The following is a 72,089-nucleotide window of genomic DNA, read 5'->3' on the forward strand; positions in this document are numbered from 1 at the left end:
ATCTGCACAATGTCATTCGTAAACTTAGGAAACACAGGTGATGTAATTGAAAAATGTGGAGTTTCTTTTCCTCATTTCACAATCACATCACCTGTGTTTCCTTTGCTTAGGTATCTCATAGTGCAGATGGACTCTAGCATATCAAAGAGTACACATACGTTGAGCAGTGTATACAACAATTTTGACATTTACAGAAGATTCAGCTTCTTATCTTGTTGGAGATGAAATGAGGCCTGTCTTGCAACATGGTGCATGTTTTACATCACTGCTGCATCGGTTTCATGTGGCACGGGACTTTACAGCATGACACATCTGCCTAGATGCATCAAGTTGTAAATATGTCGCCACATAGCAAATCTTTTGCACCGCCGCTGCGTCACAAAAGTGACGCACAGCGGCGCAAAAGAGGCACACACCTATCATAAATCTGTCCCTAACATGTTAAATGATTGATTCAGGATGACGATAAGGTGTGGCCTATCCAGAGGTTTGTTTAAGGTGAGGCCTACTCAGGGTTGCAGATTAAATTTACGCTTGTTGAAGAGTATAGAGGAGATAATACATGTGAAGACCTACCAATGAAGTAAGTGATGTCCACTTCACTCTTGAACAAAGGCCAGACCTCTTCTGTGTCCGTGGACAGACCTAAACCTCATCTGCACAATGTCATTCGTAAACTTAGGAAACACAGGTGATGTAATTGAAAAATGTGGAGTTTCTTTTCCTCATTTCACAATCACATCACCTGTGTTTCCTTTGCTTAGGTATCTCATAGTGCAGATGGACTCTAGCATATCAAAGAGTACACAGAAGTTGAGCACTGCATACAACAATTTTGACATTTACAGAAGATTCAGCTTCTTATCTTGTTGGAGATGAAATGAGGCCTGTCTTGCAACATGGTGCATCTTTTCCATCACTGCTGCATCGGTTTCATGTGGCACGGGACTCTTTACAGCATGACACATCTGCCTAGATGCATCAAGTTGTAAATATGTCGCCACATAGCAAATCTTTTGCACCGCCGCTGCGTCACAAAAGTGACGCACAGTGATGCAAAAGAGGCATACATGGCTATGTAAGTTAAATAATCAAAATCTAAATTTGCCAAGCACACATGGGTGTGTATTTACAAGGACCTTCCACCACGAGGAAATGTCTTTAATTAAAATGGGAGAAATAACATCAAAGGGACTCAAATGCCTTTTAAATGTACACCAAGCAACCTATGAAACTCTAGCAGTACATATCAAGAAACCTAATTGATTTCAGAAATCGTTTTTAAACACATCATCTAAATCAATGATATACCTACATTCAAGGGGAAATGACTTAAAATGGCCTAAGACACATGAAAGCGTTTTTTTAAGGTCCTTGCACCATTTTTGGGTCACTTTTAACATGGCTATGTTAGTCAAAGAATTAAAATCTAAATTTGCCAAGCACAGATGGGGGCGTATTTACAAGGACCTTGCACCACGGGGAAAGGTCTTTAATTAAAATTAGAAAAATAACATCAGAGAGACTCAAATGCCTTTTAAATATACCCCAAGCAACCTATGAAACTCTAGCACTACTATCAAGTAAACTAATTGATTTCAAAAATCGTTTTTAAACACATCATCTAAATCAATGATATACCTACATTCAAGGGGAAATGACTTAAAATGGCCTAAGACACATGAAAGCATTTTTTTAAGGCCCTTGCACCATTTCTGGGTCACTTTTAACATGGCTATGTTAGTCAAAGAATTAAAATCTAAATTTGCCAAGCACAGATGGGGGCGTATTTACAAGGACCTTGCACCACGGGGAAAGGTCTTTAATTAAAATGAGAAAAATAACATCAGAGAGACTCAAATGCCTTTTAAATATACCCCAAGCAACCTATGAAACTCTAGCACTACATATCAAGAAACCTAATTGATTTCAGAAATCGTTTTTAAACACATCATCTAAATCAATGATATACCTACATTCAAGGGGAAATGACTTAAAATGGCCTAAGACACATGAAAGCGTTTTTTAAGGCCCTTGCACCATTTCTGGGTCACTTTTAACATGGCTATGTTAGTCAAAGAATTAAAATCTAAATTTGCCAAGCACAGATGGGGGCGTATTTACAAGGACCTTGCACCACTGAGAAAGGTCTTTAATTAAAATGAGAAAAATAACATCAGAGAGACTCAAATGCCTTTTAAATATACCCCAAGCAACCTATGAAACTCTAGCACTACATATCAAGTAAACTAATTGATTTCAAAAATCGTTTTTAAACACATCATCTAAATCAATGATATACCTACATTCAAGGGGAAATGACTTAAAATGGCCTAAGACACATGAAAGTGTTTTTTTAAGGCCCTTGCACCATTTCTGGGTCACTTTTAACATGGCTATGTTAGTCAAAGAATTAAAATCTAAATTTGCCAAGCACAGATGGGGGCGTATTTACAAGGACCTTGCACCACTGAGAAAGGTCTTTAATTAAAATGAGAAAAATAACATCAGAGAGACTCAAATGCCTTTTAAATATACCCCAAGCAACCTATGAAACTCTAGCACTACATATCAAGTAAACTAATTGATTTCAAAAATCGTTTTTAAACATATCATCTAAATCAATTATATACCTACATTCAAGGGGAAATGACTTAAAATGGCCTAAGACACATGAAAGCATTTTTTTAAGGCCCTTGCACCATTTCTGGGTCCCTTTTAACATGGCTATGTTAGTCAAAGAATTAAAATCTAAATTTGCCAAGCACAGATGGGGGCATATTTACAAGGACCTTGCTCCACGGGGAAAGGTCTTAAATTAAAATGGGAAAAATAACATCAGAGAGACTCAAATGCCTTATAAATATGCCCCAAGCAACCTATGAAGCTCTAGCAGTACATATCAAGAAACCTAATATTTTTCAAAAAACGATTTTAAACACATCATATAAATCAATTATATACCTACATTCATCGGGAAATGACTTACAATGCCCTAAGACACATGAAAGCGTTTTTTTAAGGGTCACTTTTAACATGACTATGTAACTCAAAGAAACAAAATCTATTTGTAAAACACTTGACACAAAGCAACATTTTAAATACAGAACTTTCTTCATAATTTTCTCCCTAAAGCATACTATTGTCTATCTAAATTAAATGAATCTTTTCTCACCTTAGCAAATACTTTATGAGTTTCAAAACAGTCTCAGAAACACACCAATTTGTCTTTAGCAGAGCAAAAGGTATGCACTCCAGAGTCTGCAGCTATGAAAAACACAGAAATGCTGTAACTCATCACACATATCTCTCATGTCACCCAATCAAAACTCTTCCCTCACTTTTTTCAAATCAACACCCTTCCCCCCTCTGCCCTCTCTGCCTTTTTTGCATAGCAACCACCTCCTGAAGGACCTCTGATGTCTGCAAGTTCACACAACAATGTTTCAATTGAACTCTGAACTCTCAGTGCACCTGCATATCCAGTGCAATCTTTCATTAAATGATTTTTTCTTGACCATTCAAATTACATCTTTCAAAGAACTCATCCATGCACCCTAACTTTCTGTTTTCAGCAATCAAAATCCACCAATCACTGCTACTGCTTCCTTAACACAGAAACTCCACAGTTTTTTTCATTTTAAACTCTTATTTTTCCAACTGCCATTTCATTGCCACACTTCATCTCACTGCAGCAGAACCTTCTCTCACCATGTTTTCTGTCTGGATTGTTGGACATAGTTACATCTACTGGGCTCAGAGGTATGCTGAGAACAGAAATTTACCTAACCTCAATTTACAAGATGTGGAAATTAAGTGCTTTGGCCACAGAGGATTAAAATGTCATCAATTGATACCATTGGTGAAAACCTTTATGCATTTGCCTAAACCTGACCTGTTAATTTTGCACTGTGGAGGTAATGACTTGGGCACTTTGACTGGTGTAGGTCTGGAAATGCTTTTAAAGGACACCTTTGAGCAATTGATGGCACTTTTTCCTCAAACTGCCTTGGTATATTCAAATATATGCCAAAGACAGAAATGGAGGTGGTCGAACCAATTTTGTCCACAAATTGAGAAATCGAGGAAGCATGTAAACAAATCTGTTTCAGCTTACATGAGAGACCATGGAATGGGCTCCATGTACAACAATAACTTGCGTTACTACATGCAAGATATCTACAGAGGAGATGGAGTTCACTTCTCAGATGAAGGGAACAGAGTTTTCATTCTGAATTTAAGACTGTGCATTGGTACCTACTTATAAGTACCTAAATGTACCATAAACCCAAAAGCTCTTCTCAGAGCTACCCTACATCTGATCACTCACAATTATTATTTTACTCTAACTTTTTTCACTAATTTTCAACAAAGTACGCTCCCCGGAGTGCTACCCGGTACGCGAACCGGAAGCTAACCGCACGAAATTAAAAAAAAAAAAAAAAAAATTCGCACATATGGGCCTCCTCAGCCATCCTCAGAAAACCTAGGGGGTCAAAATACGTCTACCGTGTCCCCTTCTACCCATTCTGAACATTATTTGCCCTCCATCTTGTATCTTAATTCGACCGAAACACAAAATGGTGGACTCCCGTAACGCTGCAGGTTCGCGTACCGGGGCGCTCCCCGGGAAGCGCTCCATCAAAAAAGGTGGGAAAGTAATTTACAGAAGAAACATTGGAGACACTTTCACCAAATATAGATTTGCTCATACTACATACCAATCCCTACCATTTTCACAAATTTGGTTGGAATTCCATTTAGCCATTTAGCCTGTAGACCTCTCTAAATACCCTGAGGTAAATTACTTCACAAAACACATCTGAAGTGTTGGAATTGACAACCAATGAAAATGTTACTTTCTTTTCCATTTTTTTTTACCTGACATTTGATTGGTTATGTACCTGAATATAAACGAAGAGAAGGAAACACAGCCATTTTGACTACTACTTCCTGGTATACATTTCAATAGGATTTTCACTAATAACTTCAACTTCTTTGTAAAGGTAAGTTGTTATTTTAAAAACTGAAGTATATTGTTCACTTTAAGTTAATATGGTAAACTTTTTCTGATAGTTATATACTATCCCTCTGTAGTAGTTATAGATTTAGATAGACTTCTCTGTTATAGTTATGGATGGAGTTAGGCTTGTCTTTTATAATTATGAATTTACTTACGTTAAATCACATACACTTTTTTATATTCCTACTTCCACTCTGATACTATGCACTGCCCAAAGATAAATTCACTGTTAAAAACTGCCTATCTAAAATTAATCCCAACAGTGCCCTATCCCTACTAATATATATTTTTTTAATGCAAATTTCAGGCAAAATGGAAGGCGAACAGAAAGTGTCATTTGAAATTGTCCTTGCAGAGACCAACCAAGAAATCATTGATCCAAATGATATTGAATTTATGGATGAAACTTGGGACCAAGAACTACTGCAATGTGTGCAATCAGTAGATGTCCTCCTTGAAAATAAGGACATTTTACACACTCAAACATTACAAGCTATGTTCAATGAAAATAACGACATTTCAGACAGTGAAATGGTAGACATTTTATTAAATTTTGAAACACAATCACAATAATAAATAATTGTTTAAAAAAAAAAAAAAAATCAACAAAACAAACAATCAATTAACATACAATATTTGAAAAGTCTATCATTCTTTTTTCCTTATAGTACGCTCTCCGGGCCGCTTCCCAGTTCGCGAACCGGGCGCTCCCCACGCAAAAAAAAACAAAAAAAAAATTATTTCTTTTTTTGCCCCGCGGGGCCCTTTTAAAGCCTCCAAATCAAACCTAGGGGGTCAGGGAGGATCTACTATGCCCCCTTATGGTCATTTCCCCCTTTGTTTTGGCCTCCTCTTGTCTCTCGATCCTACCGAGAGACAAGATGGCGGCCGCTCCGGACTGTTTAGAATGTTGACAGACACCGGAGAGCCAATCAGCTTCGCTTCGCGAAGTTCCGTTACGCGTCAAGTACGCGAACCGGGGCGCTGCCCGGAGCGCTGTTACAGATATATATATTTTTTTGAACCTTAATTTCTCAAAATCCACTGGAGCACATATATTGAGACCTAGCAAAGGCACATCGGGCTACCAGTCCCTACAATTTTGCCAAGTTTCGTGCAAATCCATTCAGCCGTTCGGGCTAAAAATGAGGCCAACCGCCCTATGGAAAACTCAATGTTAAAAACACGTTTTGGGACCCCCCTTTTTTCTCGGCCCCCCTTGACGAAACCCCCCCAAATTTTCAGTGGCTGCTCAGAAACAAAATGTTCCATTTTCCTGAAAATTTCAGCCAATTCCGTCCACAAACGCCAAAGTTATTAGACATAGAATTTTCAAAAATCCCATAGGAAAAAAATCCTAACTATATATACCTACTGGCGACCGCCAGTAGGTAATATATATATATATATATATTACCTACTGGCGGTCGCCAGTAGGTATATTACCTACTGGCGGTCGCCAGTAGGTATATATAGTTAGGATTTTTTCTCTATGGGATTTTTGAAAATTCTATGTCTAATAACTTTGGCGTTTGTGGACGGAATTGGCTGAAATTTTCAGGAAAATGGCACATTTTGTTTCTGAGCAGCCCTTGAAAATTTGGGGGGGGTTCGTCAAGGGGGGGCCGAGAAAAAAGGGGGGTCCCAAAACGTGTTTTTAACATTGAGTTTTCCATAGGGCGGTTGGCCTCACTTTTAGCCCGAACGGCTGAATGGATTTGCACGAAACTTGGCAAAATTGTAGGGACTGGTAGCCCGATGTGCCTTTTGTAGGTTTCAATATATGTGCTCCAGTGGATTTTGAGAAATTAACGTTTAAAAAAAGATATATATCTGTAACAGCGGACCGGGCAGCGGCCCAGGACGCGTACTTTTCGCGCAACGGAGCTTTGTGAAGCGAAGCTGATTGGTTCTCTGGCGTCTGTCAACATTCCAAACAGTCCGTAGCGGCCGCCATCTTGTCTCTCGGTAGGATCGAGAGACAAGAGGAGGCCAAAGCGAAGGGGCAAATGACCATAAGGGGGCATAGTAGATCCTCGCTGACCCCCTAGGTTTGATGTGGAGGTTTTAAAAGGGCCCCGCCGGGCAAAAAAAAAAAATAATAATAATAATCGAACGGCTGAATGGATTTGCACGAAACTTGGTAAAATATTAGGGACTGGTAGCCCGATGTGCCTTTGCTAGGTCTCAATATATGTGCTCCAGTGGATTTTGAGAAATTAACGTTCAAAAAAAGATATATATCTGTAACAGCGCTCCGCTTCGCGTACTTTTCGCGTTACGGAGCTTTGCGAAGCTGATTGGTTCTCCGGCGTCTGTCAACATTCCAAACAGTCCGTAGCGGCCGCCATCTTGTCTCTCGGTAGGATTGAGAGACAAGAGGAGGTCAAAGCGAAGGGGGAAATGACCATAAGGGGGCATAGTAGATCCTTCCTGACCTCTTAGGTTTGATGTACCATTTTGCCAAGTTTGGTGTAATTCCGTTCAGCCATTCAGGCTGTAGACGTATGTAAATGTCCTATGGAAAATTGCATGGGGAAAACACATTTGAAAGTGTTGAAATTTAGAACCAATTAAAATGTTACTTTGGTTTGTATTTGTGTGTGATGGAAGTTAATTGGTTATGTATATATGTCAAATGAGAGGAAACCACAGCCATTTTGTGATACTACTGTCTGAGGTACATTTGTGAGGAATTTTTGGTGGTGAATTTCTGGTGTTTGATTTACACAGTACTAACACTTTTCCTACTTTTAAAAAGGTGAGTTGTTAATTTGTAAGGGGAACTATGTTGTACACTTGAAGATAATTTGAAAAATGTTTCTGTTATTTATTTGCAGTCCTTCTGTTATACTAAATACTTGATAACGTTAGTTTTATATTATGTATTACTAAAAACGATAAATGAAAGTGATTATTTTTTTCTGCAATTTACAGCAAGCAATTTCAAAATAAAATGGCTCACAATGAAGAGACCGTGGCAATTTCTTTTGAATTGTCCACTACATTGATTGAAATTGAGAGCACCAATAATGAAATATTGTCACAAGGAGGACATGACTTGTATGATTCCATTAGATTGATTGAAATGGACAGCACCAAGAATGAAATATTGTCACAAGGAGATGACTTGAATGATTCCACTACATTGATTGAAATTGAGAGCACCAATAATGAAATATTGTCACAAGGAGGAGATGGCTTGTATGATTCCATTAGATTGATTGAAATGGACAGCACCAATAATGAAATATTGTCACAAGGAGGAGATGACTTGAATGATTCCACTACATTGATTGAAATTGAGAGCACCAATAATGAAATATTGTCACGAGGAGATGACTTGAATGATTCCACTACATTGATTGAAATGGACAGCACCAATAATGAAATATTGTCAGAAGGAGGAGATGACTTGAATGATTTTTTTGATCAATCTCTTGATGGCGAATTTATCGAGTGTTTGGAGACCATAGAGTTACAAGAATCATCATTGCAGACTTTTAATGAGGAGATTCCAGATGAGATGATTGAAGAGGAAATTACTGATGAGGACATGTTACTAGTTGTTTCAAATTTAGAAAATTCTGAAGAATAAATTTATATTTAGAAATCAAAAATTGTTTGAGACATTATTTATTTTTATTTTTAATTTATGAGGTTGTAGCGAAGTGATTGTAGTATAAAATGAGACTTATAGTATAGAGTGCAACATTTTTATGTTACATGGTAAGTTTACTCATATTTACTTCCCTTCTGCCACTATATTATCTCCAATGTGTATTTGACATGTCTTCTTCATCTCCGGCCTCCTTTCTCTCAGTGTGTGTCTCCGATGCATCTTATCGCTGGTATTTTGTGTAATTACAGAAGAGAGTAAAATAAAATAGTTCGGAACGTGAAAAGGGGGCAAAGTAGAGTACTCCTCACCCCCTAGGCCTTTTTAGGCGGTCCCAAAAGGATCAGTTTCTGCTTTCCTGAGAGATTATGGTATGAGTTCCATATACCACAATAACTTGCATTACAACATGCAAGATATCTATCTCCTATTACCAACTTTTGGAGATATTCGCGCTAAGCGCGAATATCTCCAAAAAGTAACACCTGCCCTGAGCAGTTCTTAGCCATGTTATCCAATGGGAGGTGGATAACATGGCTAAGAGCATTAGCTCGGTAATGTATGAATATCGCTGAGTTTTTAGCGATATTCATGCATTGCGGCCGTTTATTATCGCATTTGTGATAAACCTTGATAATAGCAAGGTTTATCTTCGGTAATTTCTGATGATGCTTAGCGGTAAAAAATTCGTTGGTAAGCATCGTTAGCGATAAATATCGCTTAACTTTGGTAATATGCCCCAACGTCTGTTAACGTTCGATTCGAAGGAAATGAGGAAGTGTTGAAAAACATTGTCTGCGCCATCTTGCCTTTTTTGAAATGCCACACTTTTGTCGTGCACGGCAGCCATTTTAGATGTCTTGACCAGACCCACTCTCTGCACGCTGTCGATTCGTAGCATGGCTCCTCACCCTCGCAAGCATCTTCCCCAGGCACTGGTCACCCCCGCTCTCTGTCTTATGCATGGGCAATAAACCTCCCCCCATCTGCGCTGCTCTTCCCTGAGAATCACACTGTGCCCGCCCGACACCTCCCTTTCGCCCTATTCACTACCGCACCCTCTGACACTCCTCTTCCTCTGTGTCCGATTGTCCAGGCTATCAGCTAGCCCTGCAGATGTAGTTTATGGCCCCAGCTGTAAAGAATCACCCCTCTTCAAAGGAGTTATAGTAGATCAAGGCCCACACCCGATGAGATCCGTCACACCACACGTGTTCCTACTATCTGAAAACTATCCTGTATTGTGATTGGGGAGGGGACAGAGCCTGAAGCGGAAGATTCCAGGAATGACTCTTTGTACATCAAAGTTTTTACAATTATGTGTCACATTAAAAATATATAGCACTCCAACAAAGTAGTAGGAATATAAAACTTTAATAACATATAAATATATACAACAAAACAAAAACAGTAAAAACATTTAAACAACGAAGAGACCGTGGCAATTTCTTTTGAATTATCCAATAGATTTATTGAAATTGACAGCACCAATAATGAAATATTGTTGTCAGTAGCGGTCTGTTGTGCGAATAGTTCCAAGGCAGCAGAACGCGCTGAAATCTAGATGGCACGAAAGTGATGTCTAGCAAGTTGCCGCCCAGCAAATAACGGCGTGGGGCGCCGCGGGGGTGAGTGAGTCCAGTAGGCACCACAGCTATTCTTAGCGGCATTGCAGAATTACTGCTGGGGACAATGCCTGTGCTGTAGCAGGGTCACAGCAGAAACAAAAAGGATTCTGTTGAAGATGTTGTTGGTTTTCAATTTGAAAACAGTTCTGGTGTCAACTGCTATGCTATTGTAGTGGTTAATGTTTTGTTTTCTCTAGAAAATGTAAAAGAGGGGGAGGCAGTCCAAAGTTCCGTTAAAAGGGCAAAGGAAAGGATCGGTGGTTTGAACTATCAGTCAAAAAGGGGAGGGGGTGCAACAATTTTTCCTACCGGGTCACACTGTGCTTTCACCGGAAGTGAGGTCTGCAGGATTCTAGTAATTCAAAGTGAGGCTGGCGCCGACGTCCCGCGGATACAGTTTCGTCACTCCACGGGTGATCATGGCAGTCATTCCCCATCGGGGGTCGGAGACTCCTGCGGCTCCTCTAGAATCTTCAAGGTCGTGGAGGACTACGGTGGTGGAGTCAACCAGTGACCGGGCCATTTCTTTATGCTGGGCCCGCTCTTGCCAGGTCGACCGCCATTTTGAGAGTTCGGTAGCTACTGGCGATCGCGGGGTCAAATGAGCGGACGGGCTCCACCCTGCCGGGCGAGACGTTGCAGCATAGCCACAGTGGAAGAACCCTTTTCCGGGCGCCTGGAGCGCTGAGGGTGCAGCTGGGAAGCCTCCACCTGGGGAGGCGGGAGAGGCCTGTTCGCACCGTCTCTCCCTGCCAGTGCATCCCACGGCGTCTCGCTTGAGATTTGTTATGGCCGGACCAGGCGATGAGGACGAGGGGGGGGGGGTCGGAGGCATGTGCAAGACATCCCCCCCCCAGTGTTGTCGCAGCCATTTTTCAAGAAAGAAGAAGTGTCCCGTCCGTCTTCGGGCCGGGCTTCCGGTAGATGTCGGCCGGACGCCCCTGGCTCTGGCCCCATTAACGGGTTTCTTGGTTTATTGGCTGCAGCCGGATCCCGTCGGCCTCGGCCCCCCGACCGTTGGTGGCCGGACCGGAAGAGCATGTGGCGGGACTACCTGCAACTCTCAAGGGCCACCGCGGCCGGACTGGGAGAGAGAGGGGAGGGTCGAGGAGACATTCCCCCCCCCCTGCAACTGTTCAGCGTTGTAAAGGCAATCCCCTGGCCGGGTCCCGCTGGTCTCGGCCTCTCCTCCGGCTACACCCTACGTTAGGATCTCCTGGCCGAGGCGTGGCAGCAGGACCTGCTTTATATGGGCTGCTCCCGGCTGGGCGTAGCCGGAACCCTGCCCCACCTTGGAAGTTTCCAGAGTGGGGGCGGATGTTCTACTGACTTGCATTTTCCCTAGTCTATCGATTTTTTGGGCGTGGCAGGCGGTGGGACAGCGAGGGGTGATTTGGTTTCTCTTACTGTTTTTCTGGTCTCTCACCACTGGCATATTTCTAACGTTTTCTTGTTTCTAGGACATTAATAGGTTTTATCATTACGTTATGTTATCGTTTCTTTGTTCGTTGTTTAATAAAAGTTCATGTTCATCAGTGGCCTACTGATTTTCGATTTCCTATTCTTTTCTTTCCAGGTTGTTTCATGCTAAAGTTTCTGTTAACAGGATACAGTGATCACTTCGTTATTATTGCATATGTCTTTTTCACTAGGGGTGCTCTCTGGTCGGGCCAGATGACGTATGTCTAGTAAATGGTCCGGGTGAAACAGGTGCATCAATCAGTGGGGAGTAGATAGGCATGACAGATTACAACGGGGGAGAAAGGTCCGCATTATGTACCCTTTCACTACTTGCAAAGATTTTCCTACGTTTATTTGCAAACAGGGAATACCTCCAAAAAGAACTAATTCCCAAACAGGCAATGTTCGGACAATCAATCAATCAATGAGGAATGAAATAGGTACGACGTGTTAAAGGCTTGCGTTACCTACCCTTCACTATCTGCAAAGGGAGAGAGAATATTCCTATTCTTCCTCGTTTGCAGGCAGAGAAGATCCTTAAGAGAACCAACTTCGAACAATTCAATGCTCGATTCAAACAATCAACAAGGGGTACTGTGAACACAAATGAACGCCGCTTATGTACATACGCATTGCTATTTTCAACAGGTTGTTCCTAATGTTTCTATTTTAGCGAGGTCAAAAAGAGATCCCATTAGTGGCCTACTGATTTTGCTCGATTCCTTTTGTTTTTTACACGGTTTTTCGCTATCTGCAAAGACTAAACAGAGTATTTTGACTCTGTGCTTGTTTGTAAATAGAGAATGAACCAAAGAGAACAATCAATCAAATGGAGAGAGAAGCAGGCACGACGGATTACAAAGGGGGCAAAGGGCTGCGTTAACTACCCTTCACTATCTGCAAAGAGAGAGTACACCTAATAGAAATGAGGGGTGGGGGGTAGCATTCAAAGCAGATCAGTGTGCATAAACACGAAAATGTTTTTACTTACCACGTACTTGACATTCGACAGCTTATGATATTTGCTATTAAAAAACCATTGAAATTCACTGAAAAAACCATAGGTTATAGACCATATATAGTTAGGAATTAGCATTTACAAAACCTTGAAAATTCACTGAAAAAACCATAGGTTATAGACCATATATAGTTAGGAATTAGCATTTAAAAAACCTTATTTTACTCACACAAAACCATTGAAATTCCACATATAGTTAGTTGCACTAACTATATATCGCGCACCCGCAATCCACTGCTGATGATGTCACATATTACATCATTCATGACATGGTCAGTGACATCACTGATGACATCACTGATGACATCTCAAATGACATCACTGATGATATCTCATTTGACATCAATGGTCACATCAATGATGATATCATTAATGTGACAATACAATGCATCTCCTCACACTTTAATATAACCTCTGTTACACCCAGTGTTAAATACAGAGTATAATTTTTGAAACCATTGACACACCAATACTAGTTACTACATACGCACTCACTGATTCCTACGTCTACACACACATTCACTCATTCACCCATACAATCATTCATACATACAATCACTCATCTTTACAACACTATCATATGCACTCATACACCTATACAGACACTCACACTCTGCCACTCATCCATGGAGTTACTCACACACCTAGTCAGTCCTGTAAAGAATCAATCACAGTTCCATTTTCTAATCTATACAGTTAAACATAGAGTACCTTACATTTTAAAACATATACTAACACATACTTACTCTCTTATAGAATCACTGATACAAGTACACATTGATCTGCACAGAGTCACACACCTCCCAGCCAGCCATACACACACTCAGTCTCCCATACAAATACTTGTGCAACCAATCAATAACCCATATAGCTACTTATATAGCTACTGATCAACACATGCAGCAGCTTGCACAACAACAGACATGCTGATGCACACTTTCAGACAGTTTAGTCACTAACCCGTGCATTTAGTAAGACGCATTTAATCACTCACTCATACAGTCAATCACGCACCTACTAAAACCTTCATTCAGACACTTATACATCCACTCATTCTTCAATATGTAAAACATATTTAAACTTTACAGAAACACATAATCACTGGATGTTGTCATCAGTGATGTCATTTGAGATGTCATCAGTGATGTCATCAGTGATGTCATTTGAGATGTCATCAGTGATGTCATCAGTGATGTCACTGACCATGTCATGAATGATGTAATATGTGACATCATCAGCAGTGGATTGCGGGTGCGCGATATATAGTTAGTGCAACTAACTATATATGGAATTTCAATGGTTTTGTGTGAGTAAAATAAGGTTTTTTAAATGCTAATTCCTAACTATATATGGTCTATAACCTATGGTTTTTTCAGTGAATATAGTTAGAATTTTTTCTCTATGGGATTTTTGAAAATTCTATGTCTAATAACTTTGGCGTTTGTGGACGGAATTGGCTGAAATTTTCAGGAAAATGGAACATTTTGTTTCTGAGCAGCCTGAAAATGTGGGGGGGTTTCTTCAAGGGGGGGCCGAGAAAAAAGGGGGGTCCCAAAACGTGTTTTTAACATTGAGTTTTCCATAGGGCGGTTGGCCTCACTTTTAGCCCGAACAGCTGAATGGATTTGCACGAAACTTGGCAAAATTGTAGGGACTGGTAGCCCGATGTGCCTTTGCTAGGTCTCAATATATGTGCTCCAGTGGATTTTGAGAAATTAACGTTCAAAAAAAGATATATATCTGTAACAGCGGACCGGGCAGCGTTCCAGTTCGCGTACTTTTCGCGGTACGGAGCTTTGTGAAGCGAAGCTGATTGGTTCTCCGGCGTCTGTAAACATTCCAAACAGTCCGTAGCGGCCGCCATCTTGTCTCTCGGTAGGATCGAGAGACAAGAGGAGGCCAAATCGAAGGGGCAAATGACCATAAGGGGGCATAGTAGATCCTCGCTGACCCCCTAGGTTTGATGTGGAGGTTTTAAAAGGGCCCCGCGGGGCAAAAAAAAAAAATAATAATAATAATCGAACGGCTGAATGGATTTGCACGAAACTTGGCAAAATATTAGGGACTGGTAGCCCGATGTGCCTTTGCTAGGTTTCAATATATGTGCTCCAGAGGATTTTGAGAAATTAACGTTCAAAAAAAGATATATATCTGTAACAGCGCACCGCTTCGCGTACTTTTCGCGTTACGGAGCTTTGCGAAAGTGATTGGTTCTCCGGCATCTGTAAACATTCCAAACAGTCCGTAGCGGCCGCCATCTTGTCTCTCGGTAGGATCGAGAGACAAGAGGAGGCCAAAGCGAAGGGGCAAATGACCATAAGGGGGCATAGTAGATCCTCCCTGACCTCTTAGGTTTGATGTACCATTTTGCCAAGTTTGGTGTATTTCCGTTCAGCCATTCAGGCTGTAGACGTATCTAAATGTCCTATGGAAAATTGCATGGGGAAAACACATTTGAAAGTGTTGAAATTTAGAACCAATTAAAATGTTACTTTGGTTTTGTATTTGTGTGTGATGAAAGTTAATTGGTTATGTATATATCTAAAATGAGAGGAAACCACAGCCATTTTGTGATACTACTGTCTGAGGTACATTTGTGAGGAATTTTTGGTGCTCAATTTCTGGTGTTTGGTTTACACAGTACTAACACTTCTCCTACTTTTAAAAAGGTGAGTTGTTAATTTGTAAGGGGAACTATGTTGTACACTCTAAGATAATTTGAAAAATGTTTTCTGTTATTTATTTACAGTCCTTCTGTTATACTAAATACTTGATAAAGTTAGTTTTATATTATGTATTACTAAAAACGATAAATGAAAGTGATTATTTTTTTCTGCAATTTACAGCAAGCAATTTCAAAATAAAATGGCTCACAATGAAGAGACCGTGGCAATTTCTTTTAAATTATCCACTACATTTATTGAAATTGACAGCACCAATAATGAAATATTCTCACAAGGAGGAGATGACTTGAATGATTTTTTTGATCAATCTCTTGATGGCGAATTTATCGAATGTTTGGAGACCATAGAGTTACAAGAATCATCATTGCAGACTTTTCATGAGGAGTTTCCAGATGAGATGATTGAAGAGGAAATTCCTGATGAGGACATGTTACTAGTTCTTTCAAATTTTGAAAATTCAGAAGAATAAATTTATATTTAGAAATACAAAAATTGTTTGAGACATTATTCATTTTTATTTTTAATTTATGAGGTTGTGGCGAAGTGATTGTAGTATAAAATGAGACTTATAGTATAGAGTGGAACATTTTTATGTTACATGGTAAGTTTACTCATATTTACTTCCCTTCTCCCACTATATTATCTCCAATGTGTATTTGACATCTCTTCTTCATCTCCGGCCTCCTTTCTCTCACTGTCTTTCTCTGATGCATCTTATCGCTGCCATTTTGTGTAATTACAGAAGAGAGTAAAATAAAATAGTTCGGAACGTGAAAAGGGGGCAAAGTAGAGTACCCCTCACCCCCTAGGCCTTCTCAGGCGGTCCCAAAAGGATCAGTTTCTGCTTTCCTGAGAGATTATGGTATGAGTTCCATATACCACAATAACTTGCATTACAACATGCAAGATATCTATCTCCTATTACCAACTTTTGGAGATATTCGCGCTAAGCGCGAATATCTCCAAAAACTAACACCTGCCCTGAGCAGTTCTTAGCCATGTTATCCAATGGGAGGTGGATAACATGGCTAAGAGCATTAGCTCGGTAATGCATGAATATCGCTGACTTTTTAGCGATATTCATGCATTGCGGCCGTTTTTTATCGCATTTGCGATAAACCTTGATAATAGCAAGGTTTATCTTCGATAATTTCTGACGATGCTTAGCGGTAAAAAATTGGTTGCTAAGCATCGTTAGCGATAAATATCGCTTAACTTTGGCAATATGCACCAACGTCTGTTAACGTTCGATTCGAAGGAAATGAGGAAGTGTTGAAAAACATTGTCTGCGCCATCTTGCCTTTTTTGAAATGCCACACTTTTGTTGTGCACGGCAGCCATTTTAGATGCCTTGACCAGACCCACTCTCTGCACGCTGTCGATTCGTAGCATGGCTCCCCACCCTCGCAAGCATCTTCCCCAGGCACTGCTCACCCCCGCTCTCTGTCTTGTGCATGGGCAATAAACCTCCCCCCATCTGCGCTGCTCTTCCCTGAGAATCACACTCTGTGCCCGCCCGACACCTCCCTTTCGCCCTATTCACTACCGCACCCTCTGACACTCCTCTTCCTCTGTGTCCGATTGTCCAGGCCGGTCCTAGGCTATCAGCTAGCCCTGCAGATGTAGTTTATGGCCCCAGCTGTAAAGAATCACCCCTCTTCAAAGGAGTTATAGTAGATCAAGGCCCACACCGATGAGATCCGTCACACCACACGTGTTCATACTATCTGAAAACCATCCTGTATTGTGATTGGGGAGGGGACCGAGCCTGAACCGGAAGATTCCAGGGATGACTCTTTGTACATCAAAGTTTTTACAATTATGTGTCACATTAAAAATATATAGCACTGCAACAAAGTAGTAGGAATATAAAACTTTAATAACTTATAAATATATACAACAAAACAAAAACAGTAAAAACATTTAAACAACGAAGAGACCGTGGCAATTTCTTTTGAATTATCCACTACATTTATTGAAATTGACAGCACCAATAATGAAATATTCTCACAAGGAGGAGATGACTTGAATGATTTTTTTGATCAATGTCTTGATGGCGAATTTATCGAATGTTTGGAGACCATAGAGTTACAAGAATCATCATTGCAGACTTTTCATGAGGAAATTCCTGATGAGATGATTGAAGAGGAAATTCCTGATGAGGACATGTTACTAGTTCTTTCAAATTATGAAAATTCAGAAGATGTTGCCTGGGTGCCGCACTGATTTGGGTATCCGGCGTGGGGCGTCCCGGGGGGTGGGTTGTCAGTAGCGGTCTGTTGTGCGAATAGTTCCAAGGCAGCAGAACGCGCTGAAATCTGGATGTCACGAAGGTGATGTCTAGTAAGTTGCCGCCCAGCAAATAACGGCGTGGGGCGCCACGGGGGGGGGGGAGGCAGTCCAAAGTTCCGTTAAAAGGGCAAAGGAAAGGATCGGTGGTTTGAACCATCAGTCAAAAAGGGGAGGGGGTGCAACAATTTTTCCTACCGGGTCACACTGTGCTTTCACCGGAACTGAGGTCTGCAGGATTCTAGTCATTCAAACTGAGGCTGGCGCCAGCATGGGAGTGCCGACGTCCCGCGGCTACAGTTTCGTCACTCCACGGGCGATCATGGCAGTCATTCCCCATCGGGGGTGTCTGCAGGGGTCGGGGACTCCCGCGGCTCCTCTAGAATCTTCAAGGTCGTGGAGGACTACGGTGGTGGAGTCAACCAGTGACCGGGCCATTTCTTTATGCTGGGCCCGCTCTTGCCAGGTCGACCGCCATTTTGAGAGTTCGGTAGCTACTGGCGATCGCGGGGTCAAATGAGCGGACGGGCTCCACCCTGCCGGGCGAGACGTTGCAGCATCGCCACAGTGGAAGAACCCTTTTCCGGGCGCCTGGAGCGCTGAGGGTGCAGCTGGGAAGCCTCCACCTGGGGAGGCGGGAGAGGCCTGTTCGCACCGTCTCTCCCTCCCAGTGCACCCCACGGCGTCTCGCTTGAGATTTGTTATGGCCGGACCAGGCGATGAGGACGAGAGGGGGGTGGGGGGGGTCGGAGGCATGTGCAAGACATCCCCCCCCCCAGGGTTGTTGCAGCAATTATTCAAGAAAGAAGAAATGTCCCGTCCGTCTTTGGGCCGGACCTCCGGTGGATGGCGGCCGGACGCCCTTTGCTCTGGCCCCATGAACGGGTTCCTTGGCTCATTGGCTGCAGCCGGATCCCGCGGCCCCAGCCCCCGGCCGTTGGTGGCCGGACCGGGAGAGAGTGTGGAGGGACAACCTGCAACTCTCAAGGGCCACCGCGGCCGGACTGAGAGAGAGGGGAGGGTCGAGGACACGGACATTCCCCCCCCCTGAAACTCTCCAGTGTTGTCAATCCCCCTGGCCGGGTCCCGCTGGCCTCGGCCTCTCCATGTCATGAATGATGTAATATGTGACATCATCAGCAGTGGATTGCGGGTGCGCGATAGATAGTTAGTGCAACTAACTATATATGGAATTTCAATGGTTTTGTGTGAGTAAAATAAGGTTTTTTAAATGCTAATTCCTAACGATATATGGTCTATAACCTATGGTTTTTTCAGTGAATTTTCAAGGTTTTGTAAATGCTAATTCCTAACTATATATGGTCTATAACCTATGGTTTTTTCAGTGAATATATATATATATATATCTATATATATATATATATATATATAGATATATATATATATATATATATATAGATATATATATATATGTATATGTTTTAAAAAAATATTTTTTTTAAGTTACAATAATTATTTATTAATTTTAAGTTTATTTAAGTATTTTAAGTATGTTTAAATGAGTTATATTTATTATTATAGTACTTTAAAATTACTTTTAAGATATTTTAAAAAATCGATATTTTGACTGTCTATATTTTTTTCCGATTGATATTTTGGAGTCGATATTTTTGTACTTACCTGTTTGTAGATAGGAAGTCGATATTCTGGCATTCTATATTTTTACCTCGATATTTTGACTGTCGATATTTTGACTGTCGATATTCTGTCAGTGATCCCACCAAAACACACCTGAATCTTTACATTTACCAGCCATCTCTAAATCAACCCAGGCCTTTTCTTTTTTCCCTCTTTATAGCTTTCAGAGTCTGATTACAATTGGTTCTAGCTTGTATAAATTCGGAATATATTCTCAAAGTCCCCTTCAGAGCTTTAAAGAGTTGCTTCTGAGCCTTTGAACAATCATGACTAAACCATCTTTTCCTGGGTTTACCCCTAAATTGGTTTGCAAGAAGCTGGCCTGGTATATAATTTCCACTTATGATGGTCACCCTTATGGAATTTTAAGAGGTCTTAGACAGCCTTAGAAAGCTCTCTAAGTGGTAGCTGTGGAGTGCAATCTTCAGGTTTAGTCCAGAAGGAGTGTAAAGCAGCTTGTTTCACCAGAATGTAATCTTATATGTATATATTAAGTGAAAAAGAACCACGTAAGGTAATTATAAAAATATGTTTTTATTATATAATACTCTCTAACACACACAAATATCTCCTGCCCGGAGATATGCACAATGCACACAACACTTTGCATAGAAATCAAGTAAATAGCACAGAATACACAGTGGACCCTAGGGATGACCAAACCAAACACTAAGAAAGTGGTATAAGAACCACAACTTGTGTCAAGACAATGTCCAGAGGATGCAGAAGTGCGGACCAACAGAACCACCCAAAGTAAGTAGATAGGGACCAAACAGAGAGCGTGTGCAGTGTGAGAACATGACTGTGTTCTCCATATAAATGAAAGTGTAAGTCGCAGTTGGAGTTTTTAAGATTAAGAACTGTTCCCAGTGGAACCTGAAGAAACCCTGTGGAAGACAGAAGGTAGAAGAGCCACCCCAACCATGGATACCCTAGTACCCACATTACCTACACCAGGGAAGCTGGGTGTATCGATTTGAAGTGGTGTCGGAAACAGCCATTGAATCCAATAAGGACTTCAGGAAAGTGCTGCTGCTGAAGAACAAGAAATTGTCTGGTGGAATACAAAGGTGGATTCTAGTTGAGAGGTACCTGCAAGCAGAGGGGACAGATTTTATGTTACTCAGGAGTGACCAGGAGATCTGGAAGACGAATGTCCACGATGTCGGGAGTTGCAAGAGAGTTGGCAGTGACCTTGACTCTGCAGCTGTGAGGACCAAGCGAGACCAGGAGCCATGCACGAGCAGCCCCACATCGTATGTCGAGAGCTGAGGTGTCGGTACTGGCGGGAGCACCAACAAGCCTTGGCAACTGCAAACAGCGTAGAAGTCTAGGAAGGTGCAATGTCGGGACCAGCAAGGTCCAGGGACTCACCACAAGCATGGGAATCAGGGAAGGCCAAGCGCAATTGGAGGCCACTGTGCAAATGATGGGATGCGGATGAATACTTTGCTCTTTGGAGGTGCTTGAGGTTGGGGCAACTTGGAGGCCATCTTGGTGAAAGGAAGCCAACAAGCCTTTGCAACTGCAAGTTGATGTTGTGCACAGGGGTTCGGTTATTGCAGCCCCCACGAGGGATGCTGGCCTCAGACTTGGTGAGATGACAGCGCAGGCCTCGAGGGATGTGAAGAACCACCACTTGTGTTATTGAGCCTTTCGGAGTCTGGAGGAGCCCAGGGTCAGCAGACCGGTCAGCTTAGTTGCGGTGCCTGCGAATGCAGGGAAGTGACTCTTTCACTTCAAGGCCTTGGAAGTCTCCTGTATGATGCACAGGCACAGAAAATGCAGCAGACAAGGGAAGATGAAGTCGAGCCCAAAAGAAGTCCAGCGAAGTCCAGAGTGCCCAGACAGTAGAAGTGGAAGTGGTGTCTGACTTGAATCTTGTCCCAAGATGCATCTATGGACCTACACTCAGGTAAGTAAGCATTGGCGGATTTTGCGGATCCACGGATCGTGGATCCGCAAAATCCGCGGATTTTGCGGATTTGCGTACCCGCGGATTTGGGGCGGGTCTTCCATGCGAGTGCACATCCCTCTTGTGTGTATAAAAGGTCAGAGACCGATCAGAGCAGCAGATGAAAGATGCAAAGGCCTCTGGGTAGATGTATAGTGCTTTTACTACACTACAGCTGCCTAAAGTGCCAGAGAGTTGTCTAGAGCGACCAGGTGTGTGTTACTATGCAATTGCGCCGAAGGGCGCAGGGGTCCCTTGAGTGAGCTGCCCATCATAGTGGGTAAATGGCGGGAAGACGGTGCACACCGCGAGTGTGTGGGCGGGGCCAAACGGACGGCGCTTCCATGCGAGTGCACATCCCTCTTGTGTGTATAAAACGTCAGAGACCGATCAGAGCAGCAGATAAAGATACAGAAGCTCCTGGCCACAGGAACAGCACGAGGATTGCGCTCGTGAAAGTCAAGAATGCAAAGGCCTCTGCCCAGCATCACACCTAATTTTCGATGGTATATTTAGGAAGAAGGCACATCTGCCCAGCCTTGACAACGCTCACGATTGTTTTTGGGCAGATGAATGAGTCACTGAATTTAAGCTTCAACTAGGGCACATGCTTAATCGGTATCTGAAAGTGCCTGCGGTTGAGGTTTAATTTTTGTGCCAGGACCGTCGTGCCAGAATGAACCCTGCCCTTCATATTTATTCAAGAAGACGCCACCGTTTTGTGCCTGTTGTAACTAATTTACGATGGCGCCGGCAAGCTGCCAGCGCCATCCTAAAATAGTTACTAAATTAGCTTCAACAGGAAGCTCTAATAGATAAAATAAAGCAGGCGCTCGATGACCTGCTTTATCTTATCTATTAGAGCTTCCTGTTGAAGCTAATTTAGTAACTATCTTAGGATGGCGCTGGCAGCTTGCCGGCGCCATCATAAATTAGTTACAACAGGCCAGCAAGGCTTGAACTTTTGCCCCCGGAATCCGCCGCTCGCGGATTGCGAATTTTCGGTAAATTCGCGAGAGTTCGCGGATCGCGGATTTGCCAAAAATTCGCAAAATCCGCGAGCGTAGCAGATTTTGCGCTCATGCTTACAGGTAAGCCCTTATGTTACCCTAAAAAAAAGGGTTGGGGCGATTCAGGGGAGGGTTATGCACAGGGGGAGGTTACTCCCATGTCCTTTGTACAGTTTTTCACCAGAGCAGTATGAACTGGACTATGCAAGGATACACCAAATGTGCCCTTCATGCAGACTCAGTGGCGCTGGCAAGCGCCCCCACCCGGTCCCAATACACTAAATCCTGTCTGGGAGGTGATCACACCTACCTGTGACAGGAAGCCTATTGTTCTGCCTTCCCCTGCTTGAGCTTGGCAGCAGGAAGGTAGAATTGTGTCTGTGGTCTGCAGCAGCCATGTTGTGCTGTCCGGCTCTAGAAGACTGGCACCGAGAGCACGTAGGCCCATTTCAGTGCTTGGAATTTTACCTCCTACACTGTTTACAGTGTGGGAGGTATGATTCCAACATGCTTGATACCAAACATGATAGGATTCGTCTTAGCCAATTTCGAGATGGTTGTCGCGTAATTACGCTGTGCCCCTCTATATGGTATGTTGCTGCTTCACTTATAAGCCGGGAGAATGGACTCCATAGGTTGTAGAGGTGTCCTGCTCATGCAGGGTCACCCTCACACTTAGAACCAAGCATCCTGCCTTCTGGATTGCAAAGGCCTACTGTTAGAAATGGGGGTCTCTATTTGGCAGAGGTTTGTACCTTTGTCCAAATAGGGACCCTTTCTTCTAGTCAGGGTAAGGGGGATGCACTCTTTAGATATCCCCGGCTCACCCCCTTGGTAGCTTGGCACGAGCAGACAGGCTTATCCCAAAGGCAATGTGTAAAGTATTTGTACCAACGCTCACAGTAATTCAGTGAAAACACCACAAATGGACACCACACCAGTATAGAAAAATAAAATATCTTTATCTAAACTAAACAAGAACAAAACAACAAAAATCCAACATACAGATACTCAGTAGAATGTCTTTAAAAAGGGTTGTTGCAAAAATGAACTTGTAGGGGTCGATTCACAGAACTAATCTGAGACCAAATCCTAAACTTACTACTTTTGATATTCACAGAAGGCATTTAGTAGTCTTAATTTAGGATTCTGTCTTGAGTTAGGATGTTGTCTTAAGTTAAACTTAAGTGAAACTTAGGTTTGTCTTAAGCCAAAATCCTAACTTAAAGACTACTAAATGCCTTCTGTGAATACCAAAAGAAGTAAGTTTAGGACTTTGTCTCAAATTAGTTCTGTGAATCAGCCCCTATGATGGTAAATGCAACACTTTTCCCTCAAAGTACCTTAGATGCGTAATGCAGAACAAACAAAAGGGTCGCAGAGAAGGAGATGCGTCGATTCTTCCTGTGCTCTGGTTGTGATGCGACAAGATGGCGCCCGATGTGTTGCGACGATCCAGTGCGATGTGATAAAATGACGTCTTTGGTGCGATGCGTCAACGTGGATTCGATGCGTGCATGATCAACAACCGTGTGGCAAACTCAGTGGTTTTCTGAGCCGTGACAGGCCCTGCGACACGCTTCCCCAGTGATGCAGCGGCAATCAGCAACAGTGCGCTTCCTCAGCGATACGACGGGCCTGCGACACGCTTCTCTGGTGATGTGACGGCGATCAGCAGCAGCACACTTCCTCAGCAATGCGACGGCCCCGCGACACACTTCTCCGGTGATGCGACGGCACCCGCTGTGCGACGGCACGCCTCTCCTGTGATGCGACGGCGAACAGCGACAACACACTTCCTCGATGATGCGACAGCGGCTGCTGTGGCGAAGTCATGCTTCTCACGTTGAATCCCACTTTCAGCTCTCTTCAGCAAAAAGGCCTCACACACAGTTAAAGTCCCTTCTGGCAAACTGGAACTCCCAGAAAGGAAGTTCAGGGAAGCTGAGGGTGAAGCCCTTTTGTGCCTGGGACTTCAGAAACAAGAGGCCAGCTCTTCTCAGGCCCTTGGAGACTTTTCTTCAGAGGAACACAGTACATACCAAAGCCCTTCTTCAAGCAAGGAACACAGCACACAGCAAAGTCCTTTAGTTCTCTCGTCAGTAGAAACAGCAAACTGCAGGCCAACCCCAGACACACAGCAAGGGCAATACTTCTTCTCAGTCTCTTCAGATGATCTTCTTTGGCAGGGATTCCTTTTGATCTAACTTTCAGGGGTTTCAGCTCACATATTTATACCCCAAAAGTCTGTGTACTCTATGTGTGAGGGGTCCTGGACCCAGTCCAAACCAATTCTGAGTGCACTCTGCCAGTGCACAACTTCTTCCTTTGTCAGTGTGGGCCAGGGTCATCAGAAGCACCACAGCAGGTGGAGCCCGCATATGGAAGGGAGGCATAGTCGTATTCAGGCCCAGGTGCTACTCCTCACACCACTCCAAAAGCAGATAGGTCTATTCAGCCTAGTGCTGACTCACCAAGACTCCTGGAGCCACCCCAGCCCCTGTCACTCTCAAACCAGCAAGTCAATCCACAAACAGGCAGAGGCACACAGAACGGTTGAACAAGAAAATAGCCACTTTCCAAAAGTGCTATTTTCAAACACAGGATTTAAAAACTATCCTTCCTAAAGGATGTGTTATTAAATTCTGAGTTCAGGGATACCAGACTCCAATTTTCAATCTCACTCCTATGGGAAGATATGCAGGTATTCATGTTACACAGCATTCCCTATTCTGGCCTATGGGCAAGATAGCCTTTCAATAGTGAAAAAATGAAATTGGCAGTATTTCACCATCAGGGCATGTTACCCACACTAGTACATGTCCTACCTTTCCCATACACTCCACCCTGCCCAGGAGGGGTACCATGGGTCTATTGTAGGGGTGTCCTAGTGGTAAAAAAAGGGACGGGTAAGGCCTGGCAAGTGGGTACACTGGCCAGGTCAACATGGCAGTTAGCAAACTGCGCACAGGCACTGCGGTGGCAGGCCTGAGACCTCTTTTCAGTGCTACTCATGTGGGTGGCACAATCGGTGCTGCAAGCCCACTAGTAGTATTTGAATTACCAGCCCTGGCACACTCAGTGCACTTTACTAGGGACCGACTGGTAAAACAAATAAGCCAATCATGGATAACCAATCACAATAACAATTTAAACAGAGAGCATGTGCACAGTATCACTGATCAGATGTGGTAAAGTGCCCAGAGTCCTATAACACAACAATCACAGGTCAGGAAAAACAAAGGAGGAAGGAAAGAAACGTTTGGGGATAACCCTGCAAAAAGGGCCATTTCCAACACCTATTATAGGGGTGACTTATAGGTTTTAAGTGCAGTGACCCTAAATATAGGTATTTAGTAAGTGGTGAAGGCACCAGTTTACACAGGCTGCAATGGCAGGCCTGTAGTTCCATTTTGAATGGTCTCCCATGAGATGCATAATACATGCTTCAGCCCATGGGGGACCTCTTGAGTACCTATGCCCTGGGCACCTTAGTACCATATACTAGGGAATGATAAGGGTACCCCAGTATTTCATCTTGGATGTACCCAAGTATGAAGCATATCAATTTAAGGGCAGTCAATAAAAGCTTATCGCCAGGCAAAAATTGGGTAACCATAAAAGAAGATCCTACTTTCCTACATGGGTCTTGCTGGTTAACAGAGAACTTCTAGATTCTGTAAGATGCTGAAAAAACATATTATTCCACTTGTGGCTACCTCAGAATTTAGACAAACCTCCATGCTCTCCATTCGGGATGGACTGTTCCCATGAGGCACAGGGTCAAGACTCATATAGCTAGGTCTGAACTGGGGAGGCGACGTGAGCTAAAGAACGATGATGGATTCAACCCAGATCTGTGACTGGTGGTGAGTATATGAAAAGTATCAGCGCTCCGTCCATCATCTCCTTGTGTTTGCATAGTGGATTCTTTCCCACCGCTCCTGTTCCGGTACCTAGTTGTGTAGCTCTTGCAAAGCCCCCTCAGGCCCCTGTCATAGATGCTTCTCGCCCCCATCGTCGGCATCTCTGGGCCAAGGCGATTCAGGGATTTCCCCTCCTCATTTCCCCACCTAAACACCCCCCCCCCCCACCTGTTATTGCATGGCTATTTCAACAGGTATAGTATCCTATGCACAGCTCAAAAACAAGGTTTGTCATTTACTGACCAGGCACAACGTTTTCAGCTTACATGAGTATGATTATATTCTTTGGGTAAGGAAGGTGGGATGGGTGGGTCTATCCTCTAAAACCATTGGAGGGGATTGTGTGGTTATTAACTGCAGGAGTTCCGACCTTGCCCAGAGGCTGGTGGTTAGAAGTGAGGCTGGACCCTGTCTGGGGAGAGGAGACTTTAGCCTTGTTCCATTGGCAACAAGAGAAAGGTTGGGTTCAAGGCCTATACCCTGTGTGTGGTGCTATATGCACTCATATGTATTGGGATAGTGGGATGACCTTGGACTACCGTTGTTTTAATTGACTTTATGTGTTTTAATTCACTCCATCTTGAATGTACGACATCATTTTTTTGTGCACTTGCATCGACTTGGGATTTCATTTCGCGTCTTCTTATAGCTTTAGCGTAGGATTGTTTATCTTCTCCTCAGCATAGAATAAAACTGCCTTGCCTGGAACAGAACGTGTGAGATGTAAGTTTGAAAGCATGAGAGAGAGAAATGTGTGGAATGTATGATGTTTTAATTATTAGCTTTAGCTAGCTCTATATCCATCTTGAATTCTGACTCTGTCTAGCTGGCCTAAGTTCTGCACATATATTATTTCCAAGAAAAGGAGGGACTCTGGGCCAATTTGACTAGGTCCACCATACAGGCCCAAATGCAATACAAAACAGAGTGGTATGCCATTCCTACTGTATGGTACAGGTAAATGTATATAAAGAGAGCACTGATGTGTTCACTCGGGCAGGAGAAAGATATCTCCTGCCCGAGCTCAGCAATGTGTGGCAACGTGTACCGGCAGGTGTAGAGTATAGTGCAGTGTCGTGCTGGACACAGTGGGCCAACTACCTCTCACTCTGCCGGTCCCGGGAGGTACCAGCTCATGTCTACATCTGCTGGTACACATTACCACACATTGCTGACCCTACTTGGGTGATGTTGTAGATTTACAGGTACCACTTTTTAGGGTGCTGTATGGGTGGTCACCTTAGTATGTCATTTTAGACCACCACCAAAAAGTGTAGATAGATCTTACATCGGCCCTGAAGAGTTGCATTCTACTTGACCTAGGGCAAGAAACATGTTGGTCTAATTTCAAAGCGCAATACCCTGTACTCTTAGAGCAGGGGTGCGCGCATTATTGTTTTTAATCATGGTAGGGGCCACATTCATTAAAGTAGTTCTGAGTGGATCTCTAATTCCTGTTTTAGACTCACAATTTTCACATCTACACTCACTAGAGCCCTCACATGCACTGCACCCAACGACCAGGAAAAAATATCTCAGCTGAAAGGCCCCATCATGGGTGCCGATTGGGTATTGCAACCCGACGAGGAGCAGACCCAATGATGAAGCAAGACACCTAGCTGATTGGGTGTGTGAGGGTCTTTTTCCGAAAGGAGGATAACTTTCTCCTGCCCGAGTGAGCACATCAGTGCTCTCTTCGTATACATTTACCTGTACCATACCACTCTGTTTTGCATTGCATTTGGTCCTGTATGGTGGACCTTGTCAAATTGGCCCAGAGTCCCTCCCTTTCTGCACACACATAGAGTCCCCCAGTTTACTCCTGGTTATTTAGGTTATTCTTGTCCAAGATTGTTTTCCTCTTTGAGGGTGTTTTTGTGCTTGTGAGATGTTTCTACTTTCTCGAGCTTCACGAGATAAGGGGCTGGAACATGTAGTGTGGGAGCGTGAGGAGAATACGTGAGAAATCCTGAGCCTTGGAATGCTTGAAGGAGCTTGGCAAGCACTAGTAAGTTTCCTTGACGTAGAGGGTTGGTTTTCCAACCTTCTCGTGCATTGAGAATATTATAAAAACTGGGGTTTCTTGGCATGACGACTGGGTTCTCACCTGAGAGGTGGACGCATCTGCTCGATGATGCATTTCCCGGCTAGAGGAGTCTCTTGACCACAGGATTGTAATTTGGGATCCCCCAGTTCTGTGTGGGCTAAGATTACAATATTGCAGCTGGTGATGCGTTTTCTTTCATTATTGGTATTTAGATATATCTAAAGTTATATAGTTATTTCTACATGTGTTTTTCTCTTTGTGCAAATATATTTATTTATTGGTTCTCCTTCATTGGCAGTGTCTGGTGTATTCTGTGTATATATGTTATATGCTTCCATGCTCTGTATACATGCTTCTTATATTTCAGTCTTTTATTTGATAGTGTTTACTTCTTGTATTTGATTACTTGCATTTGACAGCACTTTTTTCTTGCACTGAACGTCCATTATTAATATCTGCTTATGTTTGGCTCTCATTTGACTTGTGAATATTCCATTTATAATTGCTTAGGTTTTGCTCCTTTGCATTTCACTTTGAATGTTTCATTCTTATCTGACTTGTAAGTGATTATTATGTGCCTGCATTTTACCATAATTATCTGCTTGTTTTTTATCCCATGCATTTAGTTCTATTGTGAGTGTTTTGTACATATACGTATATTTACATTTTCATGTTGTTTTCATTTGACACCTGGCAACGTATTTTTGTTAGAGAGTGTTGCACTGATAAAACCCCAAACTTTATTCTGAAACTGGCTTTTGACGTGCCTTATTTGGTGAGTGTGGAGCCCCGACCACCTTTCCAGTGGTTTTCTTGCTTCTATGAGTTCCTCTTTTGGGGAGCGCTGAATTTCTTTTATTTAGGAGTGTAAAGCAAGACACCCATGTGACTACAACTTCAAATAGATTCTCCCCAATAATTGACTTAGATGGCCTAGACTGATGACCCTCCCTGCCCGTCAGCAATCCATTAGCTGTTGGGATGATGTTTGTCAACTCCTTCTTTCTCAACGATGGGCCAGTCTATCCACAGTGGCACTGAGCTCTTAATCTATTTCTTTAGATTCAGTTTTTCCATCAAGTCGTCATGCTGGGTTTGAAGCAGAGTCCCCTGCAGTGATGGTACTCCCTGACTTGGGGGATTTAGCCTCCCATCTGCCTCCTACTACTAAGATTGTCTTCTGAAATGTTGCTGGCTTGGAGTCCAAACTCTAGTGGCCCAACTGGGGCTTTTATTTATCGATTTCTTTGACATATATGTGTTTCAGGAGACTTGGTCAGTTGCCCCGCAGTACCGAGCAGGGTTTGTTAATTTTTCCCAGGCTGCTTCCTCTTCGAGGAGGGGTAGACCTTCAGGTGGGCCCGCAGTTTGGATCAAAACCCCCATTTGCTGTACATCCAAGATGAATGCTTTGGGTAGTACTGATGTCCAGTGCGTCTCTCTCCTTTCCGTCAAGTAGGGTGTATTTTTGGTACAATGCATATTGCAGGCATGAGGGTAAAGGCGCAAAGCTAAAGATCAATGATCTGATTGGAGCAGATATGGCCACTCTGCCCGCTAACTCTTTTAAAATAGTGGCAGGTGATGATTTTAATTGTAAGTTTGAACCGCTGTCTGTTCTGCAAGAGGATCCCGTGGGCGATGAGGACAAAATCTGGGGAATTCCAGAGCATTCCCTTGCTCCGATTAAGAGGTGGACTGTTGCCATCCTGCAGCTTAATCATTCCCATATAGCAATGGCCTGAGGGCATGTAATGGGAGAACTGCCTCAAGGAATCATATGTATCAATGCCCCCAGTGTACAAGCCTTATTGATAATATCTTACTAGATATAAGGTAATGGCAATCTCTGGTTGCAGCACCTAAGCTGGATAGTGACCACAATGCCCTAGAGCTATCGCTGTGTGCCCTTGGTAATTCCCTCCCATGTTTCTGGCATGAGCTGTTTGACAGAAGTTTTGTTTCTGACTAATAACCGTAATAGGCTTAAGCGGTGTTCCTTGGCAGGGTCAGAGGTGGCCTTGGGTAAAGTGGTTAAGATCTTGACTGCAGGCTTGGATGCTGTAGTTTTTGTAATTGAGAGCCCAGTTGATACAGATTTGTTCCCTAGTTTGGGTGAAATTCATAATTGCATGTTTTTGGTAGAGTCCCAGTCTATTATCAAGAGGAAGAAAGTAGCTCACTGGTATTCAAAGTTTTGTCAGTTAGCTAGGAGTGCCCTTTACCCTTCAATTAGATCTGGGTCTAAGCTGCCATATTGACAGTCAGGTTACTGTGTAAGGACTTGATCTCTGTTGCAAAAAGGAATTGGGAGCGGTCTAACTGGCAGTCCATATTAAATGCCATTAACAGTAAGGACTATCGGGCTTTCTGGTGCCTTGTTGCCAATAAATACCTCGGTACCCAGGCTCCTTAAGATAGTAACATTTCTGCTGCTGCTTGGGTAGAGCACTTTTCCCAGTTATACTCTGGAGCTGAGGGTCAGGGATCAATAAAGGTAACTCCCAATCCTCTAGCTCTTAGGGTGATGAGCTCCACTCCAACTTCTGCCAATATAACTGAACCTTCAACTGCACAAGCGGAGTGACAAGTTCCCAGTGTTTCTGTTTAAGAAATTTTAAGATCCATGGATCAGATAATACCTAATAAAGCCCCTTGTTTAGACAAGGTGCATTGCCGCCTTTTTAAGTCTTGTAGGGATGTCTGGTGCTCTTATTTCTCAGTGTATTTTAGTGCTTAAGGAATGGTGCACCTTGCCTTCTACCTGGGCTGGGGCAGGGATTATTCCAATCTTTAAAAATGGTTATAGGTCCCTGCCCTCAAACTATTGGCCGAGCAACCTCATTGACAGCGCTCAGAAGCTGTGTTGTCGGTCATCCTGAATCGGTTGAGTGAGTGGGTAACCAACAGTAATATTTTGACTCCTTTGCAGGCTGGTTTTAGGGATAGCATAGGGACTATGGATCAGGTGTTCCACCTGCAAATGTTATATTGGAAATATGTATTTTTGGAAGGAGGCAGAGTATATGTCATCTTTGCGGATTATCGGTCTGCCTTCGAGCTCGTCCCTAGAGACCTGTTGTGGAAGGTTTTGAGGGAGATGGGGTCCCAGGGTATCTCGTAGAGATCCTTAGCATATTACATCTTAGTAATTACGATCAAGTTAGATGTGGACTGCATTGTGAACTGTCAGATGGTTAGTCGGGGAGTCAGGCAGGGGTGTGTGCTAGCCCCAACTCTCTTTTGTTTTATATATTAATGATTTGGTTTTGCAACTGGAGCAATGTGAGGGAGATGCCCCACAGCTTGCATGGGTTAAGGTTCCAGCCCTGATTAGAATATACCCTGTTGTTATCCAAATCCCCTTTGGGGATTCAGCATCTTTTTGATTGTTTTGGGTCATTCTGCAAGCAGTGAGGGCTCAAGAGGAACCTTGGCAAAACCAAGTTCATGGTTTTCAACCCATTCACAACCACTTGTGCCACCCCAACACTTAATGGAGTGGCCCTGGAAAAAGTCCTGGTGTTCAAATATCTTGGGGTTACACTCTCAGAGAGCTTTCATTGGTAATTCCACATCAGGTGAGTGGCCTTACACTAGAGTAGCTTTGTAGGAGTATCTTGAGGGCACACCAAGGCTCCTCTTTTCGGCCAGCGACACCCGCCCTTGAGATTTATAAAAGTCAGGCTCTGGGGGCTACCCTGTATGGAGAAAACCTTTATGGCTTTCGAGGATTCACGCTCCCTAAAATTATTAGAACATTGTTTTGCGAGGAATCTTTGTGCTCTGCCAGTGAGTACCCCGCTTGTCCCTCTATGGCTTCATTATGGCCTTTGGCGGAGTAGGACCGACGCCACTTTTGCATTGGAGAAGGTTGTGGGTTACCCTAAACTTCAACCTTTTTGCCTAGCCCTAGAAGTGATAAAGCAACCTGGGGTATATAAGATTCCCTTGCTTTGGTATATTTAAGTCTGTTTGAGCTGGATCGGGTATTCCAATCTGAGGTGCTTTGCTGGTAATGTTGGGTTAGTCCCCTAATCTGACTTAAAATGCGCCAATTGGAGATACATAGATAATCAAGCTTTCCGTTCTCCAAGGGCAGGTTCGCTTACTGACTCCTTTTTAGAATTTAAAGTGGATTATTATATGGAAGCATATTTGGATAAGATTGACCCTCTACTGGCATTAAATTCCGCTCAGGGATTCTTCCCTAATGTGTTTTTATAGCCAAATGGAATCATCACCCTAGTGATGGGGATAGCTCCTGCCGCTTTTTCCCTTTGACTGATGAGACGGTTAAGCATGTTATATTCTTTTGGCCAGGCTATCAAGCAATTAGCAATAAGTGGATTTTACCAGTTTGCCGTAACCTGGGGACAAGGTATAGGATTGCATTTAGAATTTTAAGAAATAATATCAGTGAAAATATTGTGTTCTCGGTCTCACAATTTCTGAAGCATAATGTGGACAGAAAAATGTATTAAGTTAGCGGGTGCAGTGTCTATCTTGAGTAGCCCTCTGTTTTTATTGTTATCTAATGAGCAGGGTGTTTTTAAGTTTAAGTGATTTTAATCTGTATGTTGTGTTTTATGCATATGTGATTGTTAGATAGTAGGGAATAATGTATGTAACGCAGCCCTGTCAAAGCTAGGCTGAACTAATTTATGAATTGAAATTCTGTGTAAATCGTTGTATTCCTTTATTTATTGTATAATCTTTTATTTATTATTTTATCGCCATGTGCCGAAATAACGATTTATTCATTGTAATGGTAAATGTTGCTAAGTAGTGAGACTATTCTACACATGCAAGAAAAACATTATTTCATTATGAGCCTATTCAAATACTCCCCATATGGGTTAAAATGTGAGTGACCTTCCCCTGCTATTTCAGAGAAGCTACATACTTTGATGCTGGACTATTTGCAAAATGTGATATTAAAATATCCCACCGATAATATTGGAATTGGAGTTCGTAATATCCTCAAATGGGTATCTAAATCATATTTGAGGTCTTTTAGAATAATATATCTGCATGATTAAAAACATTGTAATAATAATTGATTAAGAAGACTTGAAGCCCATTTCCAAATTTTAACACAATCAACTGATAATGGAGAGTAGTAGCCATCACTTTCATGGAAAGTTAGGAACAATTTGATGATGCTAAAGCTGCCATGTATTCCATGTTACCACATGAATCAGACCATTGTGCTCAGGAACGCTTAATGGGTATTCAACCCCAGTTCGACAATTGTATTTCTAATTTGGTACTTTAAAATAATCCCTTGTTAGTCTGTTTTGAGGTTCAGGCCTTCCTAGCTTATGGCCAAAAATGAAAAGACTTCCTGGTGATTTCTAAAATTACCAAGTGGCATGGCTCTGATCAGTCCTTTCTTAATATCATACCGATGTAATATCTACAGTAGCCTTTCCACCACCAATTGATTTTTTACATTAGTAACTCCATTGCCGCCTGGGGTAGCCTTTGGGCTAAGAACCACCCATCGAGTCCTTCTTACCATGAGAATGTCTTCACAAAGATCTTTATGCCACACCAAATGTTGTTTAAGCCAGTGTGCTGCCTTATTTCTCAACTCCTCCCATCCTTCATTCATATGTTTAGGAATAACCGGTATATTCTCCAAAACATTCACATGAGGTGTATATTCAGGAGGAAGTTGTAATGAACAAGTGTTGTCTTCCTTCCTGGGCAAAGGATCAGAAATAGCGATTGTTTGCCTTGTTGGATTGTGGGTCGTAGAGACTTGTTCAGAGACATGGCCAGATGGCACCTGAAGGGCTCCTGCTTGCGTTTTAAGTGTAGAATGTGTTCCATTACTAGATGGCAGTGGCCTCACTGGAGCTAATCAAAACACTAGGAATACTAGTCAGAGTGGACGGGTTGTTAATGAGTTTGGCTACTGTAATTCCACAACTTAAGGCCCACCTTGGATTCTTCTAATTCGAATTCCGAAATGGTGATTGATGTGCTACTTGACCAAACACATCTCTTAGTAAGGATTACAGAATCTGAATTGCTTCTGTGAATAAACTTAACTCCTTAACTGCTGGGACTCCCCTCCACCTCACCAACCCCCCCAGTGCTGAGCCCTTTTTTGTCTATTTGGGGTGGCTTGGCATAGGCCCCTGTAACTTTAAGACCACATAAGGTATCCACGCCAAATTTGCGTCCTTTTCTTGCAACATCATGTGAATTTTAGAGGTACCCAGGGTTTGTGATTCCCCTGGAGGGGACCCAGAAATATGCCAAAATACAGTAAAATGTTTTTTTGGGGGATGGGAAAATGAAATGAAATGAAAGCGTTTGGTTGTTCCCTGCATGTGGTATCAACAAAGGGGTTGTGGTCCTGAAATTACCCTCTTACCATCCTCCCAGCCTACAGGGCAAGCAGACTTTTGTCAAAAAACCAACATTTTGTACACAGTTTTGGCATTTTTCTGGGAAGTAGCCTATTTTTGCTATTTTTTGTGCTTTCAACTTCTTTCCAGTTAAGGGTAAAAAGGGGTATAAAAGCAATGATGTATCCTGGAAAGCTATCCATTTCTGAAATGTAGACAACATTTTTGAATTCAGCAAGGAGTCATTTGTGAAGATCCTTCAAGGTTTTCGTATAAAAACTAACTGTTGTAGATAGAAAAAATAGAAAATTAGTTTAAAAATTCCAACCATTTGTGCCAACGTTTTCACCTGTAACTTCTACTAAGTATGATAGATGTTTGAAAGCAATATACCCTTAACATTTGCTGGACCCTTCTGGTTCTGGGGATATATAGGACTTGTAGGTTCACCAAAAACCCGAGGAACCCAGAGCCAATAACTGAGCAGTGTCTTGCAATTGTTTTTTATTGTGTACCCGGTATATAGCAATTCATTTGGAAAAATATAATCAGGAAAAAATCGGTATGAAAGTCACCTATGTATTTTTGAAATGGCAACAAAATATAGAGTTTAGAAACAGTAGCTATTTGCACATATCCGAAATTGTGCATACCCATACCAGCATGTGAATTATAGGTCATTTTTCAAAGTGACTTCTTTTTTACACATTGTCTTATATTTGTAACGCAGAAATGCATAGAAAGTCAATAGGTAATAACAGTTGGTCTACAATTTTGCATTCACCTGAGTCTCCCGATATAAATGGTACCTCACTTGTGTGAGTAGGTGTAGTGCCCGCAACAGGAAACGGCCCAAAACGCAACGTGGACACACCACATTTTCTCTGTGAAAACGGACCCCTTTTTTTGTAAAGTGTCTAGCTGTAGATTTTGAACCCTAGTTTTGCCAGCACCTAGGGAAACCTAGCAAACCTATACATTTTTGAAAACTAGACACCCAGTGGAATCCAGGATGGGGTGAAATGTCTGACTTTCACCAGGTTCTGATACCCAGAATCTCTTGCAAACCTCAACATTTGTCAAAAAAACACATTTTTCACACATTTCTGTGGTGGAAAGTTCTGGAGTCTGCGTGGATCCACAAAAGTGCACCCACCTGGCATTCCCCAATGTCTTCAGAGAAAAATGGTACCTCACTTGTGTGGGTAGGCCTAGTGCCCGCCACAGGAAATGGACTAAAACACAACGTGAAAACACCACATTTTCACAGTACAAACGGACCATTTTTTTACGAAGTGCCTAGCTGTAGATCTTGAACCTTAGCTCTGCCGACACCTACGGAAACCTAGCAAACCTATACATTTTTGAAAACTAGACACCAAGGGTAATACAGGATGGGGTGTCTTGTCTGGCTCTAACCAGGTTCTGTTACCCAGAATCCCTTGCAAACCTCACAATTTGTCCCAATAAAAACAAATTTTTCACACATTTCTGTGGTGGAAAGTTCTAGAATCTGTGTGGATCCACATAATTCCACCCACCCCGCATTCCTGCATTCTTCCGAGAAAAATGGTACCTCACATGTTTAGGTAGGCCTAGTGCCCGCGACAGGAAACAGCCCAAAACGCAACATGGACACACCACATTTCCACAGTGAAAACGGGCCCTTTTTTGGCAAAGTGCCTAGCAGTAGATTTTGGACCCAAAACATATTGATGAGACATCAAAATTGCTGATCACAAAACGACCTACTTTTGAAAGGTGGGTCAGATGGGTTTTTGGCCCCGTGCTTAGCGGCCATCTAGGGAAATGTTAGATCTGGGGGTCTCTAGTTGGCAATGGTATTCACCTGTGTCCAAATAGGGACCCTTACTTCTTAGTCAGGATAAGGGTATAACACTCCTAAATAACCCCTGCTCACCCCCTTGGTAGCTTGGCACGAGCAGACAGGCTTATCTCAGAGGCAGTGTTTTAAGCATTTGTGAATATACAGAGTAATACAGTGAAAACACTACAGATGGACACAACATAGGTTTTATAAAAATAAGTATTATTTATATAGACTTAACACAAGAGCACAAACGACAAAAATCCACAATACTGTACTTTAGATTGACTTAAAGATGATAGAAGTTGCTTAGTTCAAGTTGATGATGAATGCTACAAAGTTCTCAACAAAGTACCTGGATGCATAACGCAAAATGAACTAAATGCTCGCAAAAGTGGCAATACGGCGGTTCCGTGATCCGGGGGAAATGATGCGTCATGCCTCAATGCTCGTGCAGAGTAGGGGATGCGTCGTAATCCTTACCGGTACGGGGATGATGCGTAGGTTCTCGGCTTGCGGTCCGGTTGCGATGCGCAAGATGGCGCCTTGATGCGATGCGATAATCCTGGGGCGGTGCGAGAAGATGGCACCCTTGAAGCGGCGATGCGATGACGATGCGTGGACGCCCTGGCAGCCTTGCGACGGCCCTTTTCTTTGCTAGCCGCAACAGCCCCTGCAACACGCTTCTCCAGTGATACGATGGCGACTCTCTCGATGGCGTCACGCTTCTCCGGTGATGCGACAGCAGGCAGCTTCTAAGAAGACACGCTTCCTGGGAGATGCGGCAGCGGCACTCTTCTCCGGCGATGCAACGATCTCAGCTGCGGCGGCGTCACACTTCTTCTCGATGCGTCGCGCTTCCAGCTCCCAGCAAAACGCATGTTTTGGCAAACAGAATTCCCAGCAAGGAAACTGAGGGGAGCTAGAGATAAAGTCTTTTGTCCCTGAGACTTCAGCAGGAGGCAAGCACAAGTTCAAGCCCTTGGAGAATATTATGTAAGATGATGAAAGTCCTTAAAAAGTTCCTTCTCTTATCCTTGGCAATAAAGAAACCACTGCAAGTCAACCCAGCAAACAGCACACTGGCAGAGGGGCAGTCCAAACTCCTGCAGCTTCCTTGGTTCTTCTCCTTGGCAAAAGGTGTCTTGTTCCAAGAAGTGATCTAAAGTTCTTGGGTCTGAGTGCCAATATTTATACTACTTTTCTCTTTGGTCTCTGAAGGCAGAGGGGCCTTTGCCCAGTCCAAACCAGTTCCTGAGCACTCTGTTTACAGGACTCCTTCTTTCCTTTCACAGTGCAGGGCAGAAACATCAGACGCCCCACAGGAGGTCGAGCCAGCATTGTGGAGGGAAAGCACAGCCCTGGAGCACTTTGTTGAAATGATTCCTTCTCTTCTTTCGCAGGGCAGAGACATCAGACACACCACAGGAGCTGGAGCCAGCATTGTGGAGGGAAGGCCCAGCCCTATTCAGGTCCTAGGTGCAACTCCTCCCGCCCATCTAGATGCAGATCTCTCTATTCACCACTGGTCTGCCCCAGCCTGTCTGCTGGAATCCCCCAGCCCTGTCACTCAAAACTTCGGACAAGGAATACCCAACCCAGCAGAGGCAGGCCTGGACAGTTAGACAAGAAAGTTCCTACTTTCTAAAAGTGATATTTTCAAACACAGAATGTTAAAACCAACTTTACTAAAAGATGTATTTTATCATTCTGAGTTCAGGCATATTAATTTCGAAGTTCTACCATGTTCCCTGAGTCTGTTAGGAATTTTAGAATGTAATAATCTAACTGCCCATTGTGGCCTATAGAGAACAGGTAGCCTTGCAATAGTAAAAAACGAAAATGGCTGTAATTCACTATTGGGACATGCTACACACACCAGGGCATGTCCTATCATATACTTACAATGCAACCTGCCCCTGGGCCTACCATAGGGGTGTCTGATATGAAGCAAAGGGAAGGTTTAGGGACTGGCAAGTGGGTGTACTTGCCAAGTCGACAAGGCAGTCACAGACTGCACACAGGCCTTGCAATGGCAGGCCTGAAACACACTTTACAAGCTGCTTCTGTCGGTGGCACAACCAGTGCTGCAAGCCCACCAGCAGCATTTGATTTACAAGCCCTGGGCACACATGGTGCACTGTACTAGGGTCTGACAAGTAAATCAAATAACCCAATCATGGAGTCACTAATCAGTACATCAATTTCACATAGGGAGCACTTGCACTGTGGCACTGAATAGCAGTGGCACCGTGACCAAAAGCATATAACCAGCAAAAACATCAAAAACAGAGGAGGCAATCAGTAAAAATGGAAGGGAGACTCACGCCGACGATGCCAGGTCTAACAGGAAATGTACGAAATCCACACATTTCTGAAAACAAGACACCCAGGGAATTCCAGGGAGTTGCGGCTTGTGTTGATCCCCCAAAGTTTTCTTACCCAGAATCCCCTGCAAACCTCAAATTTAGCTGTAAAAATAACTTTTTTTCCACACATTTTTGTGTGGGAAAGTTGTGGGCTCACTGGGCTGATACAAATTTTCTACCACCTAGCATTCCCCCAGGACTCCAGAAAAAAATGGTACCTCACTCGTGTGGGTGGCCAATTACCCGCGACAAGCAAGCGCCCAAAACATATTGAGGAGACATCAAAATTGCCTATCACAAAACGACCTGGTTTTGCAAGGGGGGTCACCTGGGTTTTTGGCCCCGTGCTCGGTGGCCATCTTGGGAAATCGCATTTCTAAAAACTAGATACCCGGGGGATTTCAGGGAATTATAGCTTGTAAGAATCCCCCAATGTTTTCTTACCCAGAATTCCCTGCAAACCTCAAATTTAGCTGAAGAAATCACTTTTTCCACACATTTTTGTGTGGGTTTACCGTGCCAGCACAAATGTCCGACCACCCAGCGTTCCCCTTTGTCTCCCGAGTAAAATGATACCTCACTTTTGTAGCTTTCTAATGCAGAATTGGCTAGAAACTTATTTATTTTTTAAATGTAGCACTTAGAATTTGCTGCCCTAATGACCTTAGGGGTAGATCTTCAAGAAAGTGCTACAGCGTGGCACCGCAAGCCTATTGGCTGCTCCACGTTACAGCACTTTCAGATCACTGGAATGCAACATATCTTCAATGAAATATCACATTCCTGTGCTCTCCCCTGCGCTGGCGCACAAACAGCTGCCTTGCGCCCGAGCAGGCACCCTTGCACCATGGTACAAGGATGCCTGCGCCATGGGGATATTGTTTTTGTGCAGGAAGGGACACCTTCCTGCACAAAAACAATCACTACAGGCATTTTCTTCTTTCAATGCGTGCAGCACGCATTGAAAGAGGAAAAAACAAGGAGAAATTAAAACATTTCTTCGCATTGCGCCTTGCTAGGCCACCCCTAGGGTTCGGATGCATTTAAGATTTATGATTCCTCATTAATATAGAAATGTGTCTTGTTCCATGGGTGTTGCATGGGAACACCCACAGCAACACCCGTGGAACGCCCCTTTCACGCAAAGTGCTGCTTGTAAAGGGGCCATGTTTACAAGGACCGGAAAAGACACGCAGGGTGGCTTTTCCTGTCCTTGTAAATATGGAACAGAAAAATACGCTGCCAGTGAGTCACCAAAAGTGACGCACTGGCAGCTACAGGGGCTTGTAAATCTGCCCCTTAATACCTACGTTTTTGGCTCTTCCCAGTCACAGGCCCTTGGCCCACCCACACAAGTGAGGCCGACGCAAGCACCAGGGAGATTCTTTAAATATCTGGCTTTCCCACTAACTCCAGATGTTTGTAGTTACTTTTCTGCTGAAAATGTGCTCCCTCTTTCCTTTTCCCCTTTAGTGGAGTGGATTTTAGAGCCGTGGACATTGAGGTCTTGATCTCTTCAACACATATTCGTGACTCTCTCACAACACATGGATTTTCGTCTTTTCTCCTATCGTTATCCGCATGTATTGGAGCTAGCAATGAGAGTGAATCATTTATAAAGCATTTATTTACAGAGTTATGTCCAGATGTATGACCCTATTTTGCATGCATAAATGGGACTGTGACCCATATGCACATGCAAATTCTAAAAGGGCTATGTACAAATTCCTATTTAACGAGTCGCAATATTTTTGCAACTTGTTAAATAGGAATCGCGAATCACTATTAGGAATAAACTTTCTAAGGGCATCCCTTCCTAATAGCGAGCCAGAGGCCTATGTAAGAATGTTTTGCGACCGTGACTGCGGTTGCAAAACACTCACAATTTACCGCCCCTTTCAAGAGGGTGGTAAAGCACTTGCATATGGGAAGGAGTCCCCAGGGAATCCCTTCCCCTTTACGAATGCAGGGGAAAATCTTTTTTAAGGGCAGGCAGTGGTTCCAGAGACCCCTACTTGCCCTTAAAAAATGAAACAAAATAGTTCAATTTTTCTTTTTTTAAATGCATCCCGCTTTCCTTTAAGGAAAACGGGCTGCATTAAAAAAAACTGCTTTATTTAAAAGCAGTCCCAGACATGAAGGTCTGCTGAGCCCAGCAGGCCACTATACCTGGGAGGGCCAGCCATTCCTAATGGGGTCGCAAATTGCGAGTGCCTCATTAATATGCATGTGGCATGCAATATTGCGATCCCATTAGGAATCGCTAACAGTGTCTCAGGCACAATTGTACATGTCATTTAGCGACTCACAAATGGCTACTCGCAATTGAGTGCAATTTGCAAGTCGCTAAATGACATGGCCGTACATCTGGCCACTATTTCCTTGCTCAATGCCGTTCGCTAAACTCTCATTTATCCCTCTATGCACTGAAGAAAGCTGTTCTTCAATCCTTTCGATATCAGAGAGTAAAATACCCATTGCAGTACACATTGCAGTAGTTAGATATGAGGTTATTCAGGTCACTGAAGCTATTTGTTTGACCCCTTCTTTTTTTCCACTTGGACCTTCCTCTTCTCCATGAAAAAAATATAACAGAGATAGAGCCTGCCAGTCCATGTTGAGTCCAAAGGGGGTGTGTGGGGGGTGTTCCAGCCCAGCCCATTCCGGACTCAGACTCATGGTGCCCAAATTTCCCAGCCGATCGTATGTTTGTTGCGCTAGGAGGCCTGGGAGGAGGAGAGAGGCAGCTGCCCACGCTTCTCCGCTTGTTTCGTACTTTGCAGTTGTGTCACCAGGTATCGGGGCGTTCATGGGTATCTGTGCAGCCATTCATCCCACCTCCTCTGATCATCCTGAACGGCCCGAGTGGAGGCCGCTACCCACCAGATCGCTGCGGTAGGCCCATAAATCACTGCCGAATATCCCGGATTATTTAGAGGTCAGGCCTTTTGCAGCACAGACTCACCAGCACGCTGTAGCTTTTTACATCTAGGAGGCTGACACCCAACTATCAGATAGTTGAGCAGTGGTGCCTCCTGTTTTACTGTTGCTGTTCCCAGCCGTCATCTTGCTTCTCTGTTCGTGGACGCACCACATCATGCGAGTCAGCAGTTCTCCGTCACTTGCCAGTGCTGCATTCTTTGTCACTCTGCGCTTCTTTTCCACTGTGGGCGCCCCGCATGCGCATTTGTCAGGATGAAGTGGCGTGAAACTAGGAAGAGGGAGCCCCAGGGCGCCGCATGTCAGGTAAGTCGTTTTAAATTATTTTACAATGTTTAAAATAATTTTGAGGGCATTTACAAGAGGGCAGAAGGGAGGCAGGCGGTGCATAGTGGGGCTACGCGAAGTGTGTGGGTGGGCGTAGATTTCCCCCCACTTCGTGGTGGTTCGCGTAGCCCCACTACGCCCAGGATTAGTTATCTATTTTTTCTTAAGTCTGGTGATTTTCACAAGTCCAAAGTTCAGTGCTATGCTCTGTGAACAACTGCAAATGTTTAAAGTGGATGGTCTTCTTAGCAGCACTTCAATTTCTTCTTCTCCAAAACTTGAGGTTTTGGGCTCCATCATGCTCTGGTGCTGAATACGTTGTGAAAAGTGTGTTTTTTCTTAGGTATATTGGTGCGATGTTACTTCCCCTAGTCAGGACTGGAGAAAAGGGAAAACTACTTTCTCAAACAGTAGGGTACTTCCTCATGGGTTAGCACCCACTCTAATTGAGTCTATTGTGATGGGGAGTGATCCTGTTATGGCAGTAGGGGTGGGATTGATAAAGTCTGTATTAAAAGTATACCCCCTGTGACATGCTTGCCAGTATGTATTTATATACATGTATATTATGTAAGCAACAAAGGTATAGAAGTGTGAGGAGACACAGGAAGAATATCATAGTAACCAGCAAACGTTGACCAAAAAGGTACGGAATAATTAAATAGCCTATAAATGAATAATATACATGCATGGTACAGGGGGTATACTTTGAATACAAACTTCAGAATTGCTATTTAAACTATTAGTCAGGAATTTAAATTGTGATTCCAAAGACACCAAACATGAATGAATGTTATCTTCCCATTTGGAAATGCCGCTTTTAAAATGTAATAAGTCTACTCCAATGTTACCCTATTTGAGAGATCGACCTTGCAGTGGTGAAAAATGATTTTAAGGGTTTTTCAGCTCCAAGGTATGTAAAACGTACAAGTACATGTCCAGCTTTTTAAATACATTGCACTGCGCCCTTTCAAGTGTTCAGTGCCTACCCTAAAGGTGTCTCCTATATATATTAAAAAGGAAGGTGTGGGCCTTGCAAAAGGTTAATTTTGCCAGGTCAAAATGGCAGTGTAACCTGCACACACAGGCTCTGCAATGGCAGGCCTGTGATATGTTTAATGGGCTACCTAAGTGGGTGGCACACTCAGTGATGTAGGCTCACTAGCAACATTGAATTTACAGGGCATAGGCACAGGTAGTGCATTTTACGAGAGTCTTATAAGTAAATTAGGTATGCCAATTGGGGATAAGCCAATATTATCATTAGAGGATAGAGCATAAGCACTTTAACACTGGTTGGCTGGGGTAAAATGCGCAGAGTCCTAATACCAACAAAAACAAAGTTGAAAAAATGGACGAGGAAGGCAAAAAGTTGGGGGAAAGACCACCCTAAGGCAGACAGGTCTAACACCCTTTATTACATACATTTGGGACAAGACATATTCATACATATACAAGAAATGTCATCTCTCACCTGCAAGAACGTCTACTATACAGTTTTAGGTTCCACAACTGGATATTAGTTGACTAGGGACTTATTCTGAATTCACTTTGGCCCATGTGAATAAAGCCATTTTGCATTTTCTAATGGTGCGATTTACAATTTCAGCCAGTTAGGAAATGCAAAATGCCATTTCGTAATGTATAAATGCTGGCATTTGTAAAGCGGACAGCTACCTCCAACGGAAGTGTCCCGGCGCTGTCCGTATACCGCTTAGGAACCCTTCCTGGCTTTTTCCAATGTCCACTCCTGGGCATCCCCAAGGTGAAGCCAGGCATCCCAGCGCTGTTGGCGCAGTTGTGGAGATTAAGCAAGCTATTGCCCAGATTTGCAGAGTGGGACCCATGATTAGAATAGGCACGAGGCGAGAATTATCAGGTCCGAGGAAATTGAGCCCAAGACCCGCCGAGGCGGGTATTGAACCCTGGTCCTGGACCAGACCTCTGCATCAGGGTCTGCCGCTCTAACCAATTGAGCCACACTTCTCCACCATGTATGAAAGGTTTTTTTACTGGCTCAAAATGCGATTTCTATCCAATAAAGTTTTTGGAAATCGCTAAATAGGAAATCTCAAATAGGGATTTCCAAATAGGTATTCGCTAACACCATGTACAAAAGACTTTCTAATTGTGAATAGTTGCAAAATGGCCATTTAGGAAATGCATTTACCATCAATCTGTATTTGGTGGTAACCAGGTGCAAACTATTAAAAGGTGCCCAAATGCATCTGGCTCTTTCAGAATTGCAGCCCTGTATGTCTTAGCGAGGAGGATGAGGATTTTGGCTGGCAGGCAGACAAAGAGTAGAGGCTATTTAGCGTGAGGGTAAACTTGTTTGAACAGAAGAAGGAGGAGATATATGAGAAGTCCCGACTCAGTAGTGAGATAATCCTAGAAATAATTGCAGAGTTACAAACTCAGCTTCTGAATCAGAAGCAATGGAGTGCTAGCACATATGCAGGTATTGTGTTGTCTACACTTTTTAGCTTCTGGCAGTTACCAGAAGATCATAGCAGGGGGGGGGGCACCAATTGCTCTTTCCAGGTTCCTTTGCAGGTTTCTAGACATCATGGTTAGCAAAGTTAACCAATACAAATATTTTCCAAATACCCCCCAATATTTGCAGCAGACCAAATTAATATTTTACAGGGTAGCACCGTTCCCCAATGTAAATGGATGTGCTGATGGCACACATATTGCCATATACCCCCTCAGCAAATGAATTCATATATTGAAAACGGAAAAGCTCACACTCACTCAATGTACAGGTAGTGTGCAATGCCTCATAACCGACTTGAGACCGGATTCCCAGGCAGCACCCAGGACTCCATGTTCCACCCCAGTTCAATACATAACCGACTGTCCTGGAGTGAATTTGGAGATGGCTTTTTACTTGGTGAGAGAATTGCTGACTCCATGCATACAGTTGCAAGAACCTTTTGTGTAATGTGACCTAAAGGTTTATCCATCTCATGCTCTTAAAGGAGACAGTGCATATGCCTTGTGTCCCTGGATACTGACACCATACTTGACTTCAAGGACCAGAAGTGAAAGACAGTACAACAGAGCACATAGGACAATACGGTCCATAATGGAACGTACCATTGGCATACTGAAGTCTAGGTGCCGCTGCCTCCACACAATTGGCAGATCACTACTTTACAGACCTGAGACTTGATGTAAAATCATTGCTATTTCTTCCATGCTACACAATATTGCAATGTGTGGTGCTGCACAACATCAGCATAGAGCCCAAATCCGTCTGAGATGAGGAATTACCACCACTACAGGTGCAGCAGGATGGGACACGTGAAGCAGAGGGTTGTACAGAATGCACAGAGTTCCCCAGCAACTCTTTATGAGATAAGAATGATTACCACATCTTAAGAATAGTCATGAGTACACTTTATTTTGTTGTTATTACATACTTTGTTGCTTTGTTAAAACAATTTTACATCCGCAGTGGATGCAGTTGATTGAGGAAAGGTACAATATTGTTACGACCCGAATAAAAGGTGATCTTTCAGTTATGAACCAAGCCTTACCATCATCTGTGCTGTCTATTCCAAATACCCCTGAATATTCGCAGCAGAACAAATGAGTGTTTTACCCGGTAGCACAGTTCCCCAATGTAATTGGCTGTGTTGATGGCACACATATTTCCATATGCTTCCCTCAGCAAATAAATTCATTCAGAATCTATGCCAACTTTCCATCCAATACTGCACAGGTTGCTGATTATCCCTGTAATCACTTGGAGCTCGAAAATAGAACAGGCACTACCTTAGACTGCTTTGACCTAATCACCCTCGAAGAAGTTGCAAAAGTACTTCTTTCAGCTAAATCAGGCTCTCCCTCTGATCCGTGCCCCCCAAGATGATGGCCCGTTTAGCCAACAGCTGTGCGCCAGCCATTCACCAACTGTTTAATTCATCTATACAATTGGGGAAAATCCCAATGGAAGCATTTGTACGGCCTATTTTGAAGAAACCTACGGCCGACCCACAAGAATTGGGTAACTACCGTCCGATTTCCCTCCTACCACTATTGGGCAAGATGCTGGAAAGCATGATCAACAAACAATTGAGTCATTATCTGGAGCGGAACGAACTGTTAGATCCATCACAATCTGGATACCGACAGGGTTTTAGTACGGAGACAGCCATTTTAGCAGTCACGGACTCATTTAGGCTACAAATAGATAATGGCGGATCGGTAATCCTGATACTACTAGATCTCTCTGCGGCATTCGATACCATCTCTCATGAAATGCTAGGGGAGAGACTAGAGTCCTGTGGCATCCAAGGAACTGCCCTAAAATGGTTGCGAAATTTTCTGTCCGATAGGACACAAACAATCATGCTGGGCCCATACATGTCCGGTGGAAATAATTTAGACAGAGGTGTCCCTCAGGGATCCTGCCTAAGTCCTACCCTATTTAACATTGATATGGCCCCACAAGCTAGGAGAGCAGAACAACTGGGCTTTCAGATCATCTCGTATGCTGATGATACTCAGTTCATGTTTTCGTTTGGTACAGACTTAGTTGCAGAGAAAGCAAGGTTTTCCAGAGGCATATTTGAGATCTCCAGCTGGATGACGCAGAACTGTCTCCAGCTGAACCTTGGCAAAACCAAATTAATGTTAATGGGCAAAGCCATAGTAAGCTGGTCTGATGACTGGTGGCCTGCTCAGCTGGGAGTAGCTCCAGTGCCTACTCATTGTGTAAAAAACATAGGGATAAAATTAGATCAGTCCCTATCAATGAAAGATCATATTGCCACCACCACCAGCTCCTGCTACTATAGCCTGCGTCTGCTGCGAAAAATCCTCCCTTTCATGCCTACGGCTCATCGCAAAACCTTGATTCCAGCTATGGTCATTAGTTGATTGGATTACGGCAACGCTTTACTGGCTGGGGCAGGAGAGACCCTGTTAAACAGACTGCAGGTGATCCAGAACACGACAGCCAGGATGGCTCTGAATCGCCCAGCTGGCTCTGCATCGGCGCCCCTCTTGCGTGAACTCCACTGGCTAGCGGTGAGAAAAAGATCCTTTTTCAAGATCTGCTGTCTTACGTACATAGCTCTCAATGGTAGAGGCTAAATACCTCCAAAAAAGACTTGTACAAACATGTACCTAACAGGAACCTGGGGTCTGGCATGTGTGGTCTCCTACAAATACCACGTATAAGGCTATGTCGTTCGGGAGGAAAAGCATTCTCATATCTAGCTCCAAGATAGTGGAATGAGTTACCAGATCCCCTCCGTAAAATGGATAATTATTGCACATTTAGGAAACAGCTAAAAGCCTTCCTTTTTTTAACTCCTTCGGTCCTCTTCAAATCTCAGGAATCAGTTCTAGTCAAGCGCCGAGATGCCCCCGGGTGATTCGAGCGCTATAAAAGAACCTATAACATAACATAACATAACACATATTGCCATATGCTTCCATCAGCAAATAAATTCCTATATAGAAAAAGGAAAAGGTTAACACTCACTCAATGTACAGATTGTGTGATGTCTCATGCATCATAACTGTCTTGAGGCCAGATTTCCAGCCAGCACCCATGACTCTTTGATGTTCTGCCACAGTTGAATACATAACCGACTGTCCCAGGGAGAATTTGGAGATGGCTTTTTACTTGGTGGGAGAACTGCTGACTCCATTCATAGAGTGGCCTGAACAGTTTGTGCAATGTGACATAATGGTTTATCCATCTCATGCTCTTAAAGGAGACTGCGCATTTGCCTTGTGTCCCTGGATGCTGACACCATACTTGACTCCGAGGACCAGAAGCAAAAGACAGTACAACAGAGCACATAGGGCAATACTGTCCATAATGGAACGTACCTTTGGCATACTGTAGCCAGGTTCCGCTGACTACACACAACTGGCAGATCACTACTGTACAAACATGCGGCATAATGTAAAATCATTGCTACTTGTGCCATTCTACACAATATTGCAATGTGGAAGGGTCTGCACAACATCAGCATAGAGCCAAAATTGGTCTTGGATGAGGAATTACCACCACTATAGGTGCGGCAGGACGGAATACGTGAAGCAGACGGTTGTGTACAATGGACAGATATCCCTAACAACTATTTCTGAGGTAAGTTAGTTGTAGACAAATGGGTGTATCCTGTTCAAAGGGCCGCCACATCAAGGGCAGAACCCAATTTGTGTTTGGCACTTTCTCCTCAAGGAGCTGCACCCATGAGCTCTTGGTTCAACATGTTTGCCCGGGTTTTTTTTAGGAGAAAAGATGCACTCATATTCGTAGTGTTAAAAATTATGTCATCAAAAATGCATTTTTTGATTTGTTATCCTTTAATTTAGTGCAGGTGATTTGGTTCACAGACAGTGGAAAGGAAGAAAACAAACAGCCCACACACATTTCTCCCGTGGCGGCTAGTTGGCCGAGGGCTAACTCAGGCCAATGGTTTATCCATATCTTACATATCGAAGTCAATATGCATCTGGTCTTGTTCCTGTGATCCCGGTAAATGTAACGTGAATCCAAGTAGGGACCCTTCCTTCTAGTCAGGATTCAGGAGTTACACTCCTAAAATAACCCCTGCTCACCTCCTTGGTAGCTTGGCATGGGCAGTCAGGCTTATCTTAGGCAGTGTGTAAAGCATTTGCACATAACCAACGGTAACAAAGTGTAAGCACTACAAAAGGACACGACACCAGTTTTGAAATATATGCAATATATTTATATACTTAAGACAAGACCAAAAACTATAAAAGTCCACAATCAGTACTTAGAAATCTTCAGCTATCAAAATAAATTTGAAATAAAGTTCCTTGAAGTTGATAGTTCCATCTTGGGCTATCACGGCATCATGAACAACAAATCCAAACAGTTCTGGCTGACTGCCGCATTGTGGGCCAGCTACGGTGTCGGGAAGACCAACAAAACAGTACCTTTATAAATGCAGGGAATCGCTGACCTCTCGTTGAGCTCCGAAAGCTCGGCGTCCACAGGCATCAGTTCGGGAAGTCGGTGCTGGAGTCGTTGGGCCGTTGCAGATTGAACCCCTCGCGGTTGAAGTCAGGTGCGCCGGCGTCGGCAGGTGACTGGTGCTGCGGTGTGAAGTGCAGAGGTGCGCATTGCGGTGCTCTCAGGTCGCGGTGTAGGCATCGGCTTGTTGATGGTCATCAAGTGGCGTCGGTGAGACCAGGGTTGTGGTGCGAAGTAATACAGTGCTCGTCGCAGTGCTGGCAGGTCGCGGTACAAGCAGCGCCGTCGTCGTGGCTGAAGTGCTGTCGCCGCCTGACGAACTAAAGTCAATGGCACCAGTGTCGGGGGATGCGTCATGTAACTTTTGACCGCTGCCCTTGAACCACGGTGCAAGCAGCGGCGTAGATGTTGCCGTGGAGCGGCATCGTCTGGGATACTGGGGCAACGACATGAAGCGAGGCAGTGCAGAGTGCGGTCCCCACAAGTCGCGGTGCAAGCATCCGCTCAGTGGTGGGATCAGATGGCGCCGTCGGTGCGGCAGAGCCTTCAGGACACGGGGTCGGAAGCGGCATCGTAGATGGTGTTGGGTTGCTTTTCTTCTGTTGCATCACAAAACACACAGTCCCCAGTGCTGATAGCAGAGGAACTTGAAGTCCTTGCTGTTCTTGAGACTTCTTGAACAGGGGTGAAGTTCTACGGCAAGTGCTTGGAGAAACTCATAAAAAGAGATTGCAGAAAGTTCAAGTCCAGTCCTTTCACTGCCCAAGACAGAAGTAGCCACTGCAGGCCAACACTGCAAAGCACACAGCAAAGTGGTAATTCCTCCTCACAGCTTCTCCAGCTCTTCTTTTTGGCAGTCTTCTTGGTCCAAATTAGTTCTAAAGTTTAGGGGTTTGGGCCTCCCTTTTTATAGCCCAAAATCCTTTGTCCTCTCAGGCAAAGAGTGTCAGTGCCCAGCCAGAACCAGTTCTGTCCTCTCTGGTGCAGCTTTCTGGCAGGCGGTGGAGACAGCATTGTCAGAGGCAGACCAGGTCCATTCAGGTGAAAGGAAATCACTCCCCCTATTCTAAATGCAGTCCAGGTCTATTCAGCCCACCTTTGCCCCATCAAGACTCTCTGGAGCCACTGTTCCTCCCTAGCCACTCCAATCCCAAAGCCAGACAGTCAATCCACAAACCCAGCAGAGGCACGCTGGATGGCTGTGCAAGAAAATACCTACTTTCTAAAAGTGATATTTTCAAACATAGAATGTAAAAATCACCTTCACTAAAAGATTCATCTTTAGATTCTGAGTTCAGGCATACTAAACTTTATTTCTCTACCTTGTTCCCCTGGCCAGTTATGTTTAAAAGATGTTATAAACAAACTCCCCATTCTGTTCTATGGGAACAGGTAGCCTTGCAATAGTGAAAAACACAATTGGCAGTAATTAAATATCAGGACATTCCACACACACCAGGGCATGTCTACCTTTCAGATACACTGCACCCTGCCCACAAGGGTACCTTGGGCGTACCTTAGGGGTGACTGACAGGTAAGAAAAGGGAAGGTTAGGGCCTGGCAAGTGGGTACACTTGCCAAGTCAACATGGCAGTCCCAGACTGCACACACGCTCTGCGATGGCAGGCCAGAGTTACATTAACAGGCTGCTTGTGTGGATGGCACAACCCGTTCTGCAAGCCCACTAGCAGCATTTGATTTACAGGCCCAGGGCACACACTGTGCACTGTACTAGGGACTGACTAGTAAATCAAATCAACCAATCTTGGAAACACCATTCCATAATAGCAATTTACAACAGGAGCACTTGTACTTTAAAACTGAACAGCAGTGAGAAAGTGCGCAGAGACACTAAACCAGCAAAAACAGAGTAAAAACCGGGAGATCAGAAAGCAAAAAAAGTCAGGGGAAACACGCCAAAAGATGCCAAGTCTAACAAGGTTTGTTCACAATATTTTGACTTCATGTGTTTGTGACATGTTTAGGATGTACATGTATGTGCACTGTGGTCATCAGCATATATTACAGCATGCAACTTTGGAGTACTACAACTTCCATGTAGCATTGCCAGGGTACAGCAAGCATCTCACTGGAGTTATTTTTGCTGAGATGTTTTACTTGAGCAATTACAAACATTATGTTAAGTAAATAAAGGAGAGTTAACTTACCTTGGCTGGTGCCTACAGTGTTGGAGGTGTCAATGTCTAACCCTCACACCACACTTTCTTGTTCCAGTGTCTTCTCCATCGTGATTCCATGGGTTTGGAAGGGAAGAGTTTGGAGGGTCCGTCACCTGTGCCATGACCCTCAGCCATCCTGCTAGTCACATTCTCCTTGGTTCAGTGTCTCAAGTTATACCAGTTGTAGGAGGCTGGCTTAGTATATGGTGCACACCTATTTAAGTCAAGCACCTTGTATTAATCCAGAATACCCTAATGGTGATTTTAGTGGTCTTAGACAACAATAAAAAGCTCTTTAAGTGGTAGCTATGGAGAGCAGACTTCAGGCTTAGTCCAGAAGGAGTGTTAAGCAGTGTGTTTTACCAGTACTAATCATATAGTGTAGGTTAAGTGAAAAAGAACCACACAGTGTAGTTAAAAAGTATGTATTTATTATAAAATAGAATAGAACACGTAAGTATCACAAATACACAGTGGTCTCCAGGTTGAGATCAAACCATATACTAATAAAGTGGAATGCAAACCACGGCCTAAGTGAAGGCTGGGCCCAGAAAACATAGAAGACCTGGGGAACCAAGAAACCACCCAAGGTAAGTACCCAGGAACACCATGGAGGCTGTGTAAAGAGAGGGGACATGACCGGGTCCTCAATACAATTCAATGGTTAAGTCATGGTTGTAGTTTTTAACCACTTCCATGCTAATGACAAGGCCAGCTCGTCATGCAGTTTACTGGAGCTGTGCTTATGACGAGCTGACCTTGTCATGAACAATGGGAATCCAGGCTCCTCAGCACCCAGCGGGAATTGCCTTAGCATTGAAGGTGTTAAGAAGAAGGACCCTTCCCAGATGACCCTGAAGAAACCATATGGAAGATGGAAGGTTGAATAGTCACCCCACCCGTGGATATCCCAGGAACCAGTATTCCTACACCAAGGAACCCAGGTGCATAGGTGCGAAGTGACATCAGACACCGCCGTAGACCACAGTGGAGAACTTCAGTGAAGATGCTGCTTGCGAAGACGGTAAAAGAGTCCGGTGGAACTCGAAAGGTGGTTTTAGGAAGAGAGGTACCTGCAGGCAGAGGGGATAGGGTATTTCCCACTCTGGAGTGACCAGGAAGCACGGAAGACAAATGCCCACTGATGTCGGTTGATGCAGGAGAGTTGAAAGTGCCCTTGGCTCTGCAGCTGTGCAGACCAGGCAATGCTGTGGAAGACAAGGAGCCATTCAGAAGCTATCCCATGTCAGATGTTGAGAGCCAGGTGGTCGGGGTCCAGCAGAAGCTACAACAAGCCTTGGCAGTGGCAACAAACATAGCCAAAGAAAAAGATGCAGGTTTGGGACCAGCAAGGTCCAAGGGACTCACCATGAGTAGGTAAGTCAGAGTAGGCCCTGAGCAAACAGGGGAGCCCACTGGAGCCAATGAAGACCCTCAAGAGGACCCACAGGCCTAAGGCACAGCAGTCTCAAGAGGACCTTGAGCAGCTCACCAATGATACAGGCCCATGATGTAGAGGATAATGTGAGGATGTAGTTCTTGGTAGCAAGAGATGCTTGAGGGTGGAGCTTCTTGGAGCCCAAAGATCTTGGAGTAGAGAGTCAACAAGTGCACAGGGGTACTGTTCCAGAGGTTCCGACGAGGGATACTAGCATCAAACTTGCTGTCAACAAAAGAATCACCTTCCGCCTCCTCACCCACGCACACAAAGCCCTACACGACCAAGGCCCGAGCTACCTCAACAACCGAATCAACTTCCACGCTCCCAAGCGCCACCTCAGATCAACCAGCCACGCCCTCGCCGCCGTCCCCCGCATCCGAAGAGCGACAACAGGAGGAAGGTCCTTCTCCTACCTGGCCGCCAAGACCTGGAACTCCCTCCCAACCGACCTGCGCCTGACCCAAGACCACCTCTCCTTCAGGAAGAAGCTCAAGACCTGGCTGTTCGAGCAGTAACGGCACTCCCCCCCCCCCCCTAGCGCCTTGAGACCCTACTGGTGAGTAGTGCGCTCTATAAATGCCTTGATTGATTGATTGATTGAAGACAGGGCAAGTCTTGAGGGAGTTTCAAACCCACCAGCTGTGTTGCTGAACCTTTCCAAGTTTGTGGGAGCTCAGGAACAGAAGACCAGTCAGCTTTGTTGCGGTGCCTGCAGATCCAGAGCAATGGGTCCTTCACTGCCAGGGAGATACTTTCGGGTGTCTTGGATGTCCACAGGCCTGAAGAAGAACCTGTATGGAGCACAGGCACAGAAGGCGCACACGACTGGCAGAACGGCGACACCAGGAGCACCAGGAGTCTTCCCAGTTGCAGTCACGGTTCCCAAAACAAAGTCCAATGAAGTCCAAATTGCCCAGAAGGTTGATAATGAAGTGGTTTCACATCCAAATCTTGTCCCATAACAAATCTAAAGAACCACCCACAGATAATCCCTTAAATACCCTAAGGAAAGGGTTGAGACGATTCAGGGGTCCTTCCCACAGGAGGGGCTGGACAGTGGGGAGGATACTCCAATGTCCTTTGTCTAGTTTCATGTCAGAGTGGGAGCCAAAGGCTTCCTGAACTGGTTCCAACTGGAGTATGCACCAAATGTGCCCTTCAAAGCAGTCTAGTGGTGCTGCCAAGCGCCCCACACCCTGGCCCAATACACTGAGTTCTGTCTGTTAGGTGGTCACACCTCCCTGTGACAGGAAACCTATTGTCCTACCTTCCCCTGCTCACGCTTGGCTCAGCAGCAGGAGGGCAGAATCGTGTCTCTGGTCGGTAGCAGCCATAGTTTCTTGTCTGGGTCTGGAAGACTGGTACCTGGAGCACTGAGGGCCTCCCGAAGGGGCCCTACAGTGCATAGAATCATCATACCTCTTACACTGTCTACTGTGTTGGGATATGATTCTAACATGTTTGATACCAAACATGCCAGGGTTCATGACAGCCAGTTCAGAATTAGCCATCGCGTAATGACACAAGGCCATTCTATGTTTCATAATGGCTGATGCACTTACAACACCTAGAAAATGGACTCAGGGAATTTTAGGGGTGTCCTGCTCATGCAGGGGCACACTCCCACTTATAACAGAGCATCCTGCCTTCAGGATTGAATGGCCTGCGTTTGGGGTGATTTATAGGTTTTTATGTATAGTGACCTCAGATATAAAAAAAACGTATATCTGTCGGAAGTGTTGGTAGCACCAGTTTACACAGGCTGCAATAGCAGGCCTGTAGTCTCAATTTGAGTAGTGTTCCATGGCTGGCATAATACATGCTTCAGTCCATGGGGCACCCCTGGTGTATCTATGCCTTGGGTACCTTAGTACCTTATACTAGGGACTTACAAGGATACACCAGTAGCTAATCTGGGGGCAACCTAAGTACTCACCAAGGTCCAATTCAAGGGGGAAGCACAGAGACTGGGGTCCTGATCTGGAGGAACCTAGTTAGACTAGTCAGAAAAATATAATGACACCAGCAAAAAGTGGGGTTAACCATGAAAGCAAATCCTACCTTCCTACCCAACCCCCAAAAGTAAGAAGATGAGCCTAACCTTGCCCAGTTGAGTCTCCATGTTTTAGTTGGAAATTTCTGGAGAGTCCATCTGTGTTGGCATGGTTACTCCCAGGCCTATGTTCAAGCGAAAATTCCATCCCCTGTATGGAAATGGACCACCTCAACAGTTTGAGATTTTCACCCTTCATCTGTTTAAGTTATAAGGGGGCGTATGGTCTGTCTGAACAAGGAAGTGAGTACCAAACAGGTATGGCATCACCTTTTCAAGGCCCAGACCAAAGCAAAGGCCTCCCTCTCCATAGCTGACCAATGTTTCTCCCTTGGGTTCAACCTTCTGCTAAGGAAAGCCACTGGTTATTCCTGGCCCTCTGCATTAAGATGTGACAAAACAGCACCTACCCCTATCTCAGACGCACCTGTCTAGACATTGAAGGTTTTGGAGTAGACATTGAAGGTTTTGGAGTAATCAGGACTTTGCAGAATGGAAGCAGTGCACATGGCCTGTTTCAGATCTTCAAATGCCTTCTGCAAGCTAACTGTCCATTGAACCTTTTTAGGCATTCTCTTGGAGGTGAGATCAATAAGGGGGGGTCACAATGGACCCATATTCCTTAACAAAAACCTCCTGTAGTGCCCAGTCAGGCCCAAGAAAATTCTGACCTGAGTCTGTAGTGGGAGCAACCCAGTTCATGATGGTCTGGATGTTGCTCTCCAATGCCGGAACTTGGCCTCCACCTACCAGTTGACCCAAGTATACAACCTTATTATCTATACTATCTGGCACTTGATGGACTTGATAGTGAAGAATTCCTTTTGCAGGACCTCCAGAACATTTTTGAGGTGGACCAGGTCATCCTCCCAGGTGGAGCTAAAGACAGCAATATCATCTAGATATGCTGCACTATAGGCTTCCACAAAGGTTAGGACTTTTTTTACCAACCTCTCAAATGTGGCAGGTGCTTTTTTCAGACCAAAGAGCATCACAATAAATTGTTAATGCATATTAAGGGTTGGAAATGCTGTTTTAGGCTTGGCATCTTCAGCTAGTCTGATTTGCCAGCAGTTAGGTCACATGTACTCAGATATTTGACTGAGGCCAAAGTATCTATGAGCTCATCTGCCCTTGGAATAGGATGGGCATCAGTTCTAGTGACTGCATTGAGGCCTCTGTAGTCTACCCACTACATCATCTCTCTTTTGCTACCCTTGGTGTGAGGTTTTGGTACAAGGACTACTGGACTAGCCCAGGGGCTATTAAAAGGCTTAATGGCCCCCAATTTCAGCAACATCTGGACCTCAGTCCTGATGCAGTCTCTGACATGGTTAGGCTGTCTTTAAATGTTGTTCTTCACAGGTAGACTGTCACCTGTGTCCGCTTCATGGGAACACCAGGTGGTCTAAGTGAGTGTCAGAGAGAACATGTGGTTGAAATGGTTGAGGATCTTGTTGCAATCAGCTTTCTGCTTGTCAGTGAGGCTGCTTGCCAAGGCTACTCCTTCAACTGACCCATCAATAGGGCTCTGAGAGAGGAGATCAGGGAGAGGGTCACACTCTTCCTCCTGTCCCTCATCAGTTGCCATGAGCAAGCTCATGTCAGCCCTGTCTACAAAAGGTTTTAGGTGGTTCACATGAACTATCCCTTGGGGACTTCTTGTAGTGCCTAGGTCAACCAAATAGGTGACCTCACTTTTTTCTTAAGGATTGTGTGGGGGCCACTCCATTTGTCCTGGAGATCTGCTGGGGCCACAGGATACCACACCCGCACTTTCAGTCCTGACTGATAAACAGTCAGTATAGCTTTTTGGTCATGCCAAGCTTTCTGAAGCTCCTGTCTGGCCTCAAGGTTTTTGCTGGCCTTCTTCATGTACTCAGCCATACGTAAACACAGGCTTAGTGCATAGTCCAAAATATCCTGTTCAGGAGGTTTGAGAGGTTGCTCACAGCCCTCCTTAACTAGACACAATAGACCCCTAACTGGATGTCCAAACAGAAGTTCAAATGGGCTGTAGCCAACCTCCTTCTGTGGAACCTTTCTGTAGGCAAAGAGAAGGCAGGGTATTAATGTCGAAACTTGGCAGAGATTACCGTTAGCATGAGCTGAAGTCATTTTGTTTCTTGGCATCCATTTTAGTTACGCTATGTGTTTGCCATGTGCTTCCCCGTCCTTGCTGTTGTCTGTTTCTCTATTTTGCCTGAGTCATCATCTATAGTTAACTCCTTCAGCACTGAGCCTGAGCACTTCACATGCTCAGAAAGGTTTGCTGCTAAAATTCACCTGTTACACACTTTACTGTCAGGATATTTTAACTAATGTCAGCAACTTTGTAACTCCTCCCACTCTGTTGCCTAAGCGATTCTCATGTATCCTAGTATGTGAAAGTCTATTTGTGAGTGCACTTGTACTGCCTCTTTTTGAGCCTCTATGCTTACTCTGCAGTAAAAAGGTATATATAAGGCCCATGGTTTCTGTACTCTATGTGCTGCCCCTTACATTGCCTTAAGGTTGTGTATAGATGTAGTACCACCTCATGAGGTTCAATAAACTCTTTGTTTAATATTACAGCTTCCGTGCCAATCTCTACTTTGTCAGTCTAAAGGACCAGTGCGCAAAAGGTCGAACCCCTGAACCAGGTGGGCTCCTGAAAAGGCTCACTCCCACATTAAGACATCCAATTTTCGCCTGCTCTTTTCTGGGAGTCCCATATTCATACCCTTCAGGGTCTTGTTGAACCTTTCAACAAGCCCATTGCACTGTGGATGGTAGAGTGTGGTAAACGCATAGTTTACTCCAAACTCTTTTCACATTGCAGTGATGTAACTAGACATGAAGTTGATACCTTGGTCTGTTAAGACCTCCTTACGGAAGCCCACTCTGGAAAAGATTCCTAGGAGGGCCCTGGCCACTACAGGATCTGCAGTGGTTCTAAGGGGAATAGCCTCCATACCTAGTGGCATGGTCCACCACCACTAGGATGTAACTGTGTCCAGATGCACTGAGAGGGTTCAAGGTACCAACAATGTCAACCCCTACCAAAGGGAACCCCAATCACTGGGAGTGGAATTAAAGGGGCCTTTGTAGTGCCACCTGACTTACCACTGGCTTGGCAAGTGACACAGGAGCGACAAAACTCCTGTGTGTATACAGACATATGAGGTCAGTGAAAAGGAGGGACAATTCTGTCCCAAGTCTTGCTTTGCCCAAGATGTCCTGCAAGGGAATGCTACATCCATATAATAAATTTATTGATTGGTTTAAAAAAAAAAATCATTACAATCTAAAACACTACTAATTCGTACAATAAAAATGATAATGATAAGTATTAGAAATGGGGGGATATAAATTACTAAAAATTAGAGAGATCATTAAGAGCTAATAATGTTCTGCTGAAAGGCCTCACTCTGGTTTTCTGATATTATAGTCTTTAATTTGATTGTTGAAGCTTTTAACTCAGCCTCCATGCTAAGATTAGGAGGGTTTGGTTGCAGTTATGGCTTCCAGTATTTTTGACGCTTTGTGAACAAATTTCGTGAGCTCAACTTAGTATTGTCAGGATTTAGGCTCTCCACTTTCAAGTTTCGATACGCGGTACGCAACAGGCCAGGAACTGGGAAAGCCGGTCGTCGGATTTAAAAGCCACGACTATACCAAACCCCGTGTCCATGAACATACATCATCTGCAGATTGCTGCGACTTTAATAAGGTGATTTTGATTAAGAAGACTGGGAAAAGAATAGTCCATCTAGGGGTAAAGAAATGACCTCCATGCGGCAATTAATAAGGACTGGTGTCAAGGCTATCGCTTTGATCAACTAAAAGAATCATCTAAAGAGAATTACCACTGGGTCTATAAAAGATTTTTTAATCTTGATATTGAAATATCCCCTTTGACCAAAATTAAGGAGGATTCTCACACATGTGCGATTGCACAGGTGATACGAGTAGTAAGGAGAAATATATGTAATCTGTCCTGATGAAGGTGGTCTCATCAACTTAATACCACTGAAACCCGTTGACGCTTTATTCTTCGTTAAATTTAGAAGGGTCAACAGTGTTCTGGTGACATGGAATGAAAAACGTATGCCTTCTGTTGTACCGAATCAGTCTGAATTAACATTCACAAGACAAAGTTTACTGTCTGGATTTCTCCTGTTATCTTTTTGTGAATTTGTAATGTGTTTTTAATTTATTTGTGTGATCAATTTTAATGTATTTGAATACTAAGGGTAATGTTTTTTAATGAAATTAAAAATGTGTGATACATTTTAAATATACTTTTCCTTGTAAGTGCTTTATACATTGTAACCAGTTTGAGAAGTGTGTTTGATGTATATGAATAGATGCGGTGTGATTGGCCTTCATATTGATAGCACCAAAGGGAAACCTTTTTCTTGTACTTAACAGGATTTAGAGCAGCCATTATTGCATGAGGGCAGGATCGAACTCCCAACCTGATCCATTGATCCCGCAATAATTACTGTTTGGCCATGAGCAATGTAGAGCGGTAACTGCAAAAACAACAATGATGGACAGAATGTGGATCAATGTCACACATTCACCCCAGTCCAAAGATCTGGGCCCAAATCCATCGTTTTTCCACTCCACACCACCCTGGGTTAGACAATGGCGATATGCAAATCAGCGCTGACCCTGTGCCCCATGGGAACAGTCCAGTCCGAACTACAAAAGCCATGTCCTTCCCAGAACGGAAACAAGCATCCGAGGACCGGCCCGGTTTCGAGGTAACACCTCTCTTCAGCCCGGCTAGCTTGATTCCAGTGGTGTGGAGTGCCAGGGACTCACGTCTGAGCATCCCCAGTACACTTAGAGCGGTAACTGCAAAAACAACAATGATGGACAGAATGTGGATCAATGTCACACATTCACCCCAGTCCAAAGATCTGGGCCCAAATCCATCGTTTTCTGGGGGAGTGTGTGACATTGATCCACATTCAGTCCATCACTTGTTGTTTTTTGCAATTGCCGCCCTAAGTGCGCTGGGGATGCCCAGACGTGGGTCCCAGGCACTCCACACCACTTGGAGTCAAGCTAGCCGGGCTGAAGAGAGGTGTTACCTCGAAACCGGTCCGGTCCTCGGATGCTTGATTCCGGTCTGGGAAAGATATGGCTGTTGTAGTTCGGACTGGACTGTTCCCATGGGGCAACAGGGTCAGAGCTGATTTGCATAAAGCCATTATCTGACCCAGGGTGGTGTGGAGTGCAAAAAAACGATGGATTTGGGCCCAGATCTTTTGACTGGGGGAGTGTGTGACATTGATCCACATTCAGTCCATCACTTGTTGTTTTTTGCAATTGCCGCCCTAAGTGCGCTGGGGATGCCCAGACGTGGGTCCCAGGCACTCCACACCACTTGGAGTCAAGCTAGCCGGGCTGAAGAGAGGTGTTACCTCGAAACCGGTCCGGTCCTCGGATGCTTGATTCCGGTCTGGGAAAGATATGGCTGTTGTAGTTCGGACTGGACTGTTCCCATGGGGCAACAGGGTCAGAGCTGATTTGCATAAAGCCATTATCTGACCCAGGGTGGTGTGGAGTGCAAAAAAACGATGGATTTGGGCCCAGATCTTTTGACTGGGGGAGTGTGTGACATTGATCCACATTCAGTCCATCACTTGTTGTTTTTTGCATGAGCAATGTAGGGCATACACGGACGATGTGTTCCATAAGTTCAGAGTGATAGTCACACAACCTGCATTCAATACTGCTACCTGGACGGCGCCATTCGGGAAGGTTCTTTAAAAAGGGCCAGTCACCCATCCTCAGGGCTAAAAACGTTTGTTTCCAATAAAGTGCAAATGTGCTTGATAGGTAGGGCAGCTGAACACCTAGTTTAAAATTGGAGATTACAGCCCAGGCGTGTTTCCTTTTTGACAGTATTGCCCTGACAGAGTGAAAGGACCGCAGTCTAACAGTCTTTTTAACGGCGAACTGTAACACCGGGTAGGTGAGATTTATTTCCCAGAGATCTTCTACTCTTAATAGCTGTAAACTGCGATCCAGGAGTTGCTGATGCATTTGGCTGGTCTGGTTTTTCTGTATTTCCTGCCATAGTCGGGCCTCCAGGGAACCCTCCCGAGCACGGCGCAGTCTATGACACAGTTGTATAAACGTGCCGGCCTCTACTCCGTGGTGATCTTGTAGTCCCAGTTCAAGTCTTACATGGGCTGGCAAGGCAGATCTTGACAACCGGAAAGCTCGTTTAAAGATTTTAGTTGTTAGTTTCTTTATTAATGTTCTGGTTGTGCCCTTAGAGATCTCGTGCCCATAAGTCAAAGAGTTGATTACCTTAGCCTTCATCACTTTCAGCATGGGAGTTAGGTTTGGGCCAAGCAGCTGTTTTGACAGTTTTGCGACAGCAGCTTCTAACAACAGGGCTTTGGTTTAATGCTTCTTTATTCTTGATGAAAGTACATCTGGTGTCGAGAAATATGCCCAAATATTTATAACTGGAGGTTAGTTCTAGCTTTGTATTATTGAAATATCACATTTCTGTTGACCTCTTTTGCTTCCCAAAAGATATTGTTTTGGTTTTTGACAAGTTCAGTTCTAAGCAATTTCTTGTTCTGTAGGGAAGCAGTTTGTCCAATAACCTCTGGATACCCGCTTTTGTGTGGCTTAACAACACCAAGCCTTCAGCGTACAGCAAATTGCTGATGCAGGTTCCATCTAATTGAGGAGGATGGCAATTTACACTGTTGAGTACTGGAGATAGGTCGGATATAAACAAATTAAAAAGAAGTGTGGCCAACACGTAACTTGTTTGACACCAGTTTCAGTTCGTATCTTCCTGGAGACATGGGAGCCTTTACCCAGCTTGATTCTGATCCATCTTTCTGTGTGGAGTTGTACTATAGCATGTAGAAGAGGCAGGGGTATGCCCCACGATTTTAATTTCTGCCATAACAGACCCCTGGGCATGTGTTTGAAGGCTGCTTTAAAGTCTACAAAGCAACAGTGCAGCTGGGTTTGTTGGACTGTCGCTTTCTCCATCAGGACTATTAATGTTAAGAAATTGGTTGTAGTACCAGAGTTAGCCATGAAGCCAATCTGATTAAAAGGAAGGCGTGCGGTCGTTTCAGCCCAGGCCTGTAGCTCTTCTAATAGAATGCTTGCATAATACTTAGACTCCACGTCAAGAAGTGCAATGATTCTATAATTTTTAGGCTAGTTTCTCTTCCCACTTTTATAGATTGGGTGAATGATTGCACCTCTCCAGGACTCTAGATAGAACGGTGTTATTTAGTCTACAGTAGAGAAACAAGAGGTCAGGTATTCTGACCATAGGTTGACATTGGATTTAAATATGGCCTGGGGGATACCATTTGGGCCTGGGGCTCATTCAGCTCTGGCTTTCGTTATAAAGCGTGAGATCTTATTTTTTACGTCGTTTGGTTTCTCCATGGTCTTTAACATTATGTCATTTTTTTTCGCTGATTCCTTATGTGTTGGTTCTTCTGTCAGTTTTTTTGCTGGATAAGCTCGTCGCAGGCTCTCCAGTCCCGGAGTTGAGATCATAAAGTTAACCGGACTGAGGGATTTGGTGTAAGCATCTTTTATGTTGAAGTCCTCAAAGTGAAGTGATAAAAACTTACTCCATATGGCTCCGCTGATATTTGCACTACCATAACCACTTGTACTTTGTGGGCTCCTTTACGAGGCACCAAAATTGCTTCGAGTTACGATTTTTACTTTCATAAATGAGCTTCAGCCAGAATTGATCCAAGGGGAATGTCATGTGCAAGCGAGAAAAGAAAACCTCTGAACTTCTGGGGTATTACCAACCACCTGGTAGTACCAGGTTTGGGGTCTTTACCTTCAGAAAACAGGAGCCCATCTTCCCAATAGATCTTATGGGATCCACTCACATTCCCTGCCTCCTCAGCAGCAGTGTCTAAGCTGGTAAAGAGAGGAGCAGGGTTGCTGCTCCAAACTCAAGGCTGCCCTGGGCGGGCCCCCTGCCCGCAAGCACTCTTCCTGGTCAGGACCAAATTTCTCCATGGACAGTTCCTTCACAGGGCCTGTGATCATCTCCCTCAGGAGTCTGACCCACACTGGTAGGAGGATAATTCCTTACCCTTGCTGCTCCTTCTCCTAGGAGTAATATGGTGCATTATTTCAGGATCAGTGCTCCTTCAGTGCTGAACTGCTTGGCCTGAGCCCTGGTGACAACAAATGCAGTGGCAGAGATGCCCATCATTTCTGCATGTGTCCTGAACTCTACTTCATACCAGGCTGATGTTTCTACATCATTGCCCAACAGACAATCTACAGGCAAGTCTGGAGAAACCACAACTCTTTTAGGGCCATTTACCCCTCCCCAGCTGAGATTCATAACTGCCAAGGAATGATCAGTCCTGACATTGCTAGCATTGGATACTTGGTACAACTTACCAAATATGATCTGCTCAGGGAACACAAGTTTCTTTGTCACCATTGTGACAGCGGCCTCTGTGTCCCTGTAAGCCACAGCTTCATTTCCATTTATCAAAGGCTGTTGTCTGTACTTGCCCAGGTTAGTAGGACTTACTAGTAAGGTGGCAATATCTATGCCACCATCATAGCGAACAACAGCCTGAGTGGGAGTTCTGACTAGGCCAGAACCCACCTCAGAACCCAAGGTTAACCCTACGAATCCACATCTCTTGTCCATTTGGTTTCTACCAAGTTCCTTTTTACCCTTTTTGGAGTTTTGGGACTCACCACCCAGATGCAGGTTTTTGGGGACCATGAGATTTGTATTTGCCCCTTTTCCCACTCTTCTTCTGGGGTTTAGAAGAATCTTGCTTCTTCTGGTCACCTCCACCACCATGTTTTTTCTGCTTAACCCTGGTGTGGAACCATATTTCTGCCTTCTTTCCCAATTCTTGGGGAGAGGTCAGATCAGAGTCCACCAGGTAATGGTGCAGTAGTTGATTCTGACAGTTATTAAGGCTGTGCTCCCACATCAACAACTTGTATACTCCTTCACAGTGATGTACCTTGTTTCCATGTAGCCAGCCTTCCAGAGCCTTGATAGCACTGTCTATGAGATCAACCCAATCTTGATTGTGTGTATTCTGGGTGTCTCTAAAGTGAATGTATGACGTTACAACGCATACATTCACAACGCATGCCATCACAACGCAACTTTTACAACGCAAAATCCATTACAACGCATGCTATTACAATGCATGCCATTACAATGCAGATGCTATTACAACGCATGCCATTACAACGTAAGTATAGGTAAGTATTTAATTTTATTAATATAATTTTAATTAAATTACAAAAATTGTTTATTAATTAATTTAAAATAACTGTTTATTTTATGTAATATATTTTAATTTACTATTCTAACTCCTTGGGGTGTAATAGTAGGGTAAATGTGGATAGTGTAGGGGTTAAAATTACTATTTTAACTCCAGGTCGGTGTATTAGTATGGTAAGTGTTGGATAGTGTATGGGTTAAAATTACTAGTCTAACTCCAGGGGGGTGTAATATTAGGGTAAGTGTTGGATAGTTTAGCGGTTAAAATTACTATTCTAACTCCAGGGGGGTGTAATAGTAGGGTAAGTGTTGGATAGTGTAGGGGTTCAAAATACTATTCTAACTCCAGGGGGGTGTAATAGTAGGGTAAGTGTTGGTTAGTGTAGGGGTTAAAATTACAATTCTAACTCCATGGGGGTGTTATAGTAGGATAAGTGTTGGATAGTTTAGGGGTTAAAATTACTATTCTAACTCCAGGGGGTTTAATTTAAATATATTAAATTAAAAATAAATGTAATTAGAATATAAAAAATTATTTAAGTACATTAAATTATAATTAAAAAATATTAAATATAATTCAAATATTATAATTTTAAATACATTAATTAATATTTAAAAATAATATTAGATTAAAAATAAAAATATTTAAATATTTAAAATAATTAAATTAAGTTTATTAAATTAAGATTAATATTTAAATTAAATACTTACCCATACTTACGTTGTAATGGCATGCAATGTAATAGCATCTGCGTTGTAATGGCATGCGTTGTAATAGCATGCGTTGTAATGGATCTTGCGTTGTAAAAGTTTCGTTGTAATGGTAGTGCGTTGTGAAAGTTGCGTTGTGATGGTTGTTTCCCCTCTAAAGTTAATCCTGTATTGTTCAGTGGTTAAGCCAAACCCATCTATGAGGGCACTCTTCAAGACTGAGTAAGTGTCAGCATCCTCTTCTCCAACAGTGAGGAGCGTGTCTCTTCCTTTGTTAGCCAAGGAGGACCACAGTATAGCTGCCCACTGTCCTTGAGGGACCTTCTGAACTTTACAGGCCATGTCCAAGGCAGTGATCCATTTATGGATAGCATCCCGCTCCTGTTAAGGAGACACTATCCTACTCAGGTTCCTAGTGTCAAAGGATGTTTCCCTGATTCTAGGTACACTATTGCTGCCACCATGGGACCCTAGCTCCATATTGTTCCTCGCATTCTGCACTTCCAGGGTCTCCTTGTAAAGGGCCAACTGAACTTGCCTGAGCTTGAGTCTAACTCTCTTAAGTTTGATCAGATGGTATTCCCTTTCCAAGGAGTCCTCTCTCTTGCTAGAGATGGAGGTCCCTATAGAATGATTGGAAACATTGGACTCGGCAGAAAGAGACCTAGACCTCCTCTGCATACTCTGAACCCTCCCAGGACGAATAAGGGGACCTACTTTTAGGGACACGCTCCGTGCCTTCTGCACTATTCCCTGGGGGGTCAGAACTTACCAGCCTGGAGTCCACAGACTCCTCCTATCCATTCTCCAAATTAAGGTCACTAGTGAGAACCCCTCCTGACCCATCTTCTGGAGCCTCCCCACACATCTGGTCCTTTTCCTCTGACCTGCCAGGATTCTGGTCATCCTGGTGAAGTAGCTCTAAGAGGTAGTTTGTGGTGGGGTTGTTACCTGCCTTTATGCTTCTAAGGCTATACAGGGTCCTTATTTCCTGGAATTTAAGACCACTGTACTTAGCGGACTGGGACTCACTGAGATTTCCCCACTAAAGACATGGTTTCTAGGTGTAGTGTAGTGTTGCACCTACCTAGCCTAGTAGAAACTAAACTTCCTAATATTGGAGAAAGGGTTGTGCTAGGCGCTTAACAACCAATCTACAAGTTTAGTAGAATGTACTTGTCTATAAAATATTATATGTGCCTAATGCTAGTGATGGTTTTTCATTTAATCCACACCTCGATTATGTGGTAAAACAATGCAGGCTTGATCCCAACCACTGCATACCTATGTAGGAGTCTGGCTTTATATACGGTGCACACTAATTTTAGTGAAGCACCATGTTCTAATCCAGATTGCCCTATGGTGATTTTAGTGGTCTTTGCCAACCCTAGAAAGCTCTTTAAGTGGTAGCTGTGGAGAGCAGCTTAGTCGAGAAGGAGGGTAAAGCAGCTTGTTTACCGGTATTAATCATATAGTGTAGGTTAAGAGAAAAAGAAACACACAGTGTAGTCATAAAAATATGTATTTATTATAATAACTCACTAACACATTGGAATAGCTCTTCACCAGAGATATTATTACAATACACATGATACTTTAGTAATAGAACACGTAAGTAGTAGAAATACACAGTAGTCTCTAGGAGGAGACCAAACCATATACTAATAAAGTGAAATGCAAACCACGATCTAAGTCAAGACTGTACCCAGAAGACTTAGAAGAGCTGGGGACACAAGGAACTGCCCAAGGTAAGTACTCATGAACCCCCATGGAGCCCGGTGTGCAGAGTAGCAACACAACTGTGTACTCAATACAAGTCAACGGGTAAGTCGGGTTGTAGGTTTTAAGAAGTAGGACCCTTTTCAGAGGACCCTGAAGAAACCCTGTTGAAGATGGAAAGTTGGAGAGTCACTCCACCCGTGGATACCCCAGGAACCAAGATACCTACATCGGTGAAGCCGGGTGCATAGGTGCGTTGTGACGTCAGAACCCGCCATAGACCACATGGAGGACTTCAGTTAAGATGCCGCTGGCGAAGAAGATGAAAGAGTCCGGTGAACCCAAAGGTGGATTCTGGAAGAGAAGTATCTCCAAGCAGAGGGAACAGAGTCTATGCCACTCAGGAGTGACCAGGAGGCACGGAAGATGAATGCCCACCGATGTTGGACGATGCAGGAGAGTTGACCTGACCTTGGTGCTGCAGCTGTGCTGACCAGGCGATGCTAAAGAAGACCAGGAGCAGTTCAGGTGCTGTGCCACTTTGGATGTCGATAGCCAGGGGGTCGGTGTCCGGCGCAAGGACCACAAGCCTTGGCAGTAGCAACAAAAATAGCAGACAAAAAAGGTGCCGTGTCAGGACCAGCAAGGTGTAAGGGACTCGCCATGAGCAGGTAAGTCAGAGTAGGCCCCGAGCTAACAGGGAAGCCCACTGGAGCCAAAGAAGGCTCCCAAGAGGCCCACAGGCCGAAGGCACAGAAGTCGCAAGAGGACCTCGAGCAGCTCACTTATGATGCAGGACCATGGTGCAGAGAATGCAGTGAGGACAAGGATCTCGGTAGCAAGAGATGCTGAATGCTGGAGCTTCTGGGAGCCCAAAGATCTCTGAGAAAGAGAGTCAGCAAGCCTTGGAGACATCAAGTCGACGTGGTGCACAGGGGTACTGCTCCAACGATTTCAACAAGGGATACTGGCTTCAAACTTGCTGTGAATACAGTGCAGGCCTCGAGGGAGTTGCAGAACCACCACCTGTCTTGCTGAACCTTTCAGAGTCCATGGGAGCTCAGGAACAGCAGACTGGTCATCTTTGTTGCGATGCCTGCAGATGAAGGTTAGCGACTCCTTTCCTCCAAGGGAGATTCCTTCGGGTGACTTGGATGTCCACAGGCTTGGAGAAGAACCTTTATGGAGCACAGGCACAGACAATGCAGAAGACTGGCAGAATGACGAGACCAGGAGCAGCAGGAGTCTTCCCAATTGCAGTCTTGGTTCCCCAAGCAAACAAAGTCCAAAGTGCCCAGACGGTTGAAGATTAAGTGGTTTCAGATCTGAATCTTGTCCCGATTCTAAAGAACCACCCACAGGTAAGCCCTTATGTACCCTAAGGTAAGAGTTGGAAGGATTCAGGGGTCCCTCCCACAGGAGGGGCTGAACAGTAGGGAGGATACTCCTATGTCCTTTGTCCAGTTTCACACCAGAGCAGGAGCCAACTGGAGTATGCAAGGAGGGCACCAAATGAGCCCTTCAAAGCGGTCTAGTGGTGCTGATAAGCGCCCCCACCCTGGCCCAATGTACTAAGTCCTGATGGGAGAGGTGGTCACAGCTCTCTGTGACAGGAACCCTTTTGTCCTACCTTCCCCTGCTGGAGGTTGGCTCAGCAGCCGGAGGGCAGAATCAGGTCTCTAGTTGGCAGCAACCATAGTTTGCTGTCTGAGTCTGGAAGACTGGCAACGGGAGTACCGAGGTCCTCCCAAAGGGGCCCTGCAGTGCGTGGAATCATACCTCCAACACCATTTTCGATGTTGGGGTATGATTCCAATATGTTTTATAGCAAACATACCAGGGTTCGTTATAGCCAATTTAGAGTTAGCCATCACGTAATGACGCACGGCCTCTCTATGTATTGTAATGGCTGATGCACTTACTATTGTTGAAAACATTAGAGGGTCCCTTTGTGCGCCAAAGGACTAGGGTTCAATCTAGAAAAATAACAATATATCCTTTGGTTGGCAAACACTGAGAGAACTCTTACTCATTCCCTCACCTAAATCACACACATTGAATCATGGGGATACAGTACCAATCAAAAAAGTAGTGTGCCAGTAGACTAGAAAAATATTGGAAATGTTATGTATCAATTTATTGAAAGCATATAAAACAATTGTAGCAAATAAAAAACAGTTAATCATGCATTGTAGATTTATGTTAAAAATAAAAAAATTACACTATAAATAAACAAATGAACAAACTCAAGAACAAAGACAATTGGATGAGAGTATTAAAAAGACACTACACTTTGTCATAAAGTGACCATATCCGTATGAGGTAACGTTGGGTCTGGACCCTGATGTACAAAAGACAATCAATATCTAGTGTGGCAGCCCACTGTGCAGAATATGGTGCTATGGCATTGACGCGTTTCGATGATATTATCTTGATTTAGACCATTTTTATCAAGACTAAAGATATTACTCTGATGATATCTTAAAAAGTAGCTTGAGCAAAGTGCAGAAGTCACTTCTATCCCAAAACTCATTGTAAGGGAATATAAAATGCTTCTCCCAACTCCAGGAAATGTTTAAAAAAAACACCTCGTATAAGGATCAATACAAAATGCAGATTTGAACAACAGCTAGCATCACTGTCCATCTTTCGTCATGGAATCTCCAGCACTAGTAGGGGATAACCTCAGTTGTTGGTATAATGCTGCCTACTTAGGCCTGAATAATATATCACAGGGTTCAGGCGTGCCCTTCATTTGATAGGGTCTTAACTCCTTAAGTATGGTGGCACCACTCCGCATCCGTCCGCAGTTGTTTCTCAACAAAATATATATATTTTTTAATTCTCAGGTGTTGAGAAAGCATTATTACTATAAATGTACTTTCATGACTTAATTCTGCAAAGCAGTCTCTCTTATCTTATTCGTACTGCGTCTAAAGCCTTCACTGGAAGGTCACTAATACAGTGTTTGAGAGGGACGTTACTGGGTTCAAAATCAACTCTTCTGCTATGGTTGTGGGGAATAGAAGGATAATGTGAGTGTTGAGGGGGTCTTCAAGAGTGGAGGAAAGTTGATAGGTGAGCAATGGAGGCAAAGGGAGGCTTCATCTTGGGGAATTATTTTTGTTGCAGCATGTTTTAATGTTTGCATAATCTGTGTTGACTAACGATTTTGTCAAGTAGTTGAATCATTGTTAGTTATTCGTGTGGGAGATCACTTGCACTTTTAAAGCTGCCATATTGGTCTTTGCACGCTCTGGTGGTTTGCGTAGCAGGGAGGGATTTTTCTCCCCTGGCGTTTATTAGTTGCAGGCTGGTAGCGCTAGCCATGCTGGTTGTTTAAAAATGTGTGTCAGGGTAAGTTGTCCTGCAGTTCTGATGAATTGAAAGCTCGTTATGGAATGAGGGCTTGTAGTCAAACATTTACTATTGTTGCTCTGAAAGATCCAGTTTCGTCCCTACATTGTCACGAGGTGATCTATATTGCGTCTCAGGTGGGTAGGCCAAAAAAAGGCGTGTAAGTACTCATAGCTCCCAAAAGTGTGATGCAGGGGGCTACTCGTTCTCAGGCCAGCTTCAAAGCATGCCCAATCAATGCACGCTCTCTTCCAAACTTGCGCTGGACATCTCCGAGATTGCTTCTTCTGACATGTCTCAAATTGATACCTTGGCCTCTGTAAATTTGGTTCAAATAGTGTCGATGCATGAGGCGGTTACACTCTTGACTTAGGTTGTACTAATCTTTCAGAACTACAGCTGGGGCTACAAGCCCCACTCACTTGGACTGCCAACTATTTAGTCCAATTATTCATCCCCTGTCAGTCTAGGGCCCCTTTAGATAAAACACGTTTCCATAGTTCATGCCCTTGGCATATGGTGAATGAGATCAATTTAGCCAACGCTCTTTCTAAGGACACCCCACTGTTTAAGGGGGATCTTGATCAGAATTCCATTTCGTTCAGTAACTGGCGCAGGCAGCAAAATAAATCAATGCTGACAGCTGAAAAAAAACAAATGCTGCTGGAGGAAAATCTTTTATGCTGCTGATAAGAAAATATACAAGGCAGATCTAAAGGAATAAAGGGGCATATTAGCAACAAATAGCGATAATTATCGCAAAATGCGCTTAGCGAATTTTTTTTTATCGCTGCATATCGCCAGATATCATCGCAGAGATAACATGATATTAGCAACGTTTATCTCCAATGCGATAAAATATCCGGCGATATCGGCGCAATGCGTGAATATCGCTGGAAATCCAGCGATATTCAGGCATTACCGCTAATGGGGACTTAAACTGAATATCCACCTACCATTGGATATACAGGTTAAGTCGTGGTCTGAGCAGGTGTTAGGTTCTAGCGATAATCGCGCTTGTGAATCACCTAACAAATTTATTTTTAAGAAACATGGCTGTTTCATTCAGTTTATTTAGCTCTAATTAGGATTCCCCCTTTTTGCTCTGACAGTTCCAGGATGTCTGTAATACAGCTGTGCACTTTACAAATATTTCATTCATTTGTTCATTCAAAGCAATATAAAAGGTGATATGAAGAGAGGAAGTCCTCCTACCCAGGCTAATGGCAGTGTGGGGATCATGTGTTTGTCAAAAAGCCCATGTTGGAGAAAGATGGTCAATCTTAATACAAAAACCAAGAACAATTGAAGAAATTAAAAAAAATATATGGTGGATCTACACCTCACATGGTTATTATTATTTAAATGTTGTCCATGCTGCTTGGTACTGCTTACAATGCGCAGTCTCTTTGGTTACCTCACCACTGTCCTCACCATTTATTTCAACTCTCCTTACAGTGTTTCACTCTGAAGCCCTGAGGCCAAATGCATCAGAGCAGGTCGCTATCTGAAGCAAAAGCAATTCTACAACTAGCAAAGGCATATTCTGGAAAACTGAATATTCAGAGATAAAACTATTATGTGAAAAATGGAACAAGGTCTCGAAATCAAGAGAGAGAGCCACCTTGGCTAACACCCATTAAGAAAGGAAAGCTGTTGTGGCCCTGCTCAGTAAAAATGATGAGATGTGTCCCTGAGCCATCTACATTCTGTTACAATTAACTGAAGAAGATGAAGAATGGAAGGAGGAAAGCCTTGCATATCTCCCCGCGGACAAGCAGTCTTACGTGGATGCTTCATGTGACAAATTCAGGAGGCTGGGAAGGGTAGCGGAGAGGGAGATTGAGAAGAGGACCAGTGTTGCCAGATTTCAAGACCCACCACAAGCCCAAAGCTGTCCAAGTTAAAGCCTAAATTCAGTCAAACGCAGACCAGAATCAGTCCAAAGTTGGAACCCTCAATTTATGCAAAAAGAGCCTTCGGTAAACATTTGAAGCATAATTCTAATTTCTATACAATACGCGCATAGTGGTAGGAGCTGTGGTAATTGGTTCAATTGAAACGTATGCTCTTCTGCATCATGTCCAAATTCTGTAAATTTAATAACTACTGACTTTTGAAGATCAGCCCCTGCTATGACCTCACTGTCACTTCGGTCAGAACAACCACAAACTTGAAGAGCAGACTATATCCCATCCTAATGAAGTTCAAGTGCAGGAACGAAGAAACTCTGTAAGTAA

The sequence above is a fragment of the Lissotriton helveticus genome, chromosome 6, assembly GCF_964261635.1.
Source record: "Lissotriton helveticus chromosome 6, aLisHel1.1, whole genome shotgun sequence".
Classification (NCBI taxonomy): Eukaryota; Metazoa; Chordata; class Amphibia; order Caudata; family Salamandridae; genus Lissotriton; species Lissotriton helveticus.